The sequence below is a fragment of the Pollicipes pollicipes genome, unplaced genomic scaffold, assembly GCF_011947565.3.
Source record: "Pollicipes pollicipes isolate AB1234 unplaced genomic scaffold, Ppol_2.1 Scaffold_6686;HRSCAF=7923_pilon_pilon_pilon, whole genome shotgun sequence".
NCBI lineage: Eukaryota > Metazoa > Arthropoda > Thecostraca > Pollicipedomorpha > Pollicipedidae > Pollicipes > Pollicipes pollicipes.
In genome coordinates, this window is record NW_023596921.1 from 3,467,090 (window position 1) to 3,537,470 (window position 70,381).

General features: G+C 56.8%; 2 protein-coding genes across 3 annotated transcripts; one reads left to right on the top strand and one right to left on the bottom strand.

The window, feature by feature from the left end:
* Positions 1–4,000: 4,000 nt before the first annotated feature.
* bbc (choline/ethanolaminephosphotransferase 1 bbc) lies at positions 4,001–17,998 on the bottom strand. 2 transcript variants are annotated; one of them, XM_037230588.1, is made up of 10 exons: positions 17,894–17,998; positions 15,666–15,948; positions 14,947–15,094; positions 14,323–14,445; positions 13,816–13,919; positions 9,864–10,001; positions 7,364–7,522; positions 6,914–7,039; positions 6,372–6,495; positions 4,001–4,841 (listed from the first exon to the last, which is right to left on the bottom strand). In XM_037230588.1, exons 2-10 carry the CDS (start codon positions 15,903–15,905, stop codon positions 4,726–4,728), a joined length of 1,278 nt encoding a protein of 425 aa, XP_037086483.1. In that variant the 5' UTR covers positions 15,906–15,948; positions 17,894–17,998; the 3' UTR covers positions 4,001–4,725. The 2 variants fall into 2 exon arrangements, with proteins under 2 accessions (XP_037086483.1, XP_037086484.1); XM_037230589.1 differs by lacking the exon at positions 9,864–10,001 and adding an exon at positions 11,312–11,443.
* Positions 17,999–18,410: 412 nt separating this feature from the next.
* Positions 18,411–56,722, top strand: LOC119107516 (protein ABHD14B). The gene is made up of 8 exons (XM_037230977.1): positions 18,411–18,444; positions 20,029–20,082; positions 25,258–25,338; positions 31,346–31,441; positions 44,155–44,472; positions 49,821–49,995; positions 51,021–51,259; positions 55,767–56,722. Exons 3-8 carry the CDS (start codon positions 25,276–25,278, stop codon positions 55,965–55,967), a joined length of 1,092 nt encoding a protein of 363 aa, XP_037086872.1. The 5' UTR covers positions 18,411–18,444; positions 20,029–20,082; positions 25,258–25,275; the 3' UTR covers positions 55,968–56,722.
* Positions 56,723–70,381: the final 13,659 nt, after the last annotated feature.

The following is a 70,381-nucleotide window of genomic DNA, read 5'->3' on the forward strand; positions in this document are numbered from 1 at the left end:
CGCAAGGAAATTGTCCCCTTCCGAGCTCAGCGCATCTCCGGCTAATTTGACGTGATTCCAGTCTCAACCAGCAGTCCAGCACAACTTTGTTCGGCACACGTGCATCCAGCCTGGCAATGGCTTATTGACACGATAACCAGGCATGTACGTTGGAATACGACGCCTGTACTTACGCAATGAGCACACATCTCATAGTACAGCTCAGTACACCAACCCAGGGAGCATCTAAACAAACTCGAGTTCTAGACCGAGCGCACTCACTTTGTTTTATATCGTAAGGACTGCCATTGGACTGACAGCCCGCGGTCTGGAGAGCTGTGTGCCGTTACCTCTGGTAGTTGGTAGAGCTCCGTGCACTAATTTGGTTGTCCGCGCATCGCTGCATGACGGCATAGAACAGAGCGAGGCGCGAGTGACGTCACTCCACTGGTCGTCCGTGCGGCCGGGACCGCCGCCAGCCGACCCAGCGTCCTCACAGCCACCTCGTCTGTTCGCAGTTCTTCGTCCGGCTTGATCACATTCGCAAGTGCTTCACTCAGAAGGGAGGCATCTTTGTGCTGGAGGAATACAGTGAGTGGGCCGGGTGATGGAGAGCCGGCAGCGTCTCCGCGGTCCCGGCCCTGTGTCCGTCGAGGCTGGCACGCGCAACGATACAGACTACGGATCTGTGTTTTGCCACCGGGACGGGTTTTGTGTTGCTAGCCGTAGAGCATGCGTATCCCATGTATGGTTTTGGGTCTGTCAAGTACATGCAGACGGAAGTATGACAAATACGCGTCACACGTTGTGCTCATTGCATCATTACGTTGTGATACTTTAGCTAACTTGGTTCAGTATGATCTCTTTTGCAGCATTCCTATCGTACTTGGGGTTTGCTATCAATTGGAAAACCGTGTTTGGGTTAAAAGAGGGTAGTGTTATTCTTAATCGCAATGCTGTCGTTTTTGCAGATCCCAAAACAAGGCAGATGCTGCAGCGGAAATACAAGTCAGCCATGGTAAGTTCTTCTTATTGTGAAGGCTTATCGGTATTGCAGGCTCCATCTCAGTTATACATATTTTCAGCATTCGTTGCAAAGCGATCGTATGACGTTCTGTCTGCAATGCGTCTGCCTGCCGATCACACATTCGCACACTCCAGTAGCTATTCGTGCTCATGGGACATCCCTTTTGTTTCGGTACTGTTCGAGCTGTCACGTGACGACCAAGCAATGCAGCCTGAGCCGCTGGCACTTGGTGCCTGTTTGTCCGCTCCGCCTGAACTCATCTCGGATTATCGCTGACGCAGTGCCAGACGGCCGCAGGCAGTCCTGGCAGCGAACTCTCCAAACCTCGAACACGAGGTCCTTAACCCGCCGTGGGGACGAGTATGATTCTCGCTACCACCGCCTCGCTCTCAATGGCCTTCCGCGTGTCCAAGGCGAACCCCATGGCCTTTGAGCTGCACCGCGTGATCACGGCTCAGACGAAGGTGGCGCGCGCTCGTGCGAACGGCGCGGCCTCTTCCGGGCAGACGTCTCTCCGCCTGACCTGAGCCTGCCAGCGCCACCGGCGCCAAGTACGGTCCAGCCCGGAAGCAACCGCGGCGCGTGGGCGCTTGGGTCTGCGGGCGGCAGCGACGCCGGCTGGGCGGGCTGTGTGGGAGCGGCGGCATGATGGATGTGACAGCGTGGGGGCTCCGCGGCTGCAGCTGCTGTCAGCGGCGGCGATGGGCGACGCATTTGGCAGAATGAGAAGTGCGGTGTGCTGTTGGCAGGTGCTTGGGAGGACGAATGCTACACTGCGCATACTGTGCTCGTCCGCTGAGTGGGTCGAGGGGCTTTGAAAGGTGCCTAGGGTGCAGCATTTTGCATGCAATGCCAGATAAATGTCCCTGCTAGTGACACTCTGGTGGTGAGCCTAGACCAGGCAGTACTACTTTCGACCCAGGACAGGAGGAGCGACCTGAGTTTGGTGGGACATAAATGGAAGAGTCTCTTGTTCGCCGACGGTGGTCCTCACCGGGATAAGCGTCTCGAATGCTCCGTTTTGGGTCCACACCAACTCAAGTGTGCTCAAGTGCAGCGCTCAATTCCATGATGTGCTGCCTAACCCTTCGCCAGGGGATGTGATGGTGGTTTGGTGGTGTGCTGGCTTTGGTGTCGGTTATTTCTGCTTGGTCCATATATTGTGTTGGTTGGTGGTTGACGCCCACCGGCATTCCCTCGCGTCGTCAATGACCGTGATGGCGACGGCAGTTGGGTTGCACCGAGTTCTAGTGTTTGGTTGTGTGTATATGTGCGTCACAAGCCACGTCACGTCACTATGTATGTATGTATGTATGTATGTATGTATTATGTATGTATGTATGTATGTATGTATGTATGTATGTATGTATGCGCGTGCATGGGTGTGCGTGCGTGCGTGCGCGCGTGTGTGTCTTGAAATATCACATTCATCACTGTTTGAAAAAAATGGCTGTGGACAAGCGCATCAGTAAGTTTGCTTTCCGTATTGCCCGTAGCTTATCGATTTGCACACCTGCTCTCGGCTTCTCTCCAGGTCCACCACGGTTGCAATACGCTGTTTTTTTCCTTTATACCGAGCACTCAGTACTTCTTTATAACGTGTATCAGTGGCTGATACAGGTGCTGTAATGATGTAGATATCCTTCGCAGGTTCGTTGCGGTTAATTCAGCCGACAGCGTATGGCGGTTCGTTCCACATGTATGTGAAACCACCCGCGAAGTCACACATGGGTAAAAGCACTTACCACCACAAGTACCCACGCCATATGCTGTGCACATGTGGCGTCATTCTGTCCCACAGCAGCAGTCTTGACTCCACCCAGATATCCATACCGCTCCACTGGCTCCCACCGGTGTACACTTCTCTGGTATTACGCCTTCTGCCTGTCACCGGTTCTCCAGGCAGACTTAATCTGTTACTCGGGACTAGGTGTCTTGTCTCCCCCTCTCTCCATCTGACCCGCCCCGGTTCTCCAGGCGGACCAGATCTGCTACTCGGTGCTGTGCGTGTTCTCCTATATCGCGGCGGGATCAGAGCACAAGAAGCAACCGCCGCGCCACCAGCAGCGGCTGACGTCCACCTCGTAGGCGGCCCTCTCCTCCGCCTGCCATCGACGCGCGCCACAGTGACCGGATCGCCCAGCGCGCTGGCGTCCGGCCGCGGGGCCGGGCGGCGACCGCTGGGACCGTCCGGCTGGACAGGCGTCGGCGCTGCCGTTCCGCCCGCGGCGGCGCTCCGACGCGGGCCGGGCGGCGACCGCTGGGACCGTCCGGCTGGACCGGCGTCGGCACTGCCGTTCCGCCCACGGCGGCGCTCCGACGCGGGCCGGGCGCGGGACGAGAGGCGGCGACGGTGACCTTAGGCAGGTGATGCGCGCGAGTGAGGCGGCGCCCGCCAGAGGTGCCGACGGCCGGTCGGCCAGTGGCGCCCGGCAACGGTGCCTTCGCCGCAGTACGTCAGCGGGCGTCGGCTGGGCGAGCGCCGTAGGGCTGGTCTGTGATGCTCGCCACATTATGTCAGCGGGCATCCCAGGTGGGCGAGCACCGTAGGGCTGGTCTGTGATGCTCGCCACGTTATGTCAGCGGGCATCCCAGGTGGGCGAGCACCGTAGGGTTAGTCTGCGATGCTCGCCGCAGTATGTCAGCGGGCATCCCAGGTGGGCGAGCACCGTAGGGCTAGTCTGTGATCCTGTTTCATAGGGCTAGCCCGTGCTGCTGTTGTTGCTGTTGATACTTAAGGCGGGTGTAAGGCGAGTGCCGCCAATAAAGTGCTAGCGCAAGGCGCGGATGGCTCTGTCTCACACAGCGAGAACAGCGCCAGGAGTCCGTATCGGTCTGGGCCTGGAGGACGCGGACAGTCTTCTTCCACAGAAAGCTCGGCACAAAGCGCGAAGTTGAATCTACTACATGCGCTGGGATACAAACGCGCACGCACGGGCATCCCAGACGAATGAATCTCAGCGGAGAACTGCGAATCGAATCCCACACAACGCGCAGCAAAATAGAGGTGTATTTCTGGCGCAGCATGTACAATAACTTAGAAGGCATGCCTCCCGCATCGTTCATTTAGAGAGCAGACAGACACGAGATGCATTAAAGCTGCTGTCAGGCGGACGCCACGGAAGTCACTGAGGCGGCCGGAGAATCCGTCCGAGAACTGGGTCGAGCACAGATATGGCCAGAATGTCATACCATACACAAATACTGACGCATATGTTACCGACCACACGTTTGTTCCAGTGTCCACCCATGCGCTGAACTTTACACATATTTTCTTCCGTACATCCTGTCAATAAGCAAGCGTGAGCACATCCTGTGTGGTGGCGCACCACACCGCGTAGAACGGACATAGACAGGTCCGATTTTCTCCACTATGCACATCGTCCACTCTAATGTCAAACTTAGTCTACCACTAGAGTGTTACACAAATAAGTTCTAGCATTCCATTGCATCGGCAGCAACGCGCAGCATTCACTAATCACCATTACACACCAAAGTGACATCGCTTTCCGCCAGACCCCTCGCCAACCATCGTCACTATACACTCGAACAGTCAAAAGCTCACGTAATTCGTCGCTCTCTGCCGGCACGGTCCGTGTCTGCGGCCCTGCAGAGCGGAGGTTCTTGATCTGACAATGAGGGAGCCGCAGGACCCTCAGAAAGCGCGCCGCCACCGACCAGTCGGGGATACTTTCCTTTGCCGGCCGAACTTGCCGGCTTCACGTGCCCTTCCTGGTCTGGCCGTCGACACAGGTCACCTCGCGCAGAGACTCTGTCGAGCTGCGGTTGGAGCGGCTCTTGAGCAGCAGCGGCGACTTGACCGGATCCCAGCGGTCTGCGAGACACGGGGCCGTCAGCGGCGGTCTGCGAGACACGGGGCGGTCATCAGCAGGCTCCAGGTCAGCGGCAGCCCCGGGTGGGGCACGCGTGGAGATGGGCGACGGCGAGGCGCACCGAAAGGGGACATACGCAGAGGGCTAGCTCGGCAGAGAAGCCCACGCCGAACGGTCAAGCGAACGGCGGAGCAGAGCGGCCGGGGTGGGAGGCGGCGCGGGACACCGCTGGGCGCGCCCCATCCCAGCTGCGCGTCGATGGCTGGATCGATACGTCCCGGAAAGGAGCATGTCCATAATTGCCATCCGCGTGTGCCAACGAGTTAGGACCGCGGCTTTTGAACGTCGGAAACACCCATAATGGGGATGCACGTGGGACGGAGGCCATTTGCCTTCTTCCCGCACAGCAAGCAGGACCGTCCAAACATCGAGTAGACTAACAGCACACGACTCGCAGAAAGGGAAACCCACACGGGGAATCGCCGGGGTGCATGCCGAGGATCGTGCGTGCCAGGTCACCACTGCAGCCCGTCACGCGGAGCTTTGGCGCCGAACTCTGTCCTGTTGGCTCTGTCAGTCAGTGCGGTACTTACTCTTAGTTCAAGTGTCCGCCACCAGGGCCGGCGCGCGCGCTAGTGTGCAACATCGGGCGTCGCGTGTACCTCTGCCGTCGTCCAAACACATCTGAACGTGCGCCGTGTATTGCGGTGAAGCACGCACAACAGACACGTACGTGGCCAGCCGGTCTCTCCAGCTGACCGCACCCCGATCGTGTTTTTCTTCGTCTCAAACGGCACCTCGCCCAAGAACGGACAGCGCCGCGCCAGGTTACCGTACAGCAAGCCCACGGAACGGGAAATACATTAGTCGGACTGGGCGCCGAATCCGCCCCAGCGTTAATACACGGCTCCGGCGTGCCAGGATGAGCATTATGTCTTAAGTGGCGCCCGACTCATCACTCCGTCCCACCCCGCCAGTAAACACCCACGTACAGCTAGCCACGACACACCGGGACAACGGAGCACAGTCTTTGGGTTGTGCGTGCTCCGGGGAATGGACGCGACGCCGTGGAAGAGAGCGCGCTCACGGGGCCGCCGGAGCCGACAGTGACAGCGGTGGCGGGAAGGAAGTGCCGTGGCTTGTGCACGATGTCCGTCGGCCAGCGGCAGCGGCCTAGCCCGCCACCGCCGGCGGCGGACGCCGCGCCCGACCCGTTACAATCCCGTCACTACACACCTACAGACTACGGCGGCGGCGGCGGCGGCGGTGACCGGCCCGCTGCCACCGCGCTAGTACAGAACACACCCGAGATAAACTGCGGACACCGTAACAAAAGCGATAGACAGCGGACGGCGTGCCGGTGGCGCCACCGGGCTGCGGCGGCCGCCGGACGCGTTAATACTCCTCAGCCCGGCGCCGGGGCGGCAACCGGCCGGCGGCGGCGGCAGCGCTGGCAGCGGCGGCGACGGCGACGGCGGCCAGCTAGCTGGCCTTGGAACGCGTGGCTCGGCCGCCGCCGGCCGGGGACGCACCTGAGCCGGAGGCCGCCGCCGGCGGCACCTGAGGCCGGATCCGGAAGCAGAGGATGTTCATGTGCGCGCAGATCTCGTTGCAGATCTTGCGCCAGTAGTCGAGGAAGTCAACCAGGCCCCAGATCTGCGAGCGGCATTAGCGGTCAGGGCGTGGCGGTCCGCCGGCCGCGGCTTCGGCAGCATGTTACGTCAGTGGTGTCATGACTTGTGCCGATTACAGGGCGGCTCGGACGGTCTGTCCAGCCAAGCATCGATTACAGAGCACCAGGCGCCATATTCGGCCAAACATACGCAACAGAAATATTTCGAATTTAATGTAAGGGCCGCCAAAGGACATGCGCGATCTTCGGTTGGAGCAACCACTTGGTCTTAGTTCGATGCCTGCTTCAATGCGGCGGTTCTCTGCATTATATAGCTTTGCACGAACACTTAAAGGCGATCCAAGGCGACCCCTTGGATGCGATGCGCAAAGGCGGAAAGACATTGCAGCTCCCCATGACACCGGCCACTGCCGTCTATGGACACAACCACTTGTCACTCACCAAGCACACCCACAGCACATAGTACTCGCGGAAGAACGTGTTGAAGTACTGGTTGAGGAACAGCATGGCCGGCCCGATCATGCAGGAGTCGAAGTACTCCAGCTCGGACTTGGTCATGTGCGCCACCTGTTGAAGGCCGGGCGGAAGGTGTCAGACGTCTGGGGCACAGACGCGGCGTCAGCAACACAGACCTTCCGTCCCGCGCCACCACTCAGCGAAGGTCAAACACGCGGCTGGACTTGCAAGAACATCGTAATTCACGGCTGCTACCGCGCCCAACTAAACCGTAACTTACAACACCAGAATAGATAGTCAGTGCAGCGTTCAACTAAGACCCCAGCGAACCTACGCTGATCCCGAGTAACGCCCCTCACCGCAGGTCCCACCATCCCCAGTCCCCATCAGTTTGACCGGAGACCCTGGCGACGGCAGCTGACCATCACCGCTCACCACCAGTTTGCAGGTGACCTTAGAGGCCACCATGGCAAAAGCGAATATGTAGAGCACTGGGTGGGTCTCGTAGACAATCTGCAAGGACTTGCGGTAGATGACGAACGCCGGCACGACCACTAGTGCCAGCGGGATGCTAGGCGACAGCACCGACGTACCCTGGCGGCGGGGACGGAAACTACGGGTAACAGCGCTCCCGGCCTCGTTTTCAATCGGTTCTGTGCGGACGAGAACGAACCTAAGTCGCACAGAAAAACGCAACATATCGAAACATGCTAGGTGTACGTTAACATTGGGTCGCTTACGACACAATTTCACCGAGCATAGAAACCAGCTTTCCAGCTGAGTAGACTACAGCAGTACAAGACTCGCGTCTGGTGCCGAAGAACGCACACATTTATAACCTTTATAACAATACAAAAAGGCGCGTCTTACGGCAAGCCGTTGCTGATCACGTAATGCTTATTCGAATGATGTCTACGAAAATACAGCCAAGGTTGCAAGGTTAAAAACAGCACTCTGAATTCTACACTGACGGAAGGCATATTTGCAATGGTAACCAAAACGTCCATCGTTCACTGGCAAGACTCGAGATTCTCACTGGCGAACATCAGATGCGCTCAATGCTGTGTTCTGCAGCAACCCAGAGCCCGACACCCGCCCAAACCTCTCCCCCACACAACACAAGCCTCCAAGCACACATTCATAAGGCAGGCATGCTCCCCTCGGCCGTGCCACACATGCTTCCCGCGTACTAAGCGCACCATCCGAGCGGCCACGCGGCGTCGGGCCGGCCGGCCGGTCGGCTAACTCCAGCCGAGACGAACCAGGCCACGCCGGCCGAGCTCGATACGCGGGACGCGCCCGCCGCGGCGGAACGCCCAGGTAATAACGAGCGCCGGAGGTCGGACCCCAGACGGCGGCGGTCGATACAGACGGACCCGGAGCCGGAGCCGGACGGCGGCGGCGGCGGCGGCGGCGGCGGCGGCGGCGGAGATGGGCGGCGGCCGAGCCGGCCACCAGGCGGCTATTTTGATACGCCGCCGACCGAGCCACCGCCACGGCTTTCCCAAATCGAAAGTCAGACGTTCATTTGGTCACGAGACTGGGGCTTGGCATTAGACTGCCTGCGGATGGGAGCTCCACGCGTTGATGTGGTTGTCTCCGTTGGTCTTTACTGGCACTCGCAATGAACAACTTAAACACCCCTGTTGACACTGCCGACCACATAGCACTAACGCAGCTCACGCATCCATCTACTTTGCTTACGGGCACAAGTTCTGCACTGTCGTCAAGGCGACATGGAGAGTGTTGATAACAAAGGTGCTCTTAGAACGCGGCACAAAAATCCGTCGCAAGATCATCGCAAACAGTTCACAAACACCTGGTCCGCATAGCTGCTGAAACCTGAGAACTTATCAAAACCTTATGCTCATAAAAACAGGAAATGTTAAGACTCCCGACTATTTGGTGACTTCAAGACACATGCTTTCTTTTTACGGATTGTAACCGGAAGACGAAAATTGATGCAGTAGCGTTCCAGAAAGCCAACTGTGGCTTTTGGCACAGGTTTCTCGTATTGTGAACACAGCGTCATTAACAACTTACTCAATGTATCATGATGCTCAGCAAATAGTTTTGCCACATTTAGCTCTTGTAAGACTGTTATACAGATTATCCCGTCCCTAGCAACGTGCATACGGCTTTAGCGTTAAGCCATCAGTACAGTGATCGCCACTGATAAGGCCATCGGCATGCCGCGGCCAGGCAGGGTCACGCCCCGTCCGGCTGACAACGCGCTGCGAGGACCTCATGACCGAGCCCCCGCGCATTGTCGGCCACATGTTCCCACTATCTGCACCACTTGAGACGCGCTGTACGACCAGGCCAGAGGTCGAAGGTCAGCGGGGGCTGGCGCGCGGCGGACGGCGCGTGCAGCCAGACCTTTCGCGTCCGTCCGCAGCCAGACCTTTCCCGTCCGTCCGCAGGCAGACCTTTCCCGTCCGTCCGCAGGCAGACCTTTCCCGTCCGTCCGCAGGCAGACCTTTCCCGTCCGTCCGCAGGCAGACCTTTCCCGTCCGCCCTCCGCGGCGAACCCGACCGACGGCCGACGTCACAGTGTGGAGGAAAGTGCCATGCAAAGCGAATAACGGCCAGCCGAGGCAACAAAACAGACCTCGCATCCGTCGCAAAGAGACGCCACGAGCAAAAGCAGCGAGTCAACTGGAACCCAGTTGCAAATGTTCCCACATGCAAACAAAGTCGCAATGCGTGGCATCACCGCACACTGCATTCCCTGCGACAGCTACAATGATGGCAGAGTGCAAAGCACAACTACGGTGCGTTATCGCAACGCAAATTAAAACGTCCTTGGCGTGGCGCCACTGCGCAGGGGTAGAGAGACGGCCGCTACACAGGCGAACAACGCCGCCGCGCTGGGCGGGGGCGGCGATGCGGCGGAAGGGAGAGGGGGGGGGGGGGGCTTTGGAAAGCCACTCACGGCCACGCTGGATCCGTTTTTGCCCACACCTCCACGGAAAATGCGGCCGAAATACTGGTGAACGTGGAAGCCGCCCATGGCCACGGTGACCGCGCACGTGACCAGCTTCAGGGGCAGGGTCACGGCGCCCAGTCGGATCTGAGGGGAGCGGGCGGTGGCAAGGGCGACGACCGGTCAGGGCACACCTCACTCCACCGGCCGCCGCGTCAGACGCGGCACGCAGTCCTGACGGAGGGGCAGCCGGGCCCGTCCATCGGCCGGCGGCGCTGACACCAGAGGACGAGCAGCGCCGGGGTCACGGGGCACGTGGTCCCCTGTCGGTTCCGTTAGCTGTAAACGCCTCTTGCTGGAGGGCTGTGGCGTGTGATCACAGTGGGCTGGACAGGGCTGAGCTGTGCAGGACTCCCCCTGACCCACCCCACTCAAACCGTCTGCGTAGATAACGCCTGGGCACAAAATTCGGTCCACAGCTACCATTCAGAGTATTCCGGCTGCACGCAACTCATTTAAACGGGACGCGAGGGACATGATGGTCAAGGCGTTTGAAAACTGCGCTCCCACGTGCAATGCCCGGCCTCGCATTCCGACCGCAACAGGACCCTTGGACGCTAAAACGACCAACCGCACTCACTAGCGTTGCGTTTCCTTTGAATTAGCATACTCATCTGAAATGAAACGTGCAACGAGCAAGGCGAAAACCTTTGAATTAGCCTACTCATCTGAAATGAGATATGCAACGAGCAAGCAAAAATGCTGAATGAATCAGTTCTGGCCCGAACCAGTCATTCCATTCAAATCAACCGTCATTGGCAGAAGACGCACTCTATAGAGCACGGCAGACCGTCCAAAGCAGCGAATTCTGCATCAGCGAATGGGTAAGTCGGCCCGATGATTACGCAGCGCGCGCTCAGCCTCGATTCCGTGCTTACGCAGCCGCCGCAGTCCGACGGCCGCTGACACAGCTGACAAAAAATACAGCCGAGCAATAACAAACGCTGCGGCAGACGCGCCGCCCCACGACACCGACGACGGTCGCTCCGAAGACTGCCAGCAGCTGGCACAAGCTGTGAGATCCCGCATGCGTTTGACCCAATCAAGCGACCCTGCTCCCCAGCCGGCACCGCTGTGTATAGCGTGGTTAGTTTCAATTCGCCGTGATTTCCCGCATTCGCTGGAGGATCGGAAGAGCGTCGCGCCGTCAAGGATGCGTACCGAAGAACACACAACTGTATTTCGACGCTACCCATCCACCGAGCGGTAGAACCAGACACAAAACATTCAAGCTACACAAACATGGACGAGAAACGCCGCCGCACACAACAGCCACACCAGAGTAGGAGGGGGGGGGGGGGGGGGGAGCCAGAGAGAGCGCTCGCAAGCAGTGCAGCAATGGTGCGCAGGGGTCCCGTTCTGAAAACCAAGGAGGAACGGAACGGTGGATGGCTTACAGCCACGCTGGATCCGTTCTTGCCGACCCCGCCGGTCAGGATGACTTTAAAGCTGCCGACCAGATGTACTGCGGTGGGCGCCAGCCCCAGCAGCACAGGCAGCGCCTTCACCTTAAGATTAGTGCCGGTGATCTGCAGGGCGCGCCACGGTCAGCCCCGCGGACGGGTGCGAACACGGAAACACGGGCGGGAGCTATGACAAAGCTTGAGCTGATGGGGCTGTCCCACTGACGGCTGATGCAAATCGCTACGGAAGAAAACAACATGCTAAACAACAAATAATATTACCAGGGCCATCGGGTAGTACAGTAGTCAGGCAAGCTGTGGTCAAACACAAACGGCTAAAAATTCAACGCACACAAAAGGCGCGCTTCACAAACAAAACATGAGGCGGAAATAGAGCCATCAAGAGAGGACAAATCATCAGAACGGACGTCATACAGGTGGCCAGGGAGCGCGCACACCACTGCGACGAGTTGTGGAGGATCCCCTGGCCCGGTTAGGCGCGGACCCGCCCAACTCGAGCCCGGGCCAGGGCCGGGGCCGGGGCCGGGTCGGCGGACGCTGGCCTGGCTTCGAACACCCACTGATAGCCCTCCGGATGGTCGGAAAGTCAGGAAGAGAAGGGGAGGGGGAGGGGGAGGTTGGCAGGTACGGCTGGCGGCACGCGACCAGCGGCAGCCTGTTCTGACGGGAGCGGGGGGGGGGGGGGGGAGCTGAACGCTCAGACATCCCCCACAGGACGGACTGCGAGTGTGCCCCGGGACGCAACCGGCCAGGGGCTCGGGAGGCGGCCGGCTCAGGTGAAGCGACCACTTCAGAACAGGAGGGGGGAGGGGGGGGGGGCACTGACGACTGGGTCACGGGCTAGTCACCCTTACGCCCGGGTCCAACTGCAGCTGTCATGTCTGGGAGCCAGCGCCGGGCTGCCGCTTCAATCGGCGGTGACACACTCAATCTTATCGGGACAGGACAGCATACACCAGCACAGAGGACAAATAAACACGCCATGGTGACAGGAGGGCACAGAACTTCAGACCCTGGCCCACCCCAACAACTCCACAAAGGGATTCCGGTAGCACCGCTTTGCCAAGCTTTACCAACAGTCTAATTTAAAGAGCACTGAAAGAAGCGAGCCATGCCCCACACAAACGGCTCCGGTCACCTTTAGCTATAGTGTTTTGTGTCGCTACGAATCCTGTCATAAAAGCAAGGGGAAGTGAGTGGGAGATGCGAGACCCGTACAGTTTTTTAGCTATCCCCCCAAGACACTCCACCGATCATCACTGAATTCTCGTTGGCCATGTTCTACGACCTTTACATTCCATTAACATATTTTAGCCCCCACTCCCGTCCCGTCGCTGACCAATGGCCCCAGTACCATGACTCTGGAGTGGGGGAAATGGGAAAGATCGCCGCTCCGCAAAGTGTAATCAGCTCTGTGTACAGCAGGCCTCGTCCAATGCTCTGAAGCGGTTGTACAGTGGATGTTATAAATCCCCCTCACCTTCGCCGAGGTCAAGCGAGATAAAATGCTGCAGTCCAGATAAAATTGAACATAGTTACATGATGAGCCAAATGACTGTCGCAGTTAATGGATATGCGAGGGGCATTCATGGTTAAGGTAAAATCACGTCAAGTGTTGAAAACCGCCACTACTGGCAGCCTTTCAGTGTTTTAATATCGTTACTCACTAAAAACCGGAAGTGGAGCACCGTCCGCAGTCAGGGTTGTCATCTCATGGAATAACCTCGAGTGGCCTAACAATGCCCCCAGAAACAATGGTGGCATGTTTTGATAGCGTGTTTTTAGTTTAAGCCCATATGAACGCTGCGTACAGGCAGAAAAACGTGTTTCGATCTAATTTGTCCCAAACATGATGGGTAAGCCAAAAAAAAAAAAACTTCAAAACGGCTGCCGTAACGATGACAGGAAACCACGTTTGGACTAGCACTCCTTTTCCCACTTCCCATGTGTGGGGTCGGCGAGTGACGTGACGCCCGTGCCATCACAGTCAGCCGAATGCCATGCACTGGGCAGACTTCCGATGAGACCGATGACAGACAGGCAGATGACAGCAAAACAGAAGACCGCACAGACAGGCGGATGACATCGGTACGGACTCTACTTCACAAGCCCAGGCAGGTGGAATAGACTACGTCACGAATCGTACTTAATGACCCAGCGGGATTCACCCAACACTACTGGGTCAAAGCCACAATCGTAATTTATCAGCAAAGGAGGCACATCTGCCACAACGCCCAAATTCTGGGGACTTCCTGGCACTGCGACTGGTTGGTCCTTAAACGCTCGCTTGTGGCCGGACTGTCAATGGAGATCTAAACTGAGCCCCAGCTAGACTCCAGCACTCAAGCCCCAAACAACTCCACCAAGCGCCAACAAATCCTCTCCTTCCTGCCCAGCGCTGCGCAGAGTTCCGCGCGGGTCACGCACAGTGACGCAACTCGAACACCCCTGCCGCGGAGGGAGCACGGTGACCTGACCTGGGTATTCCAAACGTCGGGCCCGAACACGGCGCCGACCAGGTACAGGCCGATCACGCACCACTGCTCCTCAGTCACGTCGATCTTGCCGAACTTCAGCGTGCCTGTTGACAGCCACGCATACGTCGGCCGAGGATCGGGGTCGGGCGCGCCGAGCGCGGCACGCGTCAGCCGGCGGCCGCTCCAGTGGTGAGGCAGCGCATGGTGCCGGCGCGGCAGGGTCACGCAATGTGGCGGTACACGGAAAAACGACAACAAAGGCTGCTGTAATTGTAGTGCCAGGCGGGAGCGAGCCTGGCCCGGTGACAGCTGCCGTATCTGCCGCGCTTGATCCGGCGCAGACGGGAGTCGTGCAGCCGGATAAGATCTCGTCTCGCACGCCACGAGCGGCATCCTCGGCTCGGTGATTGTCTGCGACGAGGCCGGCCTAGAGAAGCAGACCAGGGCTGGGACACCCGACCCCCACCGGGCCGAGGGGAAGACGAGGCGGGGCGCGCGAGGGCCTACCTGAGACGAACGTCTGCCAGTGGGCGCAGTAGAAGAGTGAGATGGCCGTGAAGCAGACCACGAACATCATCATCGGGTACTCGCCCAGGCTGGTCATCGTCGACACGCCCACCACCACAAATACTGCAACGGCAAGGGGCACGTGCCGTCACGCATCCACAGGCGAGCCAAGCACCACCACGAATGGTGCAACGATGAGGGGTATTAATGAGGCTCCACAACAGCAGGCAGCAAGTAGTGAAACAGCACGAGACCAACGTGAAATCACCAAGCGATCGTCACCATTGATACCGCAGCGACCAGGGATACTCCCCGTGACGCCGCACACGGTCACCACCGCGAACACGGCCTACAGTGACGTCACACACACCAATTAGCACCACCAACACTGCAAGCAGCGCAGACTGGAAGCCACATGCAAGCAAACATCGCAAACGTGGCGGAACCGGTGTCGGTCGCGTTACAAGCACGCAGCGACCGTAATGACTGCAACGTTGAACAACGCGAAAGTCAAGTGACCGCCAAATGCAACAAAGTTCCGGTTGCCCGACACTTAAAAACAACAAACGCCCCACATGTCCCCAACATGCTGGCAAAAGGCTGCCGGGCGGCCGCCGCACTCACTGACGGAGACGGAGTCGCAGCCGTGGTCGAACAGCTCGCCCAGCGGTGACGAGGTGCCGGTGCGGCGCGCCTGCTTGCCGTCGATGGCGTCCAGGCTCTGGTAGATGAAGAGGCCGAGCGCCACCAGGAAGCAGGCCCACTGCGGCGTCTGCCGACGACGGCAGTCTCCGTTCACTAGGCTCCACGTGCGCTCAAACCGGTCCCGCAGGGTGGCCGCCTCGTGTGACGGCCGTGTGGCGAGCAGTGTGGGACACATGGGATGGAGTGAAGCATCTGCACGGGATGCGCAGAGTCGCTGTGGCTATTCCACGACGCGCTTCACTGTCATTGCCGGGCGAAGGAGTCATGGAGCATTGGAGTGTTGCGCGGAGGGCATACGAGATGCGGCGAGACATTGCCGCTGGCGCCCTTAATTACCGGAAGTTATTCGAAGCCCATTACCAACGACCATGTGCCAAGGTTTCTCGCACTAAGATGGTAACCCATTCCACCAATATGCATGATGAAAAAAAACTGTTTGAGCCTCCTCAGTGTTTTCACGTGACAGCACTGTTGCATGTTCACCAAAAACATGACACATCCTACAACACTAGCATACAATCTGTTGTCATCCAGACCACAAACAAGAATTTCTTTTGTTTTGACACTTGGTCATGGCATAGATAAGACTGAAAGTCAAGCATCAAGCAGGGGTAATGCAATGGCACTGCTGCACCTACCTTGCCCTTGGCATCTGGACTGTAGTACACCAGAATGAGTGTGGTGATGATGTTGACAGCCAGGCCAGCCAGCGTGATGAGGTTGGGTGCCAGCCACAGTGGACACTTGGTCACCAGCCAATTCCACCATGGCTGCATGAAAGGATCCAGGATGCTGTTGCTCTGGCAGCTGTACTTGTGTTCATCCAAGCTCTGGAGCTTGGCTGGCGACAGCAGGCGGTCTCGGCCAAACAACATCATGCAGAGTTGGATGTGGTTTGGAGGTTTGCTTCAGCTGGTAGGGCTGCAACAGAGCATGAAGGGACAAAATGGCATCAGTGGTGACCCATAACAAAATCTGAGAAAGTAGCTGTTGAAAACAAGATAAGTGGCAGAACTGGCATTGTTGTTCACTTCTGACATCAAATGAAAACCATGGTGCATTGCCTGTAGCAATGGACCACAAAATCCCATGCTCAGTTATTGGTTGCATTACTTTGAGCTTTAATATTCTTCAAACTTTATTCACTTCAAAAATTTCATGAAACTATCATTTCAGTGGCATCACAAAACTGACAGCATAAAAGCAAATTTTATTCAAATATCCCCAAGCCTAAAACTGGTTAATGCTGTTGCATTACATTTTCCATGAAATGAAATGATTATTAACTAATCTTCCAAGTATGAACATGTGAATACAACATCCATGACCTTGAAAAATGCTGATAAGTGGGTTTACCTAGCTTACCAATCTAACAGATGCCTTACATGCTTTTCTGTTTTACTTAACTCCATGAGCAATACATCAAGATCTATGAGCAGAACATGCCAGAAAGCAAAATGAACAGTTTGGTGCTAACAGAAGTGACGGGACAGCAAGATGGGAGGTGCAATTTGCGCAGCCCACACAAAAAAAGTCCATCCCGGGAGCTGAACTGTGTCTCTGCTGACATCTGTGTAACACTGAGGCACTGAACCTAGCACACACATGCTCCAAACTCAGGCCAGTACAAACTGGGCTGAACATGCAAAGTGCTTTTGCTTAAAAAGGTGTTTTGGAAGTTTTTTTTGCCAAGTTACCATCACAGTATCTTAACTCCCTATAAGCATTGGCAGCCTGTTCCCTGAAATTGATAGTGGCCATATACCAATCTCTGAGCACTCAGATTAAAAAAACAGATATCTATTGAAATTGCTGCTGGGATATCACTGCTATGCTGCTCCACTGGACATGTCCAGCAGCAGTCTGGCAGCCTGGCTGGTAGGAAGGATAAGGGAGTGGCAGGAAACAAGAATTATTTAAAGGGATAAGAATCTGAAGGATGGATTATGTTTTTGCTAAATTAGTTGTTAAATGAGACAACACTAAGATACCATCAAGCAAAATTGAAGCAATATAAACCATTCACAGTAGAGCAGTGGGAAAACACAGTCTGAGACAACTTTAGTTCTTTAATATCACCATAGTTCTCTGCATATTCTTACATCTTATTTGATAACCAGATGTTCATTTTACAGTGTCATACCAGGGTATGACCTTGATCAAATCATACCCAAAGAAATTCTTACATGCTGGCATGAATTTACTGCACCTAGACCTATTACAATGTACTGCAGCTACCAATATTTGTGTATTAATGCACTAAAACTACTCACTTTAAGGATCTAGCCAATATGGTTAAGTTTTAAGTGCAGAAACATTTACATTCTCTATGTACTGCAAGCCTTTGATGGGTATATGGGAAAATGTTCTACCCAATTCCAACCTATAAAATTTGTGCAGGTAATATGAGTCTATTTGGGCTGCTTGGAACATTCCCCTTTCTGGGCTTGTGTTAGGACCAAAGCTGAGCTTCAGTAGCATCCATATTTATAAAATGTATTCATCTGATACAAATAAACAGGTACTATTACTACTACCATAGGCAACACTATGAATGTTTGTCTCAGAAATGCACTGATCAATTAAACCCGCACACCATGTTCACAGTGAGTTTTTTTACCAAATAAATGTGCCTGCATGCTGTTAAGCAGCATCTGCAGCCTGGTGAACCAATTAGAAACTTGCACTTTGCAACCTTTCTGGGAAGACAGCACAAAAAGGTATGGCGATCAAGTACTCCTACGAAAAATTTCTGCTTACATTTATAGCTCTGTGTGTCCTGCTGATCCGTTAGCATAACCCGTGATTACAGCACAGCCATATCGCACGACGACCAGCGAAAAGGTCCTTTTATAAACTGCCTTACCTCAATATCTCCCAACGCAGTCACGGAACCATCTGGCGCACACACACGCCCTCATCCCGCGGGAGTCCGAACCACTGTGAAAATCGACTGCAAGGATGGCTAATGCGTCGATTCTGGCTCCAAAATGCTTGGAGGAGTTTGTTGACCTTTTTTGCTGCTGAAGGAAACTTTTTCGTATACATACCAGTGCCCGATGGGAATTTGTAATATTATACATTTTTATGGCAACAAAATTAGTTTTTGAACAGATAATTTGTATAACCATATCATTAGATGCAAACGCTGTTGGCATACTACACATGTAAACTACAAGAATGCAACTTGATATAAAAATAGAGCTAAAACTTTTTGGGAATACAGGGTCGAGATGTGGAAGCATCCGTAGTTGCATTTGTTGAAGGGGCTGTTTCATTTCTGGCGCAAAGCCATATTTCTGTTTATTTGGTGGCGCCGGTAGTGTGGTGGTTAACGCGTTTACGTTGACCGCTGCGCGTCTGGGAAACCAGAGGTGCGGGGTTCGTTTCCCCGCGGTGCCTGCCCTTCCTCCCAGGGTGAGAGGCAGGCGACGCCATATAGCCTCAACAGCTGAGTGCGTCGTAAAGGCCCAATGACAATGTTTATTTGGCCTGGCGATATCACTGCGTCGTTATTTGACTTGCGCTTGAACATGCACCGGACGCGCGTTTATGTCCGGAGAAGGCATTAGGCGTACCTACCCCCCTCCCCCAAACCGCGAGCCATCCATATAGACGATGTTTGTACCCATTTATCGATGCATGACATGAATACAAGCATCCAATGAGCCGTACACTGCCATTTGAATATGTAGCGACCTTGCTGAATGATAAAATTCCTTGGTTACTGAGCCAACAAATAAGATAGATTGACTACATTAGCAATGTGTTAGCAAAATAAACAGTATTGGCTGTTTGCTGGTGTCCTCATTTATGTTGTGTTTCATCAGAGAAGGATGTTCTTCACTCTTGAAAAGGGCTAAAAGATGTTATCATCCATGAATTGGTACAACATTTAAGGTTGGGGGTCAGGGTAATGCATTTCACAAATATCCATGAGCTTTTACTCTGACTTTTGCAGGACAGTATTCTGCTTTGATATTGATGGGGATGATACAGGCTCATTTTCACTATATGTTTTGGATAATTTGTCTGCAACATGACAGCACCATGCTGTCTACCATGGCCAGTGTTCCAATACAGAACAAACCATATTCATGCATGCACTCATGCCCATGGATATGCATGATATGCATGCATGCTTACACATACACACCATACATGTAAGGGATTGCAACAGAACTATCAGAAAAACATTATTTCTGGCTGTGCCTGGCATGTTTTGAAATTGCCCCCTTCTTCACATAGTTACCTGCATGATTTCTGTAATTTACCACCTTGGTCATCTCCATATGCACTCTGCAGGTAGTTACAAAATATTTAGAGCTGTATAGTTAATGAAAATAAAAAACTGCTTTTAGTATAGCCACACCCTCACCTGGGCAGACATTCACATTTGGTGTCATCATGTGCTGTCCCACCTGGTGATCAAATGTTCTCAAATGGAGTGGGCCAAATGCCTGCTTTAGCCAATTCTCTCCAAGCATGACATTGGGGTGTGAGTTCAACTTTGCCAACCGTGGGTGGGTTGTTCGGCCAGTGTTTCTTCGCTACGCTGATCGCTCAGCAGAACAACATGTCCCGGTCGGGTTACTGGGTCACTGTGGCGTTCTGCGCGCCCAGTCTGGTCTGAGCGGGCAGGGACCGACGCCACACGAGCAGCTACTGCGGGGGCTTCGTCGGCAGCGGCATGTCCGATCGGAGGCAGAGGCCCGGCACTGCGGCGGCAGTGCGACACGGTGTATGTAGCCAACGGCTGATGGCCGAGCCGTTGTAAAATGTGTCGAATGATTTCCTGGTCCAGTCAGTGACAGAGTGCGGCAGCTTTGTGGCTTTCGAAGCGAAGAATGGCGAGCTTTGCCATACCCGGAAACTTGCGGTTAACCCATGGACATGACATCATTAACCTTACTGTCCTAGCCTAAGATCCTCCCGTTTTGTAGCGGTTGCGCGCGCACCAATTTGTTTTTGTCGTTTTTTTGACGCTGCCCTGTATTTCAGTTCGGAAAGTGGTGCTGGATATACGACATCAATTGTGGATTAAACAGAATGTTGGTAAGTTTTCATATCGTTTATTTATAGATTAAGGCACATGAGTTCTTCCGCAGAGTGACGGTAGCCCCAGCTCCTCGCGATATTAGTGTGGCATGGATTTGTCTTGAACATATCGCCGAACATATTCTCGAAGCCACCATGCCCGCTCATATGCTAAGTGCGTGGTTCCATCATCATGCTCGCCAGCCAGATGGAGTTGTACAATCACCCACGCCGTCTTGTGGTTGTGGTCACAAACTCTATTTTCACTAGCGGCCACGAGATGGGGTTAGAATTCAATGAAGACGTCGCACAACGGCCGATCCGGCATACATCCGACAAGCGCCAAGTTGCGCATGTCGCACCGAACCCAACTCAAAAGCAGATAAATAGCTTCTTTTTCGCCGTCTTGAAACCATGCCTTTGCCATTGCTCTCTGCTTCCGGCGGACCTCAACTCTTGCGATATATTGATGCAGTAGGTAGACTCGAGCTTCCAAAGGTTATACCATGCGGTCTTGTCAGTGTTCTTTCGCTACCTCTGCGTGTCCGCTGACTATCCGACAGTTATTATTGATGTCTGTGGATCTCGGGGATTGCTTGCCCTGCAGCGGAACTCCGCACCAATCTATGGACGGTGCTAACGCGCGCACCGAGCTCCAGGGGCCGATCCCTTTGTTGCGGACTATGCTATTGGTGACGCTTGTAACTACAATGCCGTGCTTAGACATGGGGTATACATTATGGTCGTTGCATGAAACAACACAGCTTTCATGTCTGCCGCGCCTGTCAGCAATCTTCAGCGCGATGCATGACCGACGGGGCATCCGTGGTTTCTATTGTGGCAGCTTTGTGCTAAATGTCGGTATCGGTAGCGTTCCCTGGTTTGTATAGTGCTTGATAAAGATTCACCTGGCATGAGCTGCATAGCTGTCGTAACATGCGTGCCTCTGACGGTTTTTACCCGTCCCGACGGCAACACTTTCACTGTCATTCCGCTCAGTTCCGCGCAAATGAGAGAAAAAACATCGCGGTAGCAGTTCTCGTGCGAAGGGCGCGATATACAGATAACGTTCAGGTGTGCTCAGACACGAAATGCGTGGAACAAAACAATGCACAGCTCAGCTGGGTTGGGATCAGGTGATTATGGTTGCAGGAGATTGCTGCAAAGTCACACATATCGTCACAATCCAATAGGTCATTATCTCTTGCAGCCTGATTTCACCCTAGTCTCAATGGGAGTTCAATGTATCGCTTGCATTTCTTGCAACTTCATCGTATTGCTGGAATATATGTGCACGTGCAGCAAGTTCGTCGACTAACGTCACGGGTGACTGAACACCGCGTCAGGGCAGCAAGTTCGTCGACTAACGTCACGGGTGACTGAACACCGCGTCAGGGCAGCAAGTTCGTCGACTAACGTCACGGGTGACTGAACACCGCGTCAGGGCAGCAAGTTCGTCGACTAACGTCACGGGTGACTGAACACCGCGTCAGGGCAGCAAGTTCGTCGACTAACGTCACGGGTGACTGAACACCGCGTCAGGGCAGCAAGTTCGTCGACTAACGTCACGGGTGACTGAACACCGCCTCAGGGGACGGGGCATCAAAAGTCGAGAATAAGCGTCTCATTTCGGTCAGCTCTGAGCGCTTCGCGGTGACAGCCCTCGCCGCATTTAGTCGTGCAAAAGGCATGTCATGAGGCCGACGCTTCAAATAATGTTTTTTTTTTCGCGACAGCAGCTTCCCGTCCGCTTCGCCGGATGCACACTGGCAACCATTGACGCTCCTGGCTTCGGTCCTCCTGCGCACCGCAGTCAGAGGTCCTCCATCAGTACACGGAGCTGCGTCTGGCCCGCCGCTTGATAGCTCCCGGCACCGTCGGCCCGCCCCACCTCAGCGCGGACTCTCGCTCCCGCCTCTTCCCCTCCCTGTCCGCTGCCGCTCCACCGTGCCGTTTTGCGGTGTGTCACAGATCTCTGATGAGACCCGCAGGTTGGCAGTGCTCTCGAGGAGCGTTACCCAGCACCCTCTTCACATTACGCCATGCTCATCGGCTGTTGCTGCACCCATTTACCAAGCACCCGAGCGCCATTGACTGCAGCTCTTCGCCGCTCTCGCACTGCGATGGCCGAGCTCTTCGCACTCGTTGCTGGTGGCGACGATGACTTGCTCTGATGTGGCGTGGCTCCAGGGTCATGTGATAGCAGCCCAAGACGTTGCAACAGTAGCGGTCCATGCCGAAAGGTGGCAGAGGTAACAAGCGGCGTTGTGCTACCAGTTACGCCAGTCGCTTCTTACTTTGCTGTTGAGGTGCTGCTATGTTCCACGTCTCCGGTGCCAAAGTGCCCGCAACCGCATGACCACAGCGTACTCGACTTCCAGGTCCGTTTCCTTTAAGACATCTCGAACAACATTTCCTTTCGTGAGGTGCCAGGCAATGTGGAACCGGAAACCACAGCGCCGCCGGACTCCGTATCACTCGTGTCGTGGCTGACAGTCGTGAAAGGGCAACAGACTCGGCGCTTTCTGTCGATACACGCAGTCGGAAGGCGAACGGCATGCCGCGGCGCTGCAGCTGCGTCAGGGAACGCGCAATTGACATCATGCAATGGGCGGCTCTATGGCGAAGTCGAGGCCTCGCGGGAAACGTGAGAATGTTCCACATCCGCCTGTGACTGCAGGAATAGCACGCAATCGCCGCTGGAATCTCTCAGCTTTTGGGAACGTTGGTGATGACGTGGGCAGAGTCCATGGAGCCGGCGTGCAGGACAAGGTTGTGGAGAGGTGAAAGGAGCGACCTGTTCGTAAACGCATCGCACTACTGCTTGGACCGAAACAAGTTCGGCAAAGAAACGGCCTGCGGGTCGCCCGTCTGTCGCTCCCCGCAGTGTTGGCCGTGGGCTCGATCCGAGCTTATTACGGCTTCTGAGCTCTCGTCGGGATGCCACGGAGCTGAGCTCAGCTTGGAGTTCAAGCCGAGTGGTGACCAGGTCAATCCTGTGGCAACACCGACGTGACACGCATCGTGGGCACTGATGGGGTTATGGCACGGCTCAGATTTAGCACCTGCACCCCTGGAATGTCCTGGCAAAAACGCCACTGGAAAGGAGGCTTCGACAAAGATGTGCAGGGATAGGATTTATTTCATGCTGATTGCAGACACGGGCACTGCCACTTCCCGCAGTGTGTGATTGCGATGCTTGAAGACGTGATCTACTACTTTGATGGCCCATTCTTTCTTTGGCTGAAGTACAGATGCATGCTCGATTAGAACGATGGGGAAAACTCCGGTAATCATGAGTTGACCGCTCGAGGATTTCTCATGTTCAGATCGCCTTTTGATAATGGGTATAATCTTCATTTTGACTTAGTCCATGGTAACCAATTCCGAAGCGAATGAGCAGAGGCGCGCCCCGAACAAACAACCTGTGGCGCCATCGATCATGGATCTCTATCGGGCGATGTCTGCTATCCGAGTCCGTGACCAGGTGTGGCGGCACCTCTTACCGCGTTGTGCCGGCGGGCACGGCCGCGGGTGGCCCGGCCGGGTCGGTGTCACGGCGACGGGGTGGACTTGGCGGCCATCGCGGCCGGGCGCTGCGCATCGTCGGCGCCAACCTCTGGAACAGGCCGCCTCGGGGCCAGCAGACAGGGCCGAGTCACCGCGGCCGCCTGGATCTCGCCACCCGACCGCAGGACGGACGGAGGCCCGGCGCGCCGACCAAGGTCCGCCCAGACGACGCCACCGGTGAAAGTGACGTAATCGGATGTGGGGCCGGGTCGGTGCCGACCCCGACTGTTTTTAGGCTTCTTTTCTTCGATTGGGCAAATTGGCCCCAATGAGCCGCGCCGCTCACGGACAAGCTCGGTGCGCGCGCCCATGGAGGCGTCGTTAGACCCCGTCTAACGAGCGGGCCGGCATCGGAGCGCGGCCGGTCAAACGCGCCGGCGCCAGTCGCGACGTCATTATCGAGGCAGCTCGACCCGAGCTCCGCCTGGTTTCCTGCGGGGCTCGCCGTTTTGCGGCGGGGCGCTCGCCTGGCGCTGGCTGCGGCGGCGCAAACGGCGGCATCCGCGGCACGGCTCCTGGCCGGCCTGGTGACGGCTCGTGGCCCTCACGCTTGGCCACCTCTGACTGATTGCCGGTAGGCGGGGCCGCCAGAGGAGCACCGGCGAGGTCAGCAGTATTGACGCTCGGCAGGCGGCGGAGGCGGAGCTGCTGAAGAGTATAGGAGATGCGGGCGATTTAGTAAAGAATATCTTTGCATCGGTTCCGACCGTGCAACACCATATGGGGGCTGTTCATTTTTCCAGAGAGTAGGAAGGGAAGAGGGGCAGCTGCCCTCTCGTCCCCGCTCGTGCCGTCACTGTTGACAGGGCATGGTGTGTAAACCCACAGACACTGGAACAGGAGTACGGGAGGTGTGGATGACTGTCCCCATCCCGCTTGGAGATCTGTGGCGTAAGTCCTCTGGTTTTACATCATAACTAATGGTCAACAAAGATCCCACCAACTATGAAGATCCCGCTGCCATGACAGTGTCTGTCGCGCATGTTTACCGTGCTGCCGCGTTTTCTTTCCCGGGGTTCTTGTGCTATTCTCCTGTGTCCTTGCACAGCGCAGCCCTCTGTTTGTGCGCATTCCACGATCCCGTTCACGCTGCTGATTCGCCGTCATGACGGGGGCAATCTCGTTCATCATTCCATGAAGTAACGGTTCAAGAGCCCAGCAGTTTTTCCTTTCATTTTGACCTCGATGAGTTTGAAGTCCAGCGTGGTTCTGCAGCGTCACGTGCTTGTCCATTCGGGGGAGGGGGGGGGGGGGCGAATCTGACCAGCACATGACATGTCTATCCTCGGCCACAAGCCCTGCACCTGTACAGGTGGCCGACCAGCAGGGCCGCATCAGCGGGGCTGCGTGGTCACCAGCGGGACGCCGCGCGATCTGCCATGCGGCACGTGATCGTCTTGTTTGTTCGCGGCGGGGCCATTCGAAACTCAATCACACGGCCACGCAACCTCGAGCGGCCGCGCTGCCGTGGCCCGGGGCGGCGCCGCCGTCGGGACCCACGTGAAAACACACGCTCATAACGGCCGGCGCGGTCACAGGCGGCTTCACTCGCCAAGGTTCGGAGCCGCCGCCGCCGCCGCCGCCGCCGCCGCCCGTGGTGTACTCTGCTGCGTCTGCCCCCAGGCGGCTGACCCGTGACCGATGAAGGACGAGGCGACCCAGCCGCTGACCCAGCCGCGTTTGGGCATGTGGGGCCGGATCAAGGTAACGCATGGAGACGCTGCATGCGCGGGGATGGGTGTCGAGGGTGGACGGAGTGCTGGGGAACGTAAAAGCATGCCGTGAGTGTACTGCAGCACAATCCTAGTCGGCTTCGCACAACCGGTTGTCGTTTTTACCAGCCGCGTGATAAAGCGGACTGCATATCGAGAGATGGCCCGAGATGGCATCTGTAGACGTCTGTAGTGGCATGCTGACTGCTGTCATGCGTGCCGTGCGGGCGTAGGGAGGATGGCGGCTGGGAAAGGCGTACTGCACACTGTCGGCATAGCGACCGCGCCTGGCATGTTTGGCGTTCTTTGCAGGATTTCATCCTGTTATCTGCGCTGGTGGAGACAATGGGTCCGCTGACACGGTTTGGACGGAGGATTTATGTGGAGCCACGAGTGGATGATCAGCCTGGGTTGCGGGATCAGAGCTGACCGCGGTCATGGCTGCCATTACGACAATGACATGGCGTAAGATGGGTGATGGATTCACCGTTATCCGCTTTGGGATTGTATATGGACGGCCGACTCCGTCGTGGTGATTGGTATAGTTGACGCGCCTTGGTTTCTGTATGATTGTTTCAAGGTTTGCCTCGCTGTGATATTGGGTTTACCGGGAAAGGGTTCCACATTGTGATATTGACGGTGTGAAATTAGCGTGATCGAGTGCAAAACGTCATGTGAAACCACCATTTTTTCCATGAAAATGAGTAGAACGGGGAAATCGTTTTGTTCCGCTGTGAGAGCCAATCGAGGAACTAATGGCAAATGTGAGATACGGATCCTCGAAATCTGGATTGGACATGGTATTCCAGGGTCACACTGGCCAGAACAGCGCCGTAGCACTATCGCCGACATGCCAGACCGTCCGATGCAGCGTCGATTGCGCGCCGACGGAAAAGCCCGACCGCCGCGCCGTTATACGGGCGTTTATCTCGTGCCAACTCACTTTCTGCAGTTGACTAATCTCGGGCGGCCGGTCGGATTTCGGATCAGTTTACCGCCAGCGCAGCAGTCCGGTCAGCGGCCCGCCCATGGGAAAGCAGCCACGGCCGGCAGAGCGTCCAGAACTGCTGGCCCGTCTGTTTGGCCAGAGTCTCACGCAGCCACTTTCCCTCTCCGCGCGACGGCCGCACAGGTGCAACCGGTCGCCACTCTGCATCCTGATGCGATTGCCGTACGGTGCTGCCTGCATACCATCAGCATCGCCAAACAGTGCTCTGTATGCACGCTTTACCGCTGCGCTTCACGAGACGTTTACGTAATCATCATTTACATCTTCTAGATCTACTGCGGTGAATGGTCTGCTATTGTGTTTATTCGCCATCAAACGACATGATAGATCACTGCAGGGACACTTCATTGTCGTGTTGGGGAGGCGGGAGAGCCTGCACGGCGGTCTGTCCGTCATGCATGTCTGGGACATGAACAGATAGAGCGCAGTTCTCAACTTGTCTCTGCTGCTCTCCAATCTCTGGTTTCCTGAGGGCCTGCCGGGCGAGCAACTGCCGGGTCCTCGCCCACATATTACAGCTTAGATCCGGCCTGCCGTTTTTTCACAGAAGCCGAATAGATCAAGTGTACCTATCCTGGGGGCACACCCAAGGAAATGCATGTTTCCTCTAAGGAAATATGATTGTCTCAGGGGGATTGCGCTGTAGTCAAACCATGTCTGAATCAAGGAAGAAGGACGTCCAGGCAGCACCAACAGGCAGGTGCCGAATGAAATGTGACGTTACCGTAGTCACTGGCATGCGCCATTTGCAGTGAACCGAAGAGCATCTGCTGCCGTAATCAAGAGCAGGACAGTGTTTCCACTGACACGGGATGTACAGGCACGCGCGAGTTACCGACAACTCAGTTCCGTGATTTGATTTGTACTGCCCGAAGACATGCTGGGTGGAGGGGGGGGGGGGGGGAGGAAACACAATTCAATCTACTGTAGGGACAAAGTCCTAAAACGGTGTAAAACACTGGATTAGATTAGCCCAAGCGAGGACGGCAAACTGGGCTAACGAAGGCTACGCCGCTGTTTCTCCGGGCTTCACCCTCCTGAGAAGTGTGTCCGCGGCCACGTTCCGGCGCGTGGGTGCGCCAGTTCTGCCGCCGGTGCGCCAGTTCCGTCTCGGGGCGCGCTCAGGGCCGTGCAGCCGCCCATTGTTGTGGCCTGTCGACGCGGTCCGGGCGCACGAAACAGCGGCGGCCCGCCACAGTTTACGACCGTGTCGCATGCCGCTCAGTTCACTTCCCGGCCAGTAAAAACAACGGACGCCATGAATGAGCGGACTGGACTCGCCCCGTGACACCTTTGCCTGCCGCTCACGTCACAACAGGGCGGCGAGCTCGCCCCGTGACACGTTTACCTGCCGCTCACGCCACAACAGGGCGGCGAGCTCGCCCCGTGACACGTTTGCCTACCGCTCACGCCACAACAGGGCGGCGAGCTCGCCCCGTGACACGTTTGCCTACCGCTCACGCCACAACAGGGCGGCGAGCTCGCCCCGTGACACCTTGCCTGCCGCTCACGCCACAACAGGGCGGCGAGCTCGCCCCGTGACACGTTTACCTGCCGCTCACGCCACAACAGGGCGGCGAGCTCGCCCCGTGACACGTTTGCCTACCGCTCACGCCACAACAGGGCGGCGAGCTCGCCCCGTGACACCTTGCCTGCCGCTCACGCCACAACAGGGCGGCGAGCTCGCCCCGTGACACGTTTACCTGCCGCTCACGCCACAACAGGGCGGCGAGCTCGCCCCGTGACACGTTTGCCTACCGCTCACGCCACAACAGGGCGGCGAGCTCGCCCCGTGACACCTTTGCCTGCCGCTCACGCCACAACAGGGCGGCGAGCTCGCCCCGTGACACCTTGCCTGCCGCTCACGCCACAACAGGGCGGCGAGCTCGCCCCGTGACACGTTTGCCTACCGCTCACGCCACAACAGGGCGGCGAGCTCGCCCCGTGACACGTTTGCCTACCGCTCACGCCACAACAGGGCGGCGAGCTCGCCCCGTGACACCTTGCCTGCCGCTCACGCCACAACAGGGCGGCGAGCTCGCCCCGTGACACGTTTGCCTACCGCTCACGCCACAACAGGGCGGCGAGCTCGCCCCGTGACACGTTTGCCTACCGCTCACGCCACAACAGGGCGGCGAGTTGGAAGACAATGCTGCTTCGGAGGAGGCAGGAGATTGGCGCTTTAGATAACTGATATTTCATAGGTCCCCATACGACCTTCAGGGCAACTGTTCACGATCTTCAGAATTCGTTTGAGACTTCAAGAGTGCGTGGGGCAACGGCATGCATCCATAGTCGCAAGAACAGAGAACAGAACATATCTGCCGTCAGAGCGAGCAAAGACTGAGAAGGGAACAGTTCTGCCGTCAGAGCGAACAAAGACGGACAGGGGAACAGATCTTCTATCAGAGCGAACAAAGACGGAAAAAGGAACAGGTCTGCCGTCTGAGCGAACAAGGACTGAGAAGGGAACAGATCTGCCTTCAGAGCGAACAAAGACGGAGAAGCGAACAGATCTGCCGTCAGAGCGAACGAGGACAGAGATGCCTCCCCCATACTGTCTGAGACGCTACTTCTCGTTAACATGCAGCAGCGCCCAACGTCTTGGACAGTCTCATTCGTTGTGCGAACAGCACGTTACTGCCCGCTGCGCGACGAACGGAGGCTCGTCACAATGCCCCGTCACACTAGCATCATCGGCACCTTCTCTGGTGGCCGGTCGGCACAGAGCGCTCCAGTCTCCCGTGATCTGCCGGTGAACATGAACTGCTCCAGCTTCCCCGTGTGGGGTGCACTGTTGGAGTTCGACACGGCCTGTCCTAGCCGGCACACCGCTTGTGGAAGTGTGCAGTTTTACGCTAGTTGCAGGCGGGGTGGTCGTGATCAGGCTGGACAAAAGATGCCTTTGTGTAGATGTGCCTCGCAGACTTGCGGTTGACTGCGCGGTGCGAGTTCACTCCAGAATGAAACAACCCATTTGCGGCGAGTCATTGTGAAATCAAGTGCTTTAAGAATTCGGCTAGTGCAGGTTGGGCCAGTTGCCGGTATCCGAAATTGCTTAACTCAGGAATGTTAAGCCTCGTCCTACGAGAGGGGGAGAGGCTCAGACGCCTTCGCGAACGGTTTTCCGGAATGATTTGTGGACAGTTTTGTGCACATCCTTTAAATTCAAGGTTGAGCTTTGTAAACATATGTCAATTTTTGAAGGCCGTAAGATTTAAGCCCTGATGGCACACATCATTTTCCCATTGTCGTTGCCCGTCTAGTTCCCTCATGTTTCGTTTCATTCTTGTTAAGCTGGACGAGACAATGAAACAAAAGCATTCACCCCTTTGCCCGGCATGATGCGTCACAAGTCATGGCTGTCGATGTCCATTAGTCCCGTCTGATAAGATTTTCAGAGAGCTATTTAAAGCTGATTTCGGCATTGTCGTAGTATGTTTTGCGCTTGAGAAATCAAGGGAGGTATGGGAAGCTGATTTGATCCATTTCGCATGGTTTGACCTGGACCCGTTAAAGGTCACGTTAACCATTGCTCAGTCATGTCTAACTGTTTTAGCCTTTGAGATTTATCAAAAGTAAGCTACATTTATCCTGTTCTCGTTAAAACGAGAACTTTCCGATGACGCTTTCGCTAGGGCTCAAGCGTGCTCAGTCCTTGAAATCACATGAGAACTTCTAAGGCCCTTTCACGCGGAAAAGTTGGAACACTCGTAAAGTGAGGATTAACAAACTAGATGCGGTTAACCTGGTTGCTGTTCATGTGTCCCTTATAAAACACTGGGTGTCGTGTCATGTCATCAAAATAAACCTCCATCGCATTTGCAGCCCGTGACACGATTATAGTCTAAGCTGAAACGTTGTCACTCAAATTGATTACATCAGCATCGATCTAGAAATCAATTCACGTCTCCTTGAGCGGGGTTCGAAGCCGACTCAAAATTGTATCGTGCTGCTCGGAGTTGGGAGCAGAATCAATCCAACGCGCTATGAAGTGTAGTTGGCTTTGATTCGGCCTGAACCGCATCAAGCGCAGGCAAAGAACACCATGCTATGTAAATGTGAAAATATGCCGCCACGCTCGGTTGTCGTATTGTGGTTTAGTCAACAATTCACATTGCCATTTTCAGTTGCGACCCTATCTTACTTAGCTCAATGGTCACTGAAGCTGGTGAGGTTGTGGTAAAATTGAAGGTTGGCCGCATTTTCGAAGATTGGCATCAGCCTTGATTGTTGGTAGTGTCGTGTTCTTTCCACACATTTCCTCACCATTGGTCCGATGATTTTGCCTGTCTTCTGATGAGTGCTGCTAACCCCTTATATGATCGGAAAAGGACGGAATCTACCCCAAAATACGCCAGCAAATGAGCCCCTCCACGGGCTTGGCCCACTTCTCAAAGTTAGGAAACGGGAGCACAAGTTGGGGGGGGGGAGGGGGGCTGGAGCTCTTCTCTCCTAAACTGAATAGGAAACTGCACTCCTGGAAGCTGGTATTGGTGCTTCCAGGGTTGTTAGCACGTAGCATATACGTCCTTTTGAATGCTGACATGTTTAACCAGCCAGTCTGCTATAGCTTATATATTGGTGAAGCACGGCTCCAATATATGCTTAGTGCGTGGCTTTGGACACTTGATGGAAAACCGATGTGGCTTGTTTGACCTGTTAAGCCCGTTTGACAATGCCCTGTCGTTGCGTTCGGCGCCAGCGGCCCTCGCCACCAGGAGCCGTCATTCTCTCCAGCCCTCCCCCACAACCATCTGACCTACGCTCATGGCCGCCCGTCCTCCCCGCTGCCCGCCTCGCTCCACCCCCAGCCACCGGGCCGCCAGGAGGACCTGACCGGACCGGAGCGGGCGCGGGTCCGGTCCGGCGGCCGGTCCTCCTGGCGGCCGGCTGCCGAGGTGCGGCGGCGGGCGGCGCGGCGCGGCGCAGTCGGCCGCCTGGTCCGCCCCCGAGAGCTCGCCCCCGTGACGGTCCGCGCCCCCGCCAGGCCATGATGAGGTCCCGAGGAGGCCGCTGCGCGCTCGGCTCGGCAGCTAGCGTCCTGCTCCTGCTCGCCAGCTACGCCGCCCTGCAGGCCATCGAGGTGAGAAGCGTTACGCGCGCGCACCGTCACGCACCGCGCGCCGTGACGCAAAGCAACGTCACGCAGGGTCCAGCATAATTGTGCGGCTGGTTCGCGCTCGGCCGAGCGGCGGTCTGTGCAAATCAACGCGATTGCAGTTGCGAAAGCCCGCCGAGCGGGAGTGGCCGCGCTCTGCTGTGAATCGCCACATCTACACGCCGCCGTCACCGCACCGTATGTGGCCGTTGCGACACGGCATAGCGGGGTTGCCCGTGCAGCGATGCGGCGTCACCAGACCGTCCCGTGCCCCGCCCGGAGGTCTTCATTAGGGGGCCAGGCGTCGCCCACACCCCGCCGCATCCCGTCCGACTCGTCGCGGCCACCGGCGCCGCGACCGCTGCTGAATTATCACCGTTTTTTAGATCAAGGTGGACCGGGTCGTTCGTATGCAGGTAGGCGCGCTCGAAAGTAAATACCCGCGCAGCGTTAGGGGAGGCGCCGGACGGTGGCCCGTGCGACGCGCGCGGCCCGGTAACTGAACTCGGGATGCCCGCTTGCAGTGGCACAATGAGGCCGACCAGTTTTTCCCACGCGCTGTCTGCCCGGCCGGGATGCTCCGGCCGGCTCGTGCCGGCGGCAGGCGGCCGCCGCCTCCGCCCGAACCGGTCGCTCAGTCACGCCTCAAAGATGGCAGAGCACATGTACACTCTGTTGGGGGCGCTTTTTTGTCATGTAGCATCATTGGAGTAATCGTGGATTTTGCAGAAGGTGCTCATTTCTGACTGACTTGGTGCGTTGAGCTGTGCAAGAACAATTCGCCCAGTTGTGGTCTCAGCACGGACCTTATGGGAGGCAAACGCGTGGCAGTGGCGTTTCCATATCGTCAGCGTTTTAACCCAACGTGTCTTTCGCCGAGACAAGATCCAAAAATGTTAATACTTTAGTTTTTGGGACTTTTTGGTGGAAGAAACCGACGTCTATAGTTGTAATACTTTGCTGGCTTTCTGACAATGAAATTGGAAGCTTTTTTGTTGGGTCCACTTCCTATGAACGTCCGCGCGTGGCGACAACCTACGTCGTATCTTTTCGTTCGTGGCATGTCGAGGTGTCGTTAACCTGCATACGGAGCGGACGGTCACGGACACAAGCGGTGTCACCGGCTGGGCCCGAGGTCCTCGGACGGGGCCGCCGCCGGGGGTCCGGCGGCTGGCAGGCAGGCGGAGATCGGTACTCATCGCGGAGGACGCGCAGTTTAGAGCACGCCCACCGGTTCGCTCCACAATTTCCGCCCGGTCCGCCCGGTAAACGCTCTGTGGCCGCGGTGACGGCCGATCATTCCGCTAAGCAAGAGCTGCTGTTGCGCAAACATTCCTTGCGATTCAGCACAGCATTTGCGCAAGCCGCTGCTGTTTGTGCATGCACTAAGGTTTAAGATACCGCCTTGATTGCGGTGAATGAAGCCCATGACGGACAGTATCTTGATGTTTATCACCTTCTGGTGATGTCTGCTATGTATCTTCGTTCTGCGTTTTGTGGCATGCTCCGAAGGTGGCGCAGCAGCTTTGCGCCTGGTTACTGCGGCAGTCATCGTTTAAGCCACGCGATGCGCGGCCTCCTGAGCTTTCGTCGAGCCATCAACCCTCGGCGATTCCCTGTCTTCAACCCGACATTGGCTCAGTTGACTCGCTCGCATCGACTCAGTTCAGCTGGCCTTCATCCGGCTCCGCCCGACTCCTCGCGACCCCCATCGATTTCTCGCGACCACTATCGACTCGACGCGACTCCACTTCATGCTATCTTCCCGGATAGAGAGCGCTCGACTCGTCTCGACCCATTTGATTCGACGTGACGTCACTCGGACGGAGGCTCGGCCCAGCTCACCTCGACAATGCCTTAGCGGTTTTTTTTTGGGGGGGGGGGCGGCCGCTGGCTCGTGTCTCCTCTTGTCCAAGGCCGTTTTTGTACCGATGAGGAGCTTCAGATGCACCTCAGCGCCGCGCCGCCGGCGCCCGTCGGCGCGCGCCGCTCCCACCACCAGCGCGCCGTCAGCCGGGCCAAGTCGCCAGCGTTTGCCGTCCTCTCTCTCCTGGTGATGGCCGACGGGGTGCCAGGCGCTCGCGCACGATATGAGAAGGTCGAGCGCAGCGTTCGGCAGCGGCGGCCGGGCCTGCTGGCGGCACGCTGAGACTTGTCGGAGGCGCTCAGGTGACGCTGCCGGCGTCGTGCGGCGCGCGCCGATGGAGGTCCAGCGTTGTCCGTCGGTTCAACCTGCCGCCGACGGCAGCATCGGTCGGGACGGTCGGTCTGCATGGTTTGGCGCCGGCGGCATCCGAGCCGGCAGCAGACCCTCCCCCCTTCCTCCTTCCATGTAATCCTGATAATCAGGGGATCGGCCCCCTTTCCTTGCTTCGCATTGGATCTTGTGCTATATATATATATATATATATATATATATATATATATATATATATATATATAATCGTTTGTTGTGATTTTACCTCCCGACTGAAACTAACGCCGAAACACCCACCAAACAGTACAGCTCGCAAATAATCTGCATAGTTGTCGGAAATCGGCCTTCTTCTTCCACTCATGTTTGAAATCTCCGCTCTCCGCTTGTGATCTCAACGCCGTTTTGCGTTGTGATTGCGTGATCTGGCCGCTTCCACGCCAGGCTGCGCTCCTGCCGCGGTCGGAATACCGAGCTGCTCCGGCGGCGGAGATCCTTGGTGCCCTTTCGAACGGCCTCGGCGAGGAGGTGGGTGGGTGCGGGCGGGCGCGTCCACTACCCACGCACGGGTGCGTCCACTACCCACGTACGGGTACGTCCTCGCCCTCGCACGGGTGCGTCCACTACCCACGTACGGGTACGTCCTCGCCCTCGCACGTGGGTGGCGGAGCGGGCCTCTTTCGCCGTCGCTGCGGCCCATTCCCACGTTGCTTTCCGGCGAGTGGTGATTTTTGTCCTCGGCTGTTCGCTGTCGCGCTTTCCCACGCTGGAGAAGTGGCAGATTAACATCCGCTTCAGCGTGGTTGTGACCCGTGAAGAAAGTGCTTCGAAGGTCACCGCAGCCACTGTTGTCTGCAAAGCCCTGCGAGCCGTCTGTTGTTGCACGGCCGCAGCTGGCACGGCTGTACCATTGTATACGGCCGCGTCTGTTTGTGCACTGCCCAGCCGTTTGTGCGGGCAGCCGCTGTGCTCCCGAAGCGAGACATGCGTTTTTGCATGTTTGTGCGTCGTTCTATGTGCGTTCGTGCACAGAACACAACACGCATTTGCGTCTGCTCACCTTGAACCCTCGCCTGCCTAATGCGAAGGGGCAGGCGCCGGCAGCACAAAGTCCGGGCCTGCTTCCGACGAAGACGAATCACCATCTGCGCGTGGTCTGCGGCGCAAAAACCCGAGTCGTCTCGAGCCATCCTGATCCGGGCGCACTGTCCACGCGGCGCGGGCACATCTGTTGGGCCATCTCAGACACACCGCGCGTCACTGGGTCAACGGGTGCCGACGGCGGGCGGTGGGGGGGGGGGGGGGGGGGAGGACGTCCCTGCTCAGCGCCTGCTCGGTCTGAGTCGGGCGCGCTGGCCTCTGCGAATGGGAGCCGCCCGGAGGCACCCGTGTTCGACGCTGGCCTGCCCACGGACGCGCTTGTGCCCGGTCGCGCCGAGCGGTGCGGAGGTGTCTGCTGGCGGCTGCGCCGGCGCGCATGGCCCCGCCGCCGCCGCCGCCGCCGCCGCCAGCGGCCGGTCGGCCTGTGCGTGCCGCCACTGACCTAGAGCCGCCACGCTGGCCTCGATCCCGCCGCGGCGGGGCCGGCCCCGCCGTGCCGCCGCCGCCGATGGCGCGGCGTCGGCAACACGGCCGAGGTTGCCGCGCTCTCAGTGCCTGAGGACCTTTCTGGCCCTCTGGCCGTCGCCGAGCGTCTCCGGTTGCGGCGGCATCACGCCGCTGCCGATCACTTTAGGCGCGCCGGTGCGAGTCGGAGCAGGCCGACACGCGCCCGGCTCGGCCGCGAACTTGACCCAGTTTGGACGCCGGCTGGGGTCGACCCGCGCCTTCCGACCTCGTGACCCGCTCCCCCGGCCGCATGACCCTGACATGGGGAAGTGGCGCCGCGCGCGCGGTGGGGAGGAGAGACGAGGGATGGCATGTAGCCCGTCGCAGGACTCCTGAGCTTGACTTGGCTGGGGTGGTGGACATTGTGGTGACAGCGGAGGAGGGGTATGGCGCTGACACCTGAGGCTGCTCTCTCGGCGAGCTAGCATAGTGAGACAGCTTGAGTGAGAAAGCGGCCGTTTGCAAAGACCATGGCGGCGTATGAAGTCTGTGGGGCCATGCAAATGTCTGAGGGCAGTACGACAGGCGGAATCATGTTTCCGTGACCGCGCTTATCAGTAATGCAATTGCGCACATTTTCCACGGCTTTCAGCCAGAAAAAAGGGAAGAAGCCGCGCTGAACACGCCGCCCTAAATCATTAGCCTGTTTCCTGACATGTATCCTGACCGCCGGTCCCGACCACCCGGATGGACAGTCAACCGCTTGCCTGGTCCAGGAAGTTCCCCTGGGTCCTCGGTGTACACTGGAAGAATTATCCTTGAGCACTGTGACATTTTGTTTTTTTGTGGGGCAAGGACTGGCGGGCAAATCCGGCGCCCACTTCGGCGGGTAGTTTACTTCCTCGTCTGGCATTCATTGTGGGTGCCCTTTCGGACCGCATGGGAGGACATGGCTTGCCGTCTTTAGAGTGTTAGTGATGTGGCCGAGTCTAGAAGCGGGTTTCATAATGAACCGGAGGCCACTCCATGTCGTTGTTTCTCGGGCGAACAGCTGACTGAAGCCTGGTTTCGACTCCGACGGCTATTGCGTAGCACGGCAGCGGTGTGCGGGAGTAAAGTTAAGCAATCTGCGTTTCTTAATCTGACTGATATCGCAAATAAGCTTTTCTTTATCTAATCGCAGACCGGGTTTCGGATTGGCATAAGCACGAGACAAAACTGGTTTGTAATGTGAAAGGGAGCGGCAACAAAAGTTTAGCATCAGATAAACACTTGGTGGTTTGGACACTCGGACTCCTGATACACATGAAGAGGTCGACAAACTGGAAAATTGAGTAATAGGTGTTGCTTAGGCCTTGTCAGTTGCCTGCAAACCGTGATAACCTGCATCCACTCAGCCTCCGCAGAAGAGACGATCCCATGCTAGTGGCACCCCCGCGGTCTCCTCGGATCTCCTCCGCGGTCGCTTGTTGGCGCCGCCGCGGTCTCCTCGGATCTCCTCCGTGGTCGCTTGTTGGCGCGGCCGCGGTCTCCTCGGATCTCCTCCGTGGTCTCTTGTTGGCGCCGCCGCGGTCTCCTCGGACCTCTTCCGCGGTCTCTTGTTGGCGCCGCCGCGGTCTCCTCGGATCTCCTCCGCGGTCTCTTGTTGGCGCCGCCGCGGTCTTCTCGGATCTTCTCTCTCGGAGTCGGATATTCGCTCTGTGATGCGCCACATTTGTCCGCAAGCTCATCATCTGTCACGGTGCGAGCTCATGTCAAGATTTGGCTGACGATTTGGGCGACTGAAGAGAATCTCCGACGGGGAATTGGGTGACTGTGAAGAAGATCTCTGGCGGGGATTGGGATGGAATGGCATGCACAGTGTCATAGTGACAGCTGGATGGGTTCTTGTGGGTGACCTTGAAGATATACTGCTCTTCTGCTCTTCGTTGCCATGGTCATCATGGCTCTTGTGATGCGACGTTCCATGGCTATTGTGCAAAATTTCAAAACGTCTCGCAATTTGATCTAGACTGGGAACATGAAGGCATGCATGCATCACGTAAATGCCAGTCGATCGCGTGTCTGCTCCTTTTTCTCAGCTTTGACGAATGGCGAGGTACAAGTTTGACCTTACCTTCATTGGCTAGTTTCCTTTGGCCTTCAAATTTGTCAGAGAGGCGTCGCATACGCCACGCAGCTTCTGGCGCGGATAACGACGCCGTTCTAAATCAGTACTGCACTGGTCCTTGCCCCTGCGAGTTCATGGCTGTTAATGCGGCTATCGTCGTTCTATCCAGAGACCATTCTCCTAATGGGCCAATCCTCAACAGGGCGGCTGCTGGCTGCTTATCACACGCGGAGCAGCTGTGTGCCGGTGGCTGGGGCTGCGCGTCGAGTCCTTCTGACCCGGCTGGCACATCTGGGGCGGGAGGCCCGACCGGTGGTGTGGTGGCCTCGACGCTGGCACCCTGTCATGGTACTGCCGTCACCTGACCGGCAGAGACACGACGTGAAATCAGGGGCCGCTTGTGTTCGCCACGACTAGAGCTCGTGCTTCTGTGGGGCCAGGCACCGGAGTAGGACCGCTTGACCCTCGCCCCGCCTACCTGGGCTCCACGCCTGCGTGACGAGGAAATGCCGGCGTCGGTCAGCCTTGGTCCTACGGTCCTTCCGCCACGCCCTATCCCCACGACGTGACCGTGGCCCGGGGCGGGCCTGCGCCGGTCGTCACTAGGGGCGCGCCGGGCGTTGGGCGTCCCCCAGACCGGCGCCCGACTGCTGGGTGCCGCTGCCGCGTCCGGCAGCGGCCGGACGTCGCCACACGCGGACGGGGGCGGAGGGCAATGGGAGGACGCTGCCCGGATGTGGCAGCGGCTCCCTTTGACGGCCTGGCTACGAGCAATCACGATTGGTGATAAGCGGAACCGCTCGGGGGCCTTATCTGGTGGGGTGAAGGGCGGCACAGAGGAACACGTTACAAAAACGAAATGTGACGGGTGGAGGAATGCTAAGTGTCGTCCTTGACACAAGCTGCTTAAACCGGTGACCTGTTGTGCGCGATGAATACATTGTGTGACAGCCGGTGCCGAAATCGACACACTGTCCGCACAGACGGATGACTGAATCGGCTGATGATGGATGGTGCAGTGCCTCTGTCCGGCTCTCGTCGCAGAGTGGGCATGATGTATGGTGTCAAGGTTTGGTTTTCTGCGCAGCACGTCATCCATGCTTATGCCACCTGGCCGAGCCGTAAAAATTCATGCCGTCGTTGTCGGCGTTCTTTTCTGCATAGGCCGATATCCCGATAACACGATAGTCTGCCCCAGATGGTTATGCGGCCGATATCCCGATAACACGATAGTCTGCCCCAGATGGTTATGCGGCCGATATCCCGATAACACGATAGTCTGCCCTAGATGGTTATGCGGCCGATATCCCGATAACACGATAGTCTGGCCCAGATGGTTATGCGGCCGATATCCCGATAACACGATAGTCTGCCCCAGATGGTTATGCGGCCGATATCCCGATAACACGATAGTCTGCCCCAGATGGTTATGCGGCCGATATCCCGATAACACGATAGTCTGCCCCAGATGTCTTCGGCTGGGAATGGCTGGCTCCTCTCACTTTCGCCATCAGCTGCCTCCGCCGTGTGGCCCTGAAGCCTGCTTAGCCAGAGACGGACTGGATCCTAGCGGCGGTCCCGTCTAATCCGCTTTTCTGGAAGTGGCTGAAAGTCATGATACTGCCGGCGAGCGGGCGGGGGCGTGCCAGGTGCCACGCCGCACCCCTCTGCGGCACAGCACGCGGCGCATTCCTGTGGCGTTCGTAGCGCAGTGCAGGCCTGCGGGGAAACAGGAGCGCCCCGCATGGTGTTGGCGTGGAGCACGCCGACGTCATACAGCAGCGACGGGTGTGGGAACAGGGCAAGGGCAGTCTGGCCCCGTCACCCTCCCCCCCCCCCCCCACCCCACCCCGCAGTGGAAATTGACACGTAACGTAAGGTGCGCGACGAACGCACGTGCCCAGTGCCATCCGCACTGGGCAGGCGTCTAGGCCAGCGCCATCCGCGGAGGCGTCTGATGCAAGCGCCGCCGCGTGTCGCTCCAGGTCAGATCATGTAAGCTACAGTGTGGCCAGGCGACTGGAGGCGACGGCGACAGGTCAGCCCCTTTCGCGTCTCGAGGCCGGGTGTGCGTGACCTTGGCCGCGGCTCGGAGCGGTCCGGTTCGCGGCTGGGTCGGGCCCCACCGCCTGGCCGGGGCGGCAGCGGCTGGCTGCGGTCACTCACAGCAGCCGCAGGTCGCTGGGCAGCCCGCGTGGGCGTTCTGACCGCGGCGGCCCTCGGTTCAGTTGGGGCGGCAGCTTAACGGAATAGCTCAGCAGAGCCGCGGCTCACCATGCGGTCTAATCACCAGGCTGGGCTGGAATGCCGAGAGCCGAATGTCTCCACGGCTGCCCGCATCAGCAAAGCCCCCTGTGGCGCATGGCAGACGAGCGAAACGATGGCTCGACTCGAGCGCTATTCTGTATGGGATAGCTAAGCCCAATTGAGCGGAGTCTTGCCCGTCTGGGATCTCATGCAGACGGGTCCAGTCATTACATTGAAACGTCCGTCTTTCATGAGGGTTTCGCAAGGAAGGGGTCGCTCGTTGCGTTCGTGTTACCCACGTTGGTCCGCTTATTTCACAATGCGCATTGCCGGGAAATTGGTTCACTATGCTTCTGGCCGGCCGTGCTCTAAACGTGTCCGTGTGTTCTCTCGATGAAATCGATGAACATAAAATTTGCGTGGCCTGGTCTAAGCATTGCGAACGTGAACATATTTCGGTGGGTACTGATCACAGCCGTCAGCGCGGTTTCCACGGCGCGGTCCCGCCTCAGGTCGCAGCAGCTGTACTCGGGACTGGTTCCGAAGACGGCGGCACTGGTCGCGTCACGGTCAGCTTCTGTGTGGGCTTCTGTGAGCTGTGATTTCTGTCAGCCACGGTCGACTTCTGTCTCACCTGTGGCTCGGCCGGTGCCGGACATATACCGTCAATTTGCGAAGAATCGCTCTCGGCGATAAAACCGCATGAAACTGCGGTAATTGGTGGCGAAGAAATTATATTTTAAAAGTGTGATAACTGGCTGGAGCCGGGCAGCTCAAGCCGGATGTTTTATTACTGCACGAGTAAAACCCACTCGGTCCGATGGTTCGCTCGTAATTAGCGTGCTCCTCGCCGGAGAAGCTCACCTTGAGAAGCTTTCTGAGTCAGGAGTCAGTCCGAATCATCAGCACCGAACCGGCTTGGGTCGGGTCCTGTCGCTAGGGGAAAGGGGAGGCTGTCGCCGCGGGGGCCGCTCCGACTTCCGCCGAGGCTCTGCCCGGCCGTGGCTGGGCTCCAGAGCCGAGCACGGGCGTCCCGTGAGGGCGTCGCTCCAGCCGCCCGTATGCGGCTCCGAGGCCGCCGCTCGGCACAACCCGTCCGTTGTTATCCCGTCTCGCCGAGACCCCTGTCCGGCGGCGGCTGGAGACCGCGGTCGGGGTCAGCGCGTCCTGCCGAGGCCCCTGTCCGAGACTGTGGTCGGGGTTAGCGCGTCCTGCTGCGGGATCAGCGCTCGCCGGCCCCTTGTGACGTCACAGGGCGCGGCTCACTGCCCTCGGGCGTGTTCGGCAGACGGGGAGTGGCTGTCCCAGTCGCCGGTACCGGATAGATCAGGGACGAACGGCAGTGCATCAGGTGGTCTAGAAACGCCCGTGGTTGTCGCGCTGGGAGACCCGCCAGCCGGAGCCAGTCGGAGTATTGGACTACAGCATTTTGAACTAAAAGCATCCTCATCATAATTCGTAGTGTGGCTTCTGCCTGAAGTAATAGGAGCGTTCAGCTTGACAGACTGTCCCCCTCGCACCCTAAGTCATGGGTGGAAAATACGATATGGCAAGTGGGTCACAGATCACAACAACTTCCATCAGAATTAGCCTGATGGTAACGTGTCTCATTGAAAGGTGATCACCCTGGTAGCTGTGTCACATCGGCTTTTCTTAGCGTTCTCCACTTGTGCCCAATGTGCGACATACTGTTAGTCTTCGCGATAAAACGTAATTGGAAATAGCCCTACCGTGACCCAGTGAAGTCGTTTGGCATACGCCGACACCCACCCATGGCACGCAACACTCGGCCGAAGCCAGGCAGCCGAGAGCCTTCGAGTCGGCGCCGCCGGACCACGTGACCGCGCAGTCAGCTGGTGCGGCGCCCTTTCCATCCGGGGTGAATGCTTGTCGGCCGGCGCGCGTCCCAGCTGCGGCGGCGGCGCGCGGAACTCGTTGCTGGCCGGCGGTGATGACGAGGAGCGATGACGAGGCGCATGGCAAGGCCGGCGGCCGCGGCGGGCCTTGGGAATGCTGCAAGCTGGCATCCAGGTCCGCTACCTTCGCGTGATCGAATGCCGGATTTTATGGCCGCGGGAGCGTGTTTCCCCCCGGCCCGAAGCGCCGCCGCCTTGGTTTGTGGGACGCCTTCCTCACGCCTTCGTCCTCGTTCACACAGCTCGGTCATCCTCGTCCTTTGCCCGGTCGGCCTTGCGTGGCTGTCACTCGCTCAACTTCACGTCCACGTCCTCTTGTCGACCTTGCATGGTCCACGTGGCGTTTGTGCTCATCGCGCCGGCGCGTCGCGCCCACCACCGCCCTCCGCAGCGGCGCCACGGGGGCCGTGCCATCCATCAGCTGCGCCGCCGGCCCGGTCGGCTCCCCCACCACACCGAGCCCGTCCCAGTCATGACAGCCACACCACGCCACGCGACGGCCGGTGAGAGGAGGCGCCCGGTCGCGTCCCGCGGCGGCTGTAGCGAATCGTGACATAGCAGCTGGAGGCGTGTCGGCGCCCGGCCGTTGTGTAACTAGTCCGCTGTCGGGGCCCCGGGCGGCGGTGTTACCTGCTCCGCGTTCTGCCGCCCTCCTGTTGACACATGTGGGTCGCTGGGGTGGATCTGCACCGCGCGCTTTCAGCTGCACTAGATGGCGTGCCGTGGGGCTGCGATCGACTGTGATTGGCTCTCCGCCCATCCAATCAGCGAGCTCTGGCCCCGCTGAGCGGACAGAAGCAGGCAATGCTTATAAATCCGCGGGGTGGCTGCCTGACTCGCCCGCGCCTGGGTCGGGCGGTCGTTGTGACGCCACTCTGATGCGCCCGGGCGCCTTAGGCATGAGGCGATGCCCAGGCTTTCTGGAGGGTCTGCCAGTCTTCATGGAGCACCTCGCAGCCAGAGGGTTCAAAGTGTCACTCGCACCGTGCGACTTTCTCTTGAACGTCCCCCCCCCCCCCCAACTCTAAACGCCTCAGGAACGTTCCATTGGAGCAACCTGGCGTGGTCTTCCGACGCCTCCGGTGCGATCCTAGAGTGTCTGGAGAGCCTCCGACTTCCCGCCAGGCACTGCCCAGACCAGGCCGACCTGCCCGCTCTGTACTAGACAGGTCGGCGCGGGCCTGTCCGACGCCGTGGGCAGTGCCGGCCGCTGCTGACTACGGCGAGCGGCATGCGGCCGCCCTGCCGGCCGTCGCCGCGCGGCGAGAGCGGAGGCCACGCGGCCCAGGGGTGGAGGTCACGCTGCACCGGGGCGGAGGTCACGGACCGGGGACGCCGTCGCCGAGGCCAGGATGCCGCCGGCGTCGGCGGCGCCGCGGTGGTGATGAGCCCGCCGAGTGTGATGTCAGTGTCTGGCCGACCGGGGCGGCCGTATGTGAAAACTGCCGTTGCTCGGGCGTTACTTACTGCTGTGGCGAGGCTGCCGCTCTCAGCTCTCCCAGTCTACCAGCTGAAGATGTGGATGTGTGTCCTCGCATGTGGCATGAGTCTGGACTGTGTCAATGTGGAACGCGAGCAGCCAGTCTCGCGCGCCCGGTCCCATCGACAAGCGGGTCAGTGGGCTGCCATGGCCGCGGAAGCCCAGCGCAGCCTCGGCCACCTCTCGCCAGTGCAGCGCCGCACACGCGCTCCGGGCCGCGGCGGGGACTCTCGCCCGAGTCGAGCCAAAGGTTACATCAGCGTGTCGACCTTGGCCGGATCGGGTTTGCTTTCAGTGGCGGCCGCCGCGGGCGCACTTCCCTCTCTACTCGGCAGCCGCAGACGAGCACTGTGCGCGCCCGCTCGTCGCCGTATTTGTTTCGGCGAGCTCAGAAGCGTTGGCGTGATTCGTGATGGTCGCCACTCGCGAGCTGCTGGCGCTCTCTGTCGGGAATCCCGACCCTTCTCCGTGAGACGCTTGCGCCACCTTGACCGCCACTGTCTTCACCGAGTAACCTGAACATGACTAGGGCTTGGACGTGACATGTCGCCGAAAGTTTCCACTGCTATCCACTCTGTTACTTTCAGCAGTCGCTCCTCCCACGGGTCCTGGTCCGTGCCAGGCCCGCATGCCTCGCATAGTTCACCTAACGTCGTTGATGGGCTCACTGGACTTGTTACCCGCGACCTTACCGTTCCCATCGACACCACCCATTCTACTCCTCGTCGGCGAACTCCAGCACCCTCTCGCCTCATTTCTTGTCTGGCCGCGGCACGACCCCTCGGAGTCACCTCGGCGGTGTCACCGCCCTCAGCGAGCGCATCACGCCGCCTCCCACCGTCTCGCCGGCTGCACCCCCTTGACGCCGCCCCGCGCGCACGCCCCAGGGAACGTGACGCTCGAGCGGACGTGACGCGGGCGGCGCACCTGAGTGGCTGAGACCGGCGGCGGCGAGCGGCCGTCGGCGGTGAACCTTGGCGGCGCGGTGATGGGAGGCGTGACCCTGCGCGGCGACAGGCAGCCCCGGCGTCCCTCTGGCGGCGCCATCAGCCGGCCTACCTGCGGTCGCCGGCGCTCTTTGTTCGCCGTCCGCGTCTGTGACTGACTCGCACGCTGCCCGGAGGCTGTCGCCGCCCCCCCCCCCCCCCCCCGCGGCCGCGCGGACCGCCTCCGCCGCGTCTGACGCGCCCGTCTTCCCCACAGGCGGAACCGCAGGCGGCGTCCTTCTTCCCGCCGCGGACGATCGTCAAGGGTAACAGCCTGTACGAGCGTCTGGTGGCCGCCGGCAAGAAGTCGCCCATCATCATGGCAGGCATCAACGACGACCTGGTGGTGGTGAAGCAGCCCAGCCGGGAGCAGTCGTCGCGGCCTCGGCAGCGGCCGCGGCCGGGGCGCCCGCAGCCTAGCTCGGAGCCGCGCGTCGAGCCCGCTAGGGGCGCTAGCGTCGACCTGACGGCCGGCCCGCTACCCTCAGTGAACGCCGACCGGCTGCGCGTCGACACCGGCGTGCTGAATGTCGAGGTGGGCGCCGTCGGGCGATGGTGAGGGGTGGAGGCTTCGGGAATGCCGCCAGCCCAACCATGGGGATTCTCGAGTACTTGGCGGGTTTGTGTGGGGCGATGATTGCGGGCGCCGCGGCTTGAGTAGTTCCGTGAGGGATCCAAACTGCAGAGTGGTGAAAGGCAGCGGTCTTGCACAGTTAAACAATGTGCCCTTTTACATGGCAGCACAAGGCAGGTGCATCCCATATTTGTACAGCGACTGGCTATGCGTAGGATTTTGCAATTCAGTAGTTTTTCATGATAGCTTATATGTGCAAGTCCTCGGACTGCAGTTTAATGCATGCCATTCTAGGATATTTTGCGCCATTTATGAATGTCCGCTTAGCATGTTTTCAACTTGAGTCCGACTCTTACTCATTGCAGTCTTGTACAGCTTCGTATAGCTTGTGTGACTGAAATGTGTTTCGTAATTATCCACCAATGATAAGTGGTACAAATTACCTTAAACAGAGCAATTGCTGTCACGAGTTAACCTAAACACCAGGTCTGACCGCCTTGCAATTCATTACTTACCTTGCACCGTTCGAACTTTCAGGGTTTAGACGGCTAACTGAGTGAGACTGCCGTCTGGTAATGAAGCTTCTTTGTAAGGCGTTGCGGTGAAGGTCATATCTTCGTCATTATTAACTCTTGTACAACTCGTATTCCGAGTGGTTTGCATGGCTGGCTTCTGGTTTAGAGCCGCTCCTAAGTTAAAGCTCTCGTATTCCGAGTGGTTTGCATGGCTGGCTCCTGGTTTAGAGCCGCTCCTAAGTTAAAGCTGATGGCGTGTACCCTGAACCCGTCGGCCGATCCGAGCCACCATGATGAGCCTTGACTGGCCGGCGGATTAGCCGCTAATGCTTCACCGGAGGCCATCGCAGACGCCAGCGCGTAACCAGAAGTACCTGGCATTGAGCCACGCCGGATGCGCTCGGCAGGGAGGCCGCCTGAGAGGCGGGCCGACGGGCCAGCTTGGAGGAGTAGCGACGCCGTCTTGCCTGTCACCGGTGTCATTCCAGAGGTGCAAAGCTGAACGGCTCTGAATTTTAAATTGTACTCCGTTCCCATTCTTCAAACTGTGCTCCGTTCCCATTCGTTAAACTGCGCTCCGTTCCCATTCGTTAAACTGTTCTGCGCTCCCGCACCGCCATCGTTCTTCGTGCGGGAAGCCACTGGCCGCTCTAGAGATTTTGAACGGGTTTAATTACGGATAAATTCAGAACCTTGCGGTTTTAGTGAAGGCTGCTAACACTTATTAACTTGCACATTTCCAGTAACGGAGGCCATCCATTTGCATGCCACCTGAGTGGCTTATGTGGGATGACTGATTTGTCACAACGGCAACCCCATCGCCTTCTTTAAAACATCAAGCCCCCAGTCGCCGTGCTCGCCACCCTGCCACCGCTCCGTGGACGGCCCACGAGATTGGCTGCTAGTCTGCTAGTCTGGAAGCTTGTCTGGCTGCTTCTCTGGCAGGGCAGCTGGCAGCTCATCGTGTCGGGCAGCTGGGCCGGGCTCTGCGGCGGCTGCCAGGCAGCCGGCGGCGAACGGGGCGGCGGGCGCGGGGATGACCAGGCCGGCCGGCCGTGGTCCGTCACGAGCGTCCCCGTGTCAATGTCGTGCCAGCACAGCACGTACGGACGCCGCTGACCGAAGCCCGGTGCCGCTGGCGAGGTGATGGGCTGGAACGTTGGGGGCGGGCGCTAAGTGTGCGTAATTACGTTAGGGGAAGGAAGATTAGTGATTGGGTGCTTCAGACGGGTAGGTAAAGAGTCTATGGATACTGTAGGTGGATAAGAGAGGGACTGGAGCCGCGAGGTGGTAAGGGTGGGGCGGTGGGCGGAGAGGCGGAATTGGAGACCGGCTGATAAGTATGACGGGTGGGAAGACGGTAGTTACGGGGTAAATGGGGAGGAGGGAGGGTAAAAAGGTGCGAGAGCAAGGAAACGGGATGCTGTTGCGAGGAGAAGAGCAGCTTCCCCTGCGGTCGTGGGCCCCTCTTCGGTGGGCGGCGAACGTCGCCTGACTCCGGGGAGCGGCGCCTGCCGGAGCGGCCAGTCGGCCGTCCCGGACCGAACCAGGGCAGGTCCTCGTCGCCCGGCCTGCCCAGCTGAGCCTCAGCAGCGCCACTGCCGGGCCGGTCAAGGGCGGCAGGGAATGCCGCGGCGGTGCGTCACCCGCCGCGGTCCTGTCCCGCCGCCACCGCCGCCGGGCGGGCCCCCTCCGCCGCCGCCGCCGCCGCCGCCGCCGGCCAGCTGATCCCACCCGGCGGCCTTCAGCGCCAGATTGATTGTACCGTAAATCACAGTGCGGCCAGAGGCCGGCCACCGGCTCTTTGTGCCCTGCACGGGCGCGGGGCTGCACGATGGGAGGGAGCGCCGGCCGGGCTGAACCACCCGTCCGCCCGCCCGTCCCTGTAGACCCTCGCCTTGCCGGCGTCGACGCTGGGACGGACGCGAGGCGTAACCATGGCGACGGCGGCAGGCTGGACGGCGAGGCATCGCACTGTCCACCCAGCTCAGCCGATGCGTGCGCGCCGATGACTGGCGGGATGGCGGGGTGACCACCTAGTCGAGTGTGGTCGTAGATGTTTTGGCAATGTGCGGCTTGTGGCCGGGATGGTCTGAGATTGATCTAATCGTAATGAGGCAAAGCATGCGCGATTAATTAGGAAGCCACGATTCGCATGCTACAGGACAGGTCTGCCTAGCTTTGCCGACCGGACAAGTAAAATGCCGGTGCATTTAACGGTTCGTTCGCGGTCTGGGACCCGGTGTGTCAGCGGTGTATCACCGCTGTGTCATTGACGTGGGCCTCCCAGGACTAGTTTGCTCACCGACCCGACTGACGATGCCGGCTGAATCATTGCAATCTCGCGACCGGTTTGCTAACGGCGCGCTAATGCGCCGCACCTGACGCATCGCCGTTGCGTTTCGCCGCGGTCCGCGCCCCGGGTCGACCTGCGCTGCTCGTGCGGTGTTGCGCGGATGCTGGGGCCGGCCGGGCGGCGCCTTGAATGCCCTCCGGCCCGCCTGACGCGCGGCAGTTACGACACTGCGAATTACAACACAGGACCGGAGGAGGCGCCGGCTCATGGGCCGACGAGCAGCCGGCCGCAGCGACGCGGGGCAGTGGGTCACCGCCGCCGGTACCTGCGCACGGGCGGCGGCGGTGTCTGCGAGGCTATGTGTGGACAGAGCAGGGTATGCGGTGACCACTGGACCAGCTGGAGCGTAGTTCAGCGTCCCGTGTCGATACACCGCGCCCAGACTGAGGATGTGCTGAGACCCGAGACGGCGTGGTGATCCGGGCAGAGGACGGCCCTTACCATGCCGTGATAGGGGGAGGGGGAGGGGCGCCCGGTGTTAGACTGGCATTACAGAAGTGGACGGAAGCAAACATCCCGCACCGAATGGGTGTTCCCCGCGTTACACGCACCCGTCGAACCGGACGGCGGCGTGTGTGGCGCCGCGCACGCACCGCTAACGGTACCCGGTGGTTTGGGAGTCGGTGCAGCACCCTTCCCCTCACCCCCCCCCCCCCCGCCCCTCTGTCAGCCCGGAGCGGCGAGCGTTACCCAGCTGGCGGGGGACACGGCCGGTCCTGACCACGCTCCCGGGGAGGGTCAGTGGGGCGCGAGCGGTGCTGGGGGTGGACCTGTATAATCTTGGATAAAGGCTGAGTTGGGCCCTGAGCCGCAGGAGGGGGAGGCCATGGTCAGTTTCCAACTGCCGTTTTTTGGGAGCTGACACAGTTTGTTGGTTATGGCCGTGATTGGCGTGCAGTCGACACCGACGTCGGCGATCCCCCAGGTGACAGGTTTTGACGGCTTGCAGTCAGAGGCTTATGTCAGAAACGGGCTCCGGACGTCGTCGCCTCGGGTCTGCCGCGTTTTTCTTTGCCCTGGGAAACGCAGCGGCCCACTTTAGGGTCGCCGCGCCCTCGCAGAGCAGCCCTCGTGTCACTATGATTTCCAATTAGATAGGGTTGTGAGTTCTGGGTAAATGTGAATTATGGATTCATATGCTTTTTTATTTTCGTATGTATTCCCTTAATTATGAACGAATTAAAACGTGGTTGAAATCAACTTAATATAAGGTTATCAAGTAATCAGATTTCTATCCACATTTGTTCGTAAGCTTTTAAGTCACCCCCACCATACGCATGCCCGTGGTAGCGCACGCTGTGCGATAATCTGTCTTTTTGTTCGGCACTAATGACAAGTCATAACAAACTGTTATTGATATCATCTGATGTGATGGATACGCCTGTGACCCTCCCACCTGCGTATGCATCTGCAAAAAGTCATACAAAGTATCGAGAGCTGTATGCTACCCCAACACGCGCCCGGGTGGTCGGCTAGGTACCCTTCGCTCGGGTGGGAGTCAATTTGACCCCCCTGATATCTCGGAAACTAAGAAAGCTACAAACACCAAATTTACCGGGTGTTTTGACCTATACGTGAACTCACTTAGGTGAAAGTTTGAGCCTCCTAGGTCGTGACCTTCAGGTCATATAACGTCAAACAAGGTCAAATTCCAGGTTGGTCTCGAAAGTGCCCCCAGAACCTAGGCAACTGTTTCTAAGCAAAAGGTTCACAAGCCCATTTGAGGTCAACGACCTTGTTTGACCTTTTGGAGGTCATGGTGACCAAAATCATACAAGACTACTCTGAGTTTTGCATTTGAATAAGCGACAAAAATTACGCTAGGTAGTATGTTCATAAACAGAGTGCGGCCCGGGTCATCTTAGGTCAATGACCTGTTCTGACCTCTAAGAAGTCAATGGAAGGTGTATAATGCGGTTACTGCTGTCAAAATATCCGAAATGAGCACCACGAACTATCCCAAACAGCAAGCCCTAGAGTAATAAATCAGGCTGGTTTTTGACCCCGGTCTGACCTTCATACCTCACCTTGGGTCAGCGTAATTTGCTCATTCAATATTTGTAGTGCCTAAGAAAGCATCTCAGAGGTGTATGGCTTCGTCAAACACTCCGTTATTGTATCGGATTGAACGATTCCCGAGAAATTGTCTTCGCTGAAACCATGGTCTGACTGGCCTGCCATAGGTCAGCGACCTTACAAGGGACATCTAAATTTTGTATTTCAAACGATCCGCTATTCAACTGTCTACAACCAATCAAAATTTGGCGCGGCTACGCCGCGCCATTCGGAAACCATTCTGGAAAAACCTTCAGGGGGGTCAGTTTGATTCCCCCCACCCGAGCGCGTGTTCAAGTATCGTCCGAGTGGCGAACTCGAGATATTGTTGAAACCGATCTGCGGTGCTGGCCCCATTCCTGATCTTGACTGACCTTTGTCAGGGCATTGACGTGTTTTACGCGGCCTCGCTGCCGGACGAGTCGAGCGCGGACGACATCACCTTCCTGCTGTTGCACGGCTCCAAGTACTCCTCGGAAACGTGGCAGAGCATCAAGACCCTGCGCACGCTGGCCGCCCTCGGCTACAACGCCGTCGCCATCGACCTCCCCGGGGCCGGTACGTCGTCATCGGGCGTCATCGGACGTCATCAGCGGCTCCGCAAGCAGATGACAGACGGGGCTGTCGACTCGCTCACGGTCCTTGCCGCTTGAGACCCAGTGTCCCATTTTTATTTTGTTTCACGGTGTAGAAAGTTGGTGCTGCCGTGCATTTGATGCTGTAGGCATTTCCTGGGGCGTGTTCACTGTCTGCACATAATGCGCCTGGTTCGCATGTCCCACGGCTGGTTGTCTGGCCACGGCCGAGGCTGGCTGATTAGGTGCTCTGCGCGTCACACGGCTCCCGCCATAACGTCTCCGTCAGTGGCGCCACTGTGAGGGGGTCACGGCGATGAGTCGCGTGCTCGCGCGCGCGCGCGGCGCCTCAGACGTCTGCCGAGCGCCGTTTTTCGCGCGGGTCGAGGTCGACCAATTTGAAAAACGGCGCTACCGCGGCAACCAGGCCGGCGGGTGGTGACGGCTTCGGCACGAGATCCAACGCCGCTTCCCCTCCCTTCCCACCGTGCCGCCGGCTACGGTGGTCTTACGAGGCTCCGCAGTAACCTCGCGCCGCTCCAGGCGGTCGCCACGCGCGGAAGGATGGCGGGACTGAGGCTCCCGAACGTACTGCCGCTCTGACGCAGACCGGCACCAGCCCTGGCGCTTAGGGTGGATGTGTGGTCCCGCCTCAGCTGCCCTCGTCGGATGCAGTCGCAACGGACTTGCTCTGTTTTACCGTCTTCTACCCGAACATTTCTCCTCTAGCTGACACTGCCCCCCCCCCCTCCCCCTCCATGCCATCCGCCCCTTCTTTTGATACATTGTTCCGTTGAAGGCTTCTCCAGAGCCCGCCACTCTGGACCTATCAGCATGTCTCTCTGCTGGAGGCTTCTCAAAAGTGTCCCACTGCTGCACGGTGTCTGCACTCTCTGGCTTGGCGCTTCGACGCAGGTCTCTCCCGCCCGCCTCCCGACTCATCTCCCCGACCCAGGTTTCTGCGTGATGCTGCTGCTGTCTCGCTCCCTGATAGCTCCCCCGTTGCAGGCTTTTCCAACTCGGCGACGCGCGGCCGGCTGCCGGGCGGCCTGAGCCAGGCCGACTTCCTCGAGTCGGTACGCTACGAGCTGGGCCTGGGCGAGCAGGTGATCCTGGTGTCGCCTTCACTCTCCGGCGAGTTCTCCGTGCCGCTGCTCATGCGCCAGCCGTCCTGGCTCGCCGGCTACGTGCCCGTCGCGCCCGTCGGCACCGAGAAGCTCAGTGCGGTGAAGGCGCGCAGCATTCGGGTAAGGAGGGCCGACGGACGGGGCCGGCCGGACCGAGGACGGGCGACCCTGCTCCAGCCGTCTAGGCATTGCATCTTTAACATACTTCATTTAATTGCAGATGTGTAACATTTGGTCATTTTGGTTTTTATGCCCAGTGCTCATCCGCCTAGCAAAATGGCTCCACGACAGCCCCCAGAGCACCAACGCATTTATACGTGAAAGACACTAATGTGATTGTCCAAAAGTTATTAACAGTGCTTGCCTAGTAGCGCGTGCTTGACCGATTTTTATTGTGATTACTTGCACTTTTAAACTTAGCATTTCCGTAGATTGTTCAGTGCATTAGCAAGGAGCATTATTTACATAGATAAGACAGCAGTATTTGCCTTATTCCTCGGAGAAAAAAAAACTGGGAGAATGGAGATGTAGTTGGGTCGATATTTTGGCAACATACTTTTATCGAGGCAAACTTCTGGTATTGTTTCGATTAAGACAGCCAAACATCTGCTTTTGTTTCGATAAAGTCATGCTGCCCAAATATCAACCCAACTATATCTCCATTCTCCTGGTTTTTCTCCGAGTAATAAGCCTAATACTAATGTCTTATCTACTTGACATTTCCAGTGAACCACCCTGAAGGTCCTGGAAGGGGTAGGCTTACTCGGCATAAAGCGGGGCTGTCGGACAGCGGCAACGGTCGGGGACGTTGGCGCAATGCGGACGTGGCTCAGAACATTCCCTGGTGTAAGGGGACTGACTTGTCCGGGTTCTATGGTCACTCGCGTACTCATGGTTGGCATGTCAGAGATGGCTCTTTGGCAGCCCCGGTTGATAACGTGACATGGCATATTGGTTGCATCCTGGCCGGCCTCGACGTCGCTTAATTGCTCCCAGACATTGGAGGTGAGGTTGCCAGGAGCAACATTAGCGACATTGGGATGAAGATGCGATTATCGCGGCAGGTCTGGCAATTTTTTGCAAAATCGGGCACTTGCACACTCGGGCAGCAAAAATGTAATTGCGGAAGTGCTTTGGTGGAATTCGCTCCAGATGAGCTGATGGTATTCTGTGAGCGGAATCGTCATGCCTCCGTTGCTTCACATCAAAGTTGCGACACGGTAGCAACTTGTGCAATGTGCACATCTCTGAGATTAGATTCTTCCTTCGCTACATTCCTATTCCTCTATGACCAACCGTTGTATGTGGGCTCTATTGCAATGCGCTCCCACGGAACGTTACAGTTTGATTGCCTCCTCGTAACGCCAACTTCATGCAGCTACCCCGGTTAAAAAGGTACGCCACATGATCTTATGCTCTTTGTTCCAAGTCGTCTGTTCGATTGACGTTTGAATCGGGAGTGCTTGCCAACCATAGGAATTGGCGCGGCCTTCGTATGTGGCGAGCCGGTTGCGCAACCACCGCAGAGGCACGAACTATCGGGTAACTTTGTCCCAGCCGGACAGTCCTATATTGCCGTCAACTCAGCGCCGAGCCGAGTGTTTTAGCCACTATACTGCAGGGGCTGCGATGAACAGCAATGTGTGCGACCCAGTGCTCTTATCTGGAAAACCCGTCGATCTAGGACATTCACAAGCTGATGCCGGCTTAGAAGCACCAGGACAGGGGCTCACTGCTAAATTTAACGACCAACATTGCATCAACGCATATCGATATGAGTGAGCCAGCTGGCTGATGGGTGGTTGGATAGGTCGTGCGTCACGCTTCGCCTGCGTGGGAGCGGCTGTGCTGCGGCATAACGGCTCCCCGTCTCCAGGCAACCACTAAGCTGCCGTCCAGACCGGAGGCGCCTGACCTTGACGTGGTGCAGTATGCCGTCAGGACGGGTCCAGGGATTCCGGCCGTGCCTCTTTGTCCCCGCCACCCCCACCCCAGGCCGGCCACGGTGACGCTGGGTAACAGGACGCACGACATTGCCTGTGAGGGACCAACTGGGAGGGGCGCGTGTCTGTGGTGCGATGCTGGCTAGCTCCTGGTACTGCTGCTGGTGCGCCCGGTTTCATGTCACTCATGTGCACGGGGTAGGGAAGTTAAAATGCGTTCTTTTCTAGAGAGTCGCCATTCTAGAGTTACAGTTTGCGATTCTATTCCTTAGTTCAGTAACAGACTATCTTTTACTGCAGTTTGGAATCGGACCATCTAAAAGTCGCAACACACTTCACTACTACTAAAAATTGACGCCAAGTATTATCCTGTCCTGTCTGCTTGTCTTTCAATTTTTCGTCGTCGTCATATGAATATTCATCGATTTGCAGTAGCATATACGTTGCATTTTTGTTCATCTAATTGACCTGGTACGCAAAAATGATGCTCGAGAGCTGCGGAGTGGTGAGGATGGCCATGACTTGCCTTCAGACCAGAGATGTATTTTTGCTTCTGCTATGTAACACCAAATGGACGCAAACTCAGTCCTTTCACTCTTAAAGCTAATCCATCACGCTTCGGTTGAGCACGTTCTAGGTTTTAACGTCGTCCCAGTGTTGCATCATGCTGAATCAGAACAAGGCCGGCCCGGTACTGTGTGCATCATGTTGCTCGGCATGCCAAAAGAACACTTCAAAGTACCTGACTTATGTGCATAGCTGTACTTACCTCCAGTCGGAGCCGGCATTTTTGTCACCGGGACGGGCGTTCTGGCGTTCTCCTGAGCTGCGTACTTCTATAGCGGTTTCATGAGCCCTGATGCTGTTATCCTGGCGAGTGGGCGTGGTGGTGTTCCGTTTCTGCGAGCTGCCGCGGCGGTTCCCTCTGCCTCGGGTAACCTGCGCACCCCCAGCTGGCACGGTGATCCCTTTCTCCCGGGACGCTGTGGTGGTCAGCGTGCCCTGGTAGGCGGTAAGGCTGCCGCCCCGCGGTCCGGCCGAGAGGCCTCCCCAGTCACGCTCCACCGCAGGCCGCGGCCGGCCCCCGAGCCGCCACCGCCGCCGAGAATGCTGCTGGCGGCCCGTTCCTAGAAGGCGGCGACCGTGCGGTCTGGGGGCTTCACGCGGCCACGGTGATGGCTGACCGCTGCCTGAGCCGTGCTCGCCGGCTCAGGCGGGGTACCGGGCCGTCGCCGGCGACAGCGCGCGGCTTTCGTTCGCTGAACGCCGCGTCGCTAACGGGCCGCAGATTACGTGTCTCACTGTACACTGGACCGGTCGGCGTGCGGCGGATTTGTAATTAAAACGCGGCCTCGGGCGAGCTTAGCTGCCACGCCGCCAACAGTCCGCAGACCGGCCGTCTGGGGTAATTGAGACCTTGCGCAATGGCTTCATCTCGCGGGATTACGGTTTTTGTCATTGCTCACGCAGTTCCAAGGGTTACGCGCGGTTTTGCTCAGGTGATTGAGAGGTGTGGGGCCTGATCGCCACCATATGATTACAGCGTCACGTTTCCAGCGGGGCGTGTCTGACAGCCGGCGGCGAAGTGCGGCGTGTCAAGAGCGTGACGCGCGTTGCTCTGCAGTGTAATGACACGACCGCGGCCTGACTGACGGCGCCGCGCCGTAATCCCTGTCAATCCGCCGCTCGTCCAGTGACCCGAGCCGTCTGAACATCAGCTTATGGGAATGATGGGGTCACCCAATGTGTCGGGAGTCTGCGGTCTCAGATCGGGCTCAAAACTGAGCGGGCTCAGCATCACAGCTCGTGTCTTTTTCTACTTACGATTCAGCACCGTCCCCCAACACGTTATGGTTCTGTTTTCTCCCGTCGTAAGTGTGCGTGCGTGCAATTCGTAGTTGCGTTACGTACTACGCCGCCTCCGTTTTTCGTACCGCGGCCCGCCTCCTTTTCCTGGAGCACACCTCTGCAAGGGTGTGGCGACGGTACGTTTGCACGATATCATGCAATTCTATTGGATGAACTGTATTCATGTTTATATTGCCAGCACGTCTTCATTTGTACTTGTTTTTCAATCGCGATTTCTCCTGCCTCATGTGATGCCTTTCTTATGCCGTACATCGTGTAGATGAGTCGTATGGGTAAAGGTTCCCGATTACAGATGACATCTTCTAAGAAGAGCGCTGATGCTGTGCAATGATTTTGAAACGTGATTTACCGTTACTTTGTGCTACCGGTTTTCGAAACATTGGCCTTCCTGTTGCCCATTTGCGGCGATACGGTGTCACCCAGTGATAAGTATGATAAGTCTGTCCAATTAAAAAAACAGCCATTGCATGGCTCATCATGGAATGAAAAGTTGCAAGTTCTTTGACCAATTCTTGGTATGCCATTCTATGAAAGTTGTCTCGCCTCTTCGGCGCCGTGATGAGGATGACATGGGATTTTTGGGTCATCGACTGAGAGCAGTAATGCAAGGCCCATATCGCCATCGAGTCATCGTCTTACGAAAGCGCCCTATCTCGTGAACATGGAAGCGGGACATCATCATGGCCGTTCCTGAGACCTCCCTCGACTGCTCCCCTTGCCATAAGGCGTCCATCGTCCCTTCATTGCGACCTCGAGACGCCCCAGGGCCTCTCTAGCAGCGGCCTCCTCGTGACGGTTGCGCCGTTCGTCGCCAGGTGCCGACGGCCATCATCTACGGCTCCCGCGACCGCGGGCTGGGTGAGGCGTCGCTGAAGGCGCTCGGCCAGATTCGCACGTCAACGGTGGGCGTGATCCCGAACGCCGGCCACGCCGCCTACCTGGACAACCCGCAGCTCTGGCACCGGATGCTGCACAACTTCGCCCAGAACCTGTCGAAGCTGGCCCGCCAGAACTGAGCAGCGCCCGCCGCCGACGGCGCGCGTCGCTCTAGGCGGTCGTTGTAGCCGTGTGCCTTTGAGTGCGTGTGCGTGTGAGTGCATGTGGGGGTGCGTGTGTGGTGTGAGTGCTGTGACGGGCGTGTCTCTGAGCTGCGGTCGTGGGAGGAGCGCTGCGCCACCCACGTCGGCGTGGCCCGCGTTCGCGGGCGCTGGTGTCGAGCGCGCGGGCGTGTGCCCGACGCTGCGCCGCGGCAGTGCTGTCAGGCGTTGGCTCCACCCCGCCCAGCGCCGCCGCTGCTGCGGTCCGCGGGAAGGCCGGGAAGGCGGCGTCACGAGCACACCCCGCGACCCGGGCGAATGGGCGAGGCTCGTATGAGGCGCTGTGATACTGTTTTCCGTTTGAAGCCCTCTATTGGCATTGGCAGCGTTGCCCCGAGCGACTCCACGCCCGGGTGCGGAGTGAGGAAAATTCCAAATCACAGGAAGGCTGGCCGGCTGCGTCTTCTGTGAGGGCGCAGTACGACTCTGATCTGCACAGCACAAAGGTCGACTGGTGACCAAACGGCGGTCACCGCCGCGTAGCCCTGACCTGGGACAGAGCAAAGTCGGGCGCCCCAAATTCGCCCTATGCGGTGTTGAAATTTGTCAACGTGCTGCCGCCGAGTCATGCGGCGAGCGGCCGCGCGCGGTGCTGACTAGCCGCACGTTGCGAAACGTTGTTCGCGGTGTGCTGTGTCGATGATAATCATTTTCAAATACATTTTCACAACATGGATTCCGTTTTACGCCCACGCGTCGGACACTGCTGTCGACGTGCAAGAAAGGGCCAGGGTTCTACAACGATGGTAAGGCTTGTGGTGCCCTCCACGACGCCGCCGTTATGTAAGCGCTGCCAATCGCGAGTGCGGCATGACGCGGGTCACGTCCCGGGCTCGGACGCAAGCCCTGACCAGCGACCACGGTCTCCGTTGCGGTCACTGGTCACGGCCCGGGCTCGGACGCGAGCCCTGACCAGCGACCACGGTCTCCGCTGCGGTCACTGGTCACATTCCGGGCTCGGACGCGAGCCCTGACCAGCGACCACGGTCTCCGCTGCGGTCACTGGTCACATTCCGGGCTCGGACGCGAGCCCTGACCAGCAGCTAGTGGTCACCAGCGACCACAGTCGCCGCCACGGCCATGGCTGTCAGCTGACGCTGCAGGTCAGCGGCGGCAGAATGCGACGCTTCACGTCAGTCGGTGGCTTGACAGCGGGCCGCACAGTGAGGAGACAGACGGTCCTACATGCTCAGCTTCCAACAACTCACTGTGTCGCGGCAGGCAAACTCCCACAGCCGCGTCTCCTACAGTCAGGTCATGCGTGCGATGAGCGCTGTGAGAGGCTGGGCTGTGGCGAAGGTCCTACAGCCAGGTCACGCGTGCGGTGAGCGCTGTGAGAGGCTGGGCTGTGGCGAAGGTCCTACAGCCAGGTCACGCGTGCGATAAACGCTGTGAGAGGCTGGGCTGTGGCGAAGGTCCTACAGCCAGGTCACGCGTGCGATAAGGGCTGTGAGAAGCTGGGCTGTGGCGAAGGTCCTACAGCTAGGTCACGCGTGCGATGAGCGCTGTGAGAGACTGGGCTGTGGCGAAGGTCCTTCAGCCAGGTCACGCGTGCGATGAGCGCTGTGAGAGGCTGGGCTGTGGCGAAGGTCGTTCGCGACAAAGTCAGACTAGGGCTGTCACCCACCCGGCCGCGAACGGCTGGCTCGGTTCCAGATTAAAGCCTGGCTCCCATTCGCCATGCATTCCGTATTCGCCAGGCTGCCATGGCACCTTGTCTCCCCTGTGTGAGTTGAGCACATTGATAAAATCGGTACAGAAGCATGAGCGAGACCATGTGCACAATGATGGTGCAGGCGGACGGGCTAAAACAGTGCAGAGACGCTGCTCGTACTACGAAAGCAGATGACAGCAAGCAGTTACAGACCAAAAACGTGCTTAAAGAAAATGCCTTCCATTCACTAACGAACACCCCCACACGAACTGCGCGAGCTGGCAAACATCCTCCACAGCACTCACATATGCAGCCACTACCTTTAGTGGCTGGCTCACAGCACCAAATATTCTGAGACTCTTCTTCTCCAAAAAAGAGCCCACTCGGTGACCTTCATGCCGACCCCTTCCCCTCCCCCGACATTCCCACCAGATGGCACGTTAAGCGGCCTGCCCCTCCGCCGCCAAGTAGGTCGGTCTGTGGGGGTGTCGCCAGCCGGCACCGGTCCAGCGGTCACGACGCGCACACCCGGAGATGCTGCCTTCTCAGGGGCGGCCTTGGCGGGGGATCGTCTCAGCCGCGAGACGGCACACCGGAACGGGCCGCCCGCGCCGCCTCAAGGGATCGTCTCAGCCGCGAGACGGCACACCGGAACGGGCCGCCCGCGCCGCCTCAAGGCCGCTGCGCTAATCGACGACCTTTTGGCTGCGCATGCGACGAGAGGGTCCCATAAAGCGTGGCTCATCGAGGGACGCCAGTAAGCCAGCTCACCAACGCTGAGTCATGCTCGTGATCACGTGATCATCACGTGATCACTGTGAAGGGAGTCTCCCACGAGGCGCGCCCCTCCGAAGGCCCGAGCTGCGCGTCGAGCGGTGAGGTCGCCGAGCTCGCGTGCATCCCGCAGCGCGGGTTAGCCTGCTGCGTGCCCGTCAATGCAGCATGGATTGAGGTGGGCACCGGGGGGGGGGGGGGGGGGGGGGGCTAAGCCGGCACGCCCGCGAGATGACGCGCCCGGCCGGCAGGCGGTCCGTGACGTTGAACCGACGGTCTGCCGTGAGGCTCGGGTCAGCGCTGGAGTCCGGGAGGCAGACTGCGTCGGTCACCCCGGAGCCCGTCGGTGGTCTGTGTGTCTGGTGATCGGCGGCCTGTGTGTCTGGTGATCGGTGGCCTGTGTGTTTGGTGGTCGGTGGTCAACTGGTCAGTGGCCTGTCTGTGAGGCGGACTGCGGCGGTCACTCGCGGCGGATGAAACAGCACCCCGTCGGGAAGTCACTGATGTCGCTAAGAAAAGTTAAAGAGGCAGCACACATGACATATGCTTACAACCTCGCTTATGCAGCATGTGTAGATGTACATCAGCCAAAAATGGCTCCCAATTTTGCGAAAATAATAAAATTATTTAGAGCTCCCTGATCTGCAGGGGTGAGAAAAGTGTCTTTTCTGTCACCAACCACAGCTGGAACTGTTCAAATTGTCACCTGGAGCCAAATATTTCAGAAACCGTTGCAATATAGCTCTAAATGTAGTAAACCATGAAACAAAACTAATCTAATGCAATGCGGCACAACCATCGAACATTTTTGTTTCCGGAGTCAATCTGCACTCAAGAATCAGTTGCTGGCTATCAAGCACTGAATGATGGTTGAAGCTTAACTTATAAAATCATCAAATACAGACATAACCAGCTTGGAGGCGTGTAGTTTTCTATTCAGATAGGAGAGGGAATTGTGCCTCCTAACTATGGATGTAGTTCCATATTTTTAAGCATTATTCTTCATTAATCGCAATCTTGAGGTTTGGCCCCACACCCCACCCTCAATCCCTTCACCTTACATATTTTGCAAAACTGCATCCCTGCAGCCCTATATTTACCGATAACATGGTTCTACGAGCATCCGACAAAAAAAATTTCACAATTGGTTTTATGACGTCATCATACAATCAGCTGAGCGCGTAAGCGACCTTGCCTATCTTCGCCTAATCATTACCGGTGCACAACTGAGGGCCCGGTCCCCCATGGGACATTTTTCGCGATGTCTACCACCAAGTGGCGATTCAGCGGCAAGGTGCACCCGAGCAGGCGGCTGACACCCGGCCGGCCGATTACTGGATGTCCAAAAACGGAGCTCCCGGCAACTTAGACCACCCAGTCTCGGGCAAACGTAGTACGTGTGCATGTGTGATCGTACAGCGGAGCTGTAACGACCGTCTCATCGCTTTCGGATCCATTCCCATGGTTTACGAAGCGCCAGTTCGGCTCGGTCGCTCCCAGTCCAGTAAGGGACCTCCCCGCAGGCGGGATGCCAGAACGTTCCCAACGGCACACAAATGACACTTGTGCACGGGTATGACACATGGCGACATGTGTCGACCTCTCATGTCATGATAGCCGAAGCGGCGCCTCCTAAACCGTGAGAATGGGCCTGAAAACGATGAGACGGTCGTTACAGCTGTTATTTAACCACACATGCACAGGTGCTACGTTCGTTAAGGTTTCGGTGGTTTTGCACGTAATTTGCCGAGAGGTCCGTTGTTGGACTTGACAATATTCGACCGGCCGGCCGGCAGCTAACGAAACTGCTTGTACAGTGGCATCTTCAATCCCCAGTGCCATAGAGTGGTCGACACATGTCGCCATGCAGGGGCGACAAGCGTCGCCCCTACATGGCGACACGCGTGCCCAAGTATCATTTGTGTGCCGTTTTGAACGTTCTGGCATCCCCCTGCAGGGAAGTCTCTTGCTGGACTAGGAGCAACTGAGCCGAAGTGGCGCTTTTTAAAATGATGAAAACAAAAACACGTTTTATCCAACCATCAGTACGCTAAGCCAGAGGTACAACTGGCAATGTGAGAGGCCCACAACAGTGGTGCTCAGTCTCTTACCTCAAAGCCGCTGTTACTCTCAGCAGCAGAGAGCCTCGGATGAATCTTTGACATATGTCGCTCCAACGTCCACCATTTACCTCGGGAGCTACAGCTCAGGTTCCACGAACAACAATCCTTCTCGATCGGCAAAGCCTTTTAATAAAGAAATCACCGTTAATCTGGGTCAGAAATGAAGGTCAGATCAAGGTCAAACCCGGCCTGTTTTATTACCGTTATTACTGTATGGGGTAGGTTCTGGTGAATATTCCGAATTTTTTGATAACAGAAACCGAATTATACACCTTTCATGGACCTTAAGGTCAAATTTCTGACCATTCCTAGAGATCAAAATAGGTCGCTGAACTAAAATGACCCATGTCAACATTTTGTTTTTAGTAGCATACTGCCTAGCGTAATCTTTGTCGCTTACTCAAATGCAAAACTCAAAGCAGTCTTGTATGATTTTGGTCACCATGGCCTTAAAAAGGCCAAACAAGGTCACTGACCTTAAACGAGCATGTGACCTTTTACTTAGAACGGTTATCTAGGTTTTAGTGGCTCTTTGGGGACTAACCTGGCATTTGACCTTGTTTGACATTATTTAACCCGAAAATCATGACCTAGGAATCCCAAACTTGGACCTAAGTGAGCTCACGTACAGATCAGCACACCCTGTGAATTTGGTATATCTAGCTCTCCTAGTTTCTGAGATCTGTTGGGGGGGGGGAAATTGACCCCCACCTGAGCGAAGGGTATCCAATCAGCCACCCGTTCGCGTGTTAAGCCGTGTTGGAGATCCAGGTCAGATGCTGACGCAAAACCAGATATGACACTGAAATCAGTCACAATGTGTCATTAACGCATCCAAACCTTTTTCGCGTTTTCTCTTCGTCCATACGGTAAACATTCTAAATACACAGCCGTGGTTTACCTCCAAGTATATAATCACACCGTGCACTAATAAGAAGGGGTTCGGGTTGCATGTGTCACACATTCCTTAATAGGCACACATTGAACAGCTGATGCAGCTGCTATCAACACCATCAAACATTAATGATGTTTGATGGTGTTGATGGTGTTGATAACGAGCCGCCACTCTGGTTTCATATCAGGTCATAACGTGGACACTCACAACTGCATGCAATTCTGACGGTTTCTGAAATGTGTAACGTTATTGTTGTTACATCCAGTGCCTAGCTAGCACCAGGGCACCTACGCACCGCATGGCGATATACTGCCTTCAGTTCTGTCAGATGCTGTGTTTTGTCATATTTTCCTCTTAACACTGATCAGCTTTAAGATAGCACCATGCTCTAATGACAGCACATATACATCACAGACATCTTTTGAAATGTTGGTTTGAATGGACGTTTGGTTTACGGGTCTATCTATGCCCTGCGTGACTCAGTATAGATATGCATGTTGTAACTCCAACAGAAGAGATAACTCAAGCATCGTGAAGCAACCCGTGCGACAGGTGAATGGGACGTCCAGCACTTTACTGAAGGCTGAATAACTCTCTTTGCACGCAAGAAAAATGAACACATTATATAGTACGCCTGGTAACTTTTCTTTGAAAAACATGTGAACGCTGACAGGCAGCAAGTAATTCACATTACGCCTGATTCGTAAGCTGAATACTTCGAGTAGCTATTTTACAATACATGGGCGCTCCTCAATCTCGTGGTCAATATGGCAGTAGTTGCGGCCGCTAGCACGCGCACATAAACAGCAACACCTGGTCCAACATGCTGGCTAGGCTGGCGTTGTTGACGTGGTAGACCTCTTCATCGCAAACACGGCGGTCGTCCGATGCGTCAAAGCTCCTACCCGCACAGCTTCGCGACAGAAACTCGGAGACGGTCTGCAGGTGCGACGACCAGACCCAGGTGCGCCCCACCCGCTCCGCCGACATCACGTCCTGCACCAGCGCGTCCAGCACGGTGATGTCGTCGTTCATGGCCTCGCCGCCGAGCCGGTTCCACCGGTTGGACGCGTGCTCAAGCATCCAGACTACCCGCGTACCGCGCGCTGTCATAGGCCGCAGCAGGCCGGCCAGCTGGCGCAGCGTCTCGCCGTAGACGGACGCCGAGTTGGCGAGTCCCTCAAGCACGAGGAAGTGCAGGCCCTGCGTCAGTAGCAGCACATCAACACAGTCTCCGGCGTCGGCGCAGGCACGGCTCAGCTGTGCCAGCAGCGCCAGGAAGCCGTTCAGCGCAACCCGCCAGCGGAACTCGAGCGCCAGCTGCGGCCCGACGGCGGCTCGCGAGCACCAGGCCGTCGGCCGCGGCCCGGCAGCCGGCTTCGGCCACACCTCCAGACAGGTGGAGTCGTCGGCGGCGAACGGCCGCCAGTCGTCCGCCAGCAGCTGGTCGACGAACATCGCCGGCGACAGCGACAGGCGGCCGCGTTCGGCGCGCGCCACCGGCCGCAGCGTCAGCCGCGCCGCCATGTGCTCGAACACCTGGCGCAGCCGCGAGTGACCGATGAAGAGGACGCGGCTGACGCGGCGGCGGCGCAGGCAGGCGCGCGCTGCGGCCCCGTCCACCGGTGTTGACAGATGATCATGCTCGGCCCGGCGCGCCAGCGAGAGCACGTGACCGAGCTGGCCGCACCTGCGGACCACGGAGGCGCCGGTCAGCGGGTCAGACGGTACTGGTTTGACCTGTAACAATGTCCGCCCTGTTTCCTGCTGACCAGCTATGGGCGGCGTCAGGGCTTGTGTCGGGTGCGTGCTAATATTCGTCGACACGAATCATTTGCGAGACACATGGACAGCAAAACCGCAAAATCTGCAGTTCGTCAGAAATCACTTCAAATTTTAGCTAAACTGGTTTGCGGATCAGATGCGGCCATTCGCCATCATGCATTCACCGGCTCACTCGATCCGACACCATCTCGAAAAGCTGGAAGCCGGAGTCCGTCCGAGGTTGCGCCAGGGCGTGACAGGGCATAGCATGTAACGTTGGGTCCTCGCAGAAAACTCCGACATGCAAGCTAGGGGTGCCGGCATATTTGCAATACATATTTTTGGCACAGAAGGTGGTTTGGGGATAACAGGTCGCTGATATCCATATTATTTTTATTGGTAAGGAACATTGGGTACAGACGTTTGAAAGCGAACAGAGTAGCACAATATGGTCCTTACAAACGCAACCACGCAGAACAACAATAAACATATTTTCACCAGACAACATGCATCTGCACTAAAAGACGGATCAGTCATCAAATATTTGAGATGAACTAATTTCTTAACATCGCGCTGTTCATTTTCGAATCATTCAAATATCAAGAGAGGAAAGATTTGCTCGTTATCTCATCCAGGGGAATGGAATGGCCCCATTACCATTACACGAAGATGCACCCAGGACTGCAGGTTAGTGGATGTCATCGAGCGGGTGATCTCTTGAAGTCACCTGAGACAAAGTTTTCCCATGGCACATGGAGTAATGATAAACCTTCAGGTCTGTCGCACCGCACCAATGTCGACATTCGTAGAGCGAGAACACTTTTTCTGTGATACGCCAAGAAAATTGCATTCAGTACTAGAGCCAGCTAATTGACGCACTGGCGTCATCCTCCAAGTCCCAATCTTATCACATTCCACATTGCTGGTACCTAGTGGATTAAGCATGAAAAAGGTATCACGAAAAACACTAGCAATACGTTGTCACACAGCTATTAAGTTTACCTGTTATTGGAAAAACGTTAATTTTTGTTAAAAGCCAAAATTGTATATTTATAAAAATGCTCCGCCAGACCGTGGTAAGTTCAAGTTTGCGATTGTTGTTGCATCACTGTGATATTTATTATCAGTTTATACGCTTGTATGGGCGATAGCGGTTTACGAATAACGGCTTCTGGCACGGCTCCGTTTATGGCAGGTGACAACGACGCCGATTGTTCGTTTCGGGTGAGACTGCTGCCACTGCAGATCGTAACGTTAACGATCTGACCAACACCACTCTGGCGGTTGACAGCTACGGTGGCTCGAACCGAGCCGCTGCTGGTATCATCAACGCCTTCCAACACGACAGCAGAGACGGACTAGCTGAAAGCAAATATCGTAAATCCTAAGCAGATCTGGCGCGCAAAAGACATAGCAAAGAAATAGACGGCTGGTCAAAATGCTGAATCAATCTACCAATCAGGTTTGACCATCCTCTACTTCGACGACCGCGAAGACAGGGCCCACATGAGCCATACACAGCCACGCGAATGCCGTCGAAAAACACGTGGTTGTCATCGCTGGACCAGGTAGCCGATGCATGAGGGGATTATCGCAACACCTAATGTTCGTAACCACTAATGCAACATAACACCTAATGTGCGAAACATCTAATACATCACAACCACTAATGTCATAACCTCTAATGTATCGGAAGCCCCAATGTATCATAACCCCTAATGTCCGTAACTCCTAACGTGTAACAAAGACTTATGTTCATAACCGCTAATAAATCAGAACCCCTCATGTGTCACTGTACCTATCATAAGGCCTAGTGATCAAAGCACCTAATGTTTCACAACTCCTAACGTATTGCAACTCCTAATATATCACAGCACCTAGTGTATCAGAACGCCTAGTGTATCATAACCACTAATGCTTAATAGCCCCTAAGGTATCATAATGCCTAATGTTTGTAACCCCTAATGTATCGCAACTCATAATGTATCACAGCATCTAATGTGTAATAACACCTAATGTATCATAACCCTAACATATCCTAACCCCTAATATCAGCTGACGACGCTAGCGAATCCTGGTGATTTTCAACCCTTTCGGCCATATCTAAGCTTCCACTGAAGTCTACCATATCATGCAGGCGTTTGTGGAGCATACAGTGCTGGAATGAGCGCTGTCGGAAAACTAATTCTTCGTTCTAATCATACTCGTTTTTGCGCCTGTTAGAACATTAGTCGAATGCGGTAAGCCATTTACACTCATGGGCAAAGCTCCCCGGTACAAGAAAGGTCGCTCAAAGTCGTGACAAGGCGAGGACTTACAGATAATTAGCCATCGCGCTGGCTCAAATGTTAACGAGGCATGGCCTATATGCAGTCTCAACCAACAAAGGGCAGTTGTCCGTTTTCCAAACCCGCCCCCAGATAAAAGCCACACAACAGACACGCAACAGACACACAGCATAGCCGCCACTCATTACCCGTCACATGCAGACAAATACCACACCTGTCACCGGAGCCGGCTCCAGCTGCTCGCCGGCCTCACCCTGACCTTACCTGGGCCACGGCAGCGACGTCTGTCGCCGGCCCCACCCTGACCCTTACCTGGGCCACGGCAGTGACGTCTGTCGCCGGCCTCACCCTGACCCTTACCTGGGCCACGGCAGTGACGTCTGTCGCCGGCCTCACCCTGACCTTACCTGGGCCACGGCAGCGACGTCTGTCGCCGGCCTCACCCTGACCTTACCTGGGCCACGGCAGTGACGTCTGTCGCCGGCCCCACCCTGACCTTACCTGGGCCACGGCAGTGACGTCTGTTGGCGTGGGCCATAGAGCAGGAGAGTCGCGCCGGCCAGCAGCAGCGTCGACAGAGCCCGGCCTCGCCTCCGAGCCAAGCGCAGCATAGCCGGCCGCGGCGGCGTGCGCGTCACTGCACCGCCTGCGCCGCCCTCCTCTCCTGCAGGTGAACGACCCCGGCGGCCGGGCGACGCTCCGCTGCCGAGGTGACCTCTGCCGGGCGACGTTCGGCTGCCGGGATGTTCGGGTGCGGGCCGCACCGGTCGCACACGGTTGAATTCGGGCAGGGCAGGGCCGGCACCGCGCACCCCACATTCGCCTTGCCGAAGAAGGTGCAGCATTGGAAAGAAACCATGGGACAGAAACGTTGGCCGCGGCGAGACGAGCCCTAAAAAGGGTCTAGCGTCATGCTGGCTGACATCTCCATGGAAAGATGTCGAGGGGAAGCAGAGGGTGAAGCCGAGGCCAACGTCCAGGGCGAGCAACAGCAGAACTTTGCTCTTTTGTGCCACGTTGTAGCGTTGCTTGCACAGCATTAAAAGCATTGCTACGCGTTGTGTGACGGCTGGCTGTGTTTTTGGGTTGGGTTTGGGTCCTGCAGGCGTAAAAAACAGATATCTGTGACGGCCGCTATCAACATCCGTGGGCGTCTCGGCGCTGATTTCGTTCGTCGCAAACTGGCTAACGATCTGCTCGAGTCGTGTTGTGATCGGGGACAGACAAAAGACTGCATGGTGCGCCCGACAGTGATGAAAACCGTGGAAAGCCACGCAATGTTGATCTGCAATGCTGCAGAGCAACGCAGTGCCAATGCAAGTCAAGGCCCAATATGCTGAACGACTCAGATGAAAATGCGCACATTGGTGCTGGTTTGGTCTCTCAAACCACAGTCATTGGTTTGAATTAGCGCAGAAAGGTAAAAAAATAATGTTTAATCGTCGTTCTTTCGCCGCGTACAAGCCTGGTTTCAGCGGGCCATAATCCCACAGATTTAGGAAAGCTCTCCACATATCTAGCAAAGGTTTATGACATTAAGCACTGCATAATATCACTAACCTTTAACCAAAGGCTGTCTGTCCTGCGAATGTGCGCATTGGAAGTTATGTCTGAGGAATGCTTGAGGAATGTCTGAGGAATGCCTGAGGAATGCCTGAAAATGGCCCGGTGGTCGGCTTGAAGGGCATCGGTTCTTTTTGATGATCCATACGCTGCTGTATGAGCTGCTGCTGTATGAGCTGCTTCACTTGTGTGCCGACGACGGAATACACACAAGCTCAAATGGGCAGTACATTTGGTCAGCAGTGTTGAGTTGGCAGTGGTCAGCCACTCGCCTTCAGACCCCTCTGCATCAGAATCTCCAACAAGCATAAGCTCAAGATCACCAACATTGATAAGCCGTATAGTCGTGACTCCACACCTCGTGGCCGGTTAGGGACCGTGCTGACAGCGATGCCCGTTCGCTGGCCGGTTTTGTGTGCTGAATTTGGCGCCAGATGTGCGTCATCGACGGATATTGCAAGCCGCCGCCTCTCATGGGTCAGTGTATGAAACAACGCACCGGCCAGCACGCAATAACTCCGTCCACGACCAGCGGAATTGGGCTGAGAAACCAGCTCACCGGGACAGTCACACGCCATTTGGGCACCGATGCACGCAACTGTTTGTCACGGCATGGCGTATGGCTGGGCCGTGGCTCGCCTAAATTTATGGGAATCACAATCTTCTGAGCCGGTGTAAGTGCGTGAGAACCGCAGCTGACTGTGCTCCCGGCAAGGAACGCCTGAAAATGGCGAGAGTGTTGAAATAACGAAGTCATAAGCACGAAATATTCATCGTTACGATGGGAATTCCGCAGCGTTCTGGGAGACAACTAACTGGGCTTATGGCCATGACCAGAGCTTGATATCTGGTGTTTATTTTCGATTATGGACATGAAGCAGTACCTAACATGATGAGTGGATTGGCGCATAAGCGGAGCGCTTAAATCTGAGTACCTCTCCCAGCAATAACAAGATATGGTCATCGCCGCCAGGGAGCCCACGACCTACCGCCCACTCGTCCGACCTGTAAGCCGACACGGGCAGGCGTCCGCCGCCGCTCCGGTTTACACATATAGCTGTCCTGGGTCGGCAGCGGACACCCGGCCCGGCAACGCCACCCAGTGGCCTGTCCGCTGCTCGCGTCCGTTGAAAGTTTTTAGGCGAATTGTTTGGCATGCAAAATAAACGCTAGGAAAATTTTTGTTATCTGCTACCCAGTGCAATCTCGTAAACCGTTACCGCTGAGATTGATACTTGTTGCTCGTTGTGAGTGAGTCCAGAAAATGTACTTGGATTTTGAATTTCGAGCATATGGGCATTAATATCTGACACTCCCAACCTCAGCTTAGTATTTACGATGTTGCAACGCCTGGATCCAAGGCCGTGATATACGGGAAGGCGCGGACACACCGCGACGCTGGTATATTTCTCATCTGAAGGAACACGAAGACTGGAGAGATGACACCTCAAGCGGAAGTTGGTTCGGTTCCATCTTCTCGTAGTTGTTGGATTGTATTATTTTTGGTGTGTTGAGGTTCTGTTCTGTGGTAGCGTGTCATTGCATTGCGTAGAGCAGTTTAGTGAGTGGAGTCTTTATCAACATGACAGTCACTTTTCATATTTTTGCCGGGAAATTGTCAGAACCGCATGATTTGTTTTTTAAATTTACTTTTTTATTTTTTAGAAATTTGATCCCAACCCTTTGAATGGATGGATTTCTGGGATCAGCGCTCACGCTAAGCAGTGCTTGTTGTGTGAGCCCTGACCCCTACCATCCGATCGCGCAATTCCAGGCAACGGCAGAATTTAGTGGCGAAAGCTTGACGTGCCGCAATGCTCGGCACGGTCCGTCCTGCCCTCTGACGTCACCTGACCTTTAGCGCGACCGCTGCCACCGGCCGCAGGCCAGACCTGTCAAGGGCAAATAGCGGGCGCCTAAAGCGACTCGAACCCACCCCGCCACGGGTGGGTGAATCGGGAGGCAGGCGCTCTAACCAACTGAGCCACCAGGACGGACAAAGTTTGGATCGAGAGTTGAGTGAGCTCAGTACTTCATCGTCTGTAGTGGTTATGCTATCTAACATGGGTAGTGGATCCACAAGCGCGGTCTCGGGGACAGGTAGGTCGTCAGTTACGAGTTGTGGTTATCTGGCAATAAAGTCGCTTAGTAGGTTAGTTTTATCTACGTCTTCTGTCAATGGAGTTGAATCAGGTCCTACGAGCGGTGGCACTGTCTCATCTCGTGTCCGTCTTATCATTTGTTTCAGAATGCGATGGCACTTGTGTGGGTTTTGCTTTGCATGCAAGATATTGTCTACTTAATGTTGCAAGTGGTTATTCCTATGTCGTCTGTTCATGCATGTGGTAAAATTTCTTTGTTGTCGCCAGCGGTCCCAGTGGTCATCAGTGCTCGTCGGTCACATACCTCTGAGCAAGTCTGAAAGGTCTGTCTTTTCTCCTCATCTCTCTCTCTCTCTCTCTCTCTCTCTCTCCTCTCTCTCTCTCTCTCTCTCTCTCTCTCTCTCTCTCTCTCTCTCTCTCCTCTCTCTCTCTCTCTCTCTCTCTCTCTCTCTCTCTCTCTCTCTCTCTCTCTCTCTCTCTCTCTCTCTCTCTCTCTCTCTCTCTCTCTCTCTCTCTCTCCCTCTCTCTCTCTCTCTCTCTCTCTCTCTCTCTCTCTCTCTCTCTCTCTCTCTCTCTCTCTCTCTCTCTCTCTTTTTCTCTTTATAGAGTAACATTGACCGAAGGCTTGTCACAGTCTCTCATCCTGATTTTCTTTGTTTGGATGACGTCAGCTGCTGCTGCGAGCATGGCCTGCGTGAAGTTATTTGTCGTTATGTCTGTGGCATGATCGAGTACTCTGTCCCAGTCTGTGTTTACCGGAAGTTGTGAAAGTTTGTCTACAACCATGTTTGTGTAGTCCCATACTTGTTCCATCTATGCCTTTAGGGGTGGTGATGCAACCTTGATAGCGACAAAGGTAGGGATTTGATCTATTAGTGGAAAGGGGGGGGGGGAGAGCCCCACTGTCTGCAGTGATGTTTGTGTTAGATGTCAGTATTAAGTCTCGAAAGTTGGCTGTGCCTTGTGTAATGTGTGTTGGATGATCAATGAGTTGTGTCAGACTGAGAGAGTCAACTGTGTTTTTCAGACTGACTTCAAATGCATAGGCATGGGAAAGTTTCAGAAAGTGTGTGTGTGTGGGGGGGGGGAGCAAGCTCAGGGCGAGCTTCAGAAATATTTCTGGAAAGCAAAGCCGATGTCCGGGGGGGGGGGGGATGAGATGGAGGTTGT

Bases quoted from the DNA above. Each gene is read 5' to 3' on its own strand.
- bbc (XM_037230588.1), bottom strand. From the start codon at position 15,905: ATGATGTTGTTTGGCCGAGACCGCCTGCTGTCGCCAGCCAAGCTCCAG. The intron at 15,095-15,665 runs GTAGGTGCAGCA...CGTCGTCGGCAG, and splicing joins GTCCAGATGCCAAGGGCAAG to ACGCCGCAGTGGGCCTGCTT. The intron at 6,496-6,913 runs GTGAGTGACAAG...TGCCGCTCGCAG, and splicing joins ATGTGCTGTGGGTGTGCTTG to ATCTGGGGCCTGGTTGACTT.
- LOC119107516 (XM_037230977.1), top strand. From the start codon at position 25,276: ATGAAGGACGAGGCGACCCAGCCGCTGACCCAGCCGCGTTTGGGCATG. The intron at 31,442-44,154 runs GTGAGAAGCGTT...TCTTCCCCACAG, and splicing joins CCGCCCTGCAGGCCATCGAG to GCGGAACCGCAGGCGGCGTC. The intron at 51,260-55,766 runs GTAAGGAGGGCC...GTTCGTCGCCAG, and splicing joins TGAAGGCGCGCAGCATTCGG to GTGCCGACGGCCATCATCTA.